This window comes from Emydura macquarii, unplaced genomic scaffold, assembly GCF_026122565.2.
Source record: "Emydura macquarii macquarii isolate MOO-44397 ecotype Brisbane River unplaced genomic scaffold, CSIRO-AGI_Emac_v2 contig_1253, whole genome shotgun sequence".
Lineage (NCBI taxonomy): Eukaryota > Metazoa > Chordata > Testudines > Chelidae > Emydura > Emydura macquarii.
In genome coordinates this window covers 41402498-41468005 of record NW_027131390.1, presented here as the reverse complement: position 1 = coordinate 41468005, position 65508 = coordinate 41402498, and the positions used below count along the sequence as shown (strand labels likewise).

General features: G+C 47.6%; 1 pseudogene; it reads right to left on the bottom strand.

Moving 5' to 3' along the window:
• Nucleotides 1-5436: 5436 nt before the first annotated feature.
• LOC137153365 (zinc finger protein 585A-like) lies at nucleotides 5437-62756 on the bottom strand (annotated as a pseudogene).
• Between the last annotated feature and the right edge of the window lie 2752 nt (nucleotides 62757-65508).

Below are 65508 nucleotides of genomic sequence, written 5' to 3'. Positions count from 1 at the left end.
CTGTACTGTTGTGTGTGTTTGCATGTAGTCCATACTAGATGTAGATAGAGAAGGTTCTATTGTAAGCCATAGCTGCACACAGGTAACTGCATGAAGGCAGAGCATTTTCAGCAGCTTACAAGGAGGCAGTAATCCAAGTGGACTCTGGTGCAGCATCCTATTGGTTCCCCCCTGAATTCTGACCCAATCCTGGGTGATGATAGCACAAAACTTTTCCTGTAGTAGGAACTCCAGGTGGATAGTCGCATTTCGGGGAAAGGTGTACTTTGCGGATGGGTAGTTGCATTTCAGGGAAATGTGTAAGTCTCTACAGGTCATCAGCTCCCTCACTTGTCTATATGTTGCTCTGTCACCATAAGCTTGAAAAGCTCCTATGCACACACAGCTGGCTTCCCTCTGGTAGTTTGAAAAGAACGTGCCTTTGCCATTCAGGAACCAGGCAATTGCCCCACCCCAGCTGAAATGGTCTTCAAGTTTTAAACATATATCATTTATCAATGTCATTTTACCTTTTATGTGTGCAGGCTTTACACGGCGCTTAACTCTCATTGGTGTCCACAGAGCATCTGGGAACTTAACTAAAAAAACGAGAATCGTGTAGCACCTTAAAACTAACGAATTTCTGCAGGCATAAGCTTGTGCCCAGAGAAATTTGTTAGTCTTTAAGGTGCTACAGGACTCTCGTTGTTTTTGCTGTATACAGACTAACATGGCTACCCATTTGGGAACTTAACTGTTGCTCTGAGACTATGCTGAAGCAGTCTTACAAAGTATCGTTTTTGGCTTTGAGATTCCAAAGGCACTTTTGCTGATGTACCGAACCTTTACTGAAATACGGAGACAATGATGTACTGTTCCATTTCTCTTTTTGGGACCTTCCACGCTGCAGCAGCCTGGCAACAGTCCAGCAGGAACCTGAGATTTGCCACTGTCACAGCGCACTCAAAGAGGAAGCATGTTCATGACGACCTTGTGGTGGACATGCTGAACAGGGCCAGCCAGCAGCTCCAATATCGGGCTTAAGGTTCACAGCAAGCGGAAAGACACAGAGAGGTGATGCTGCATGGGAAGAGTCGTGCAGCACAGTTGCAGGAGCAGGAACATCGCTTGAGGAAGATAGAGCACAGCAGAAAAAGCTCTCTGAGAGGCTGCTTGTGCAAACGACCACGGAGTCCAGGCTCTGCGCTGCCCACACCATATCCTGAGTCCATTCCATGGTAACTCGTTCTTCAGCAGGAATACATTGGACAATACCATTGACGGGTGGCCCATTGAACCAACTCTGAATGCTAGTTCAAGGCACGTGTACCCAGCACAGGCCTCCGCCCTCGAGCCATCCTCCATCCTTGGGCAATAGCACCAAATGCATGGTAGAAAGGGAAAGGAGAACTAGGGAGCCAGGGAATATGCAGAAACTGGGGATTTAAATTTATTTTAATTGTTTGAACTGGTTTGATTGTTTTGCACTGTTCAGTGTTTGTGTTACACACTTAACTTTATTACTGCTTTTGGCACCCTGCCAATTCTAGAATATTGTTTTTTTAAATGCAACCATGTTAATAAGTAAAGGTTTTATTTCATTAAGAAAGTATGTTACCATCACTGCATTATGTCATATATGTGTATTTCAAAGAATAAAGAGAGACATGAGAAACCATAACTGAAAAGTTGCATCCAAACACAATTTATTTTCCAGATCTGTAGAGTGCCAGAGGAATTTCAATCTGCCAAGTGCGTATTCAATCACCACTGTACACATACTGAGAGTGTAATTAAACCTTCTTTTACCAGGGCCTCTGAGATCAGGGTATGGTTTCATAAACCAAGGCAAAAGAGGATAAGCGGGGTCTCCTAGAATACCAGTTACTCCATTTATGACAAAGTCATTAGGTGGGAATAGTGCACCAACCTGTCCACGAAGTAAACTCCTGATCAGCAGAAAACCTTGGATTCATCAACTTTTCCAGTGCAGCCCACTTTGATGTCCATGAATCAGCCTCTGTGGCTCACGAGCGCTTGCAGAAAAATGGAGTAGTCCCCATTGTGGCTTATGGCTTTCTGAGGAGGGCAAACTATGGGCACGTCAGTCCCATCAGTGGTGCTGGTGCACTTTGGAAACCACATTCTCTCAAAACTGGCCATTAATGAAGGGACATCAGAAGCAGGAAGCCTGCCAAATAATCAGTGGGACTACTGGACAATCGAGGTTTTAGAGGAGCACTCAAGGAAGACAAGGCCATAGTAGAGAAGTTAAATGAATTCTTTGCATCAGTCTTCATTGCAGAGGATGTGAGGGAGATTCCCACACCTGGCCCAGTCTTTTTAGGTGATAAATCTGAAGAACTGTCCCAGAGTGAGGTGTCAATAGAAGAGGTTTTGGAACAAATGGATAAATTAAACAGCAAATAAGTCCCCAGGACCAGATGGAATTCATCCGAGAGATCTGAAGGAACTCAAATCTGAAATTGCAGAGCTATTAACAGTGGTACATAATCTGTCACTTAAATCAGCCTCTGTACCAGATAATTGGAGAGCATCTAATGTGACACCAATTTTTAAAAAAAGGCTCCTGAGCTGAGCATAGCTATTACAGGCTGTTAAGCTTAACTTCAATACCAGGCAAATTAACTGAAAGTATAGTAAAGAACAGAATTAGCAGACATAAATGAACACAATTTGTTGGGGGAAGAGTCAACACGACCAATCTAATAGAATTCTTTGAGGGAGTCAAGAATGTAGACATGGATGAGCCAGTAGATATAGTATACTTGGACTTATAGAAAGTCTTTGACAAAGTCCCTCATCAAAGGCTCTTAAGCAAACTAAGCAGTTATGGGAGAAGAGGGAAGGTCCTCTCATGGATCAGTAAATGCTTATAAGACCAGGAAGCAAAGGGTAGAAATAAATGGTCAGTTTTCACAATGGAGGGAGGTAAATAGCAGCGTTTCACAGCAATCTGTATTGGGACCAGTGCTGTCAACATATTCCTAAATTATCCAGAAAAGGGGGTAAACAGTGAAGTGGCAAAGTTGACAAAATCACTCAAGATAGTTAAGTCCAAAGCAGCTTGCGAAGACTTACAAAGGGAACTGATAAAACTGGGTGAGCGGGCAACAAAATGCAGATGAAATGCAATGTTGATAAATGTAAAGGAATGCACATAGGAAAACATAATCCCAAATATACATACAAAATGACTGGGTCCAAAATGGCTGTTTCCACTCAAGAAAGAGATTTTGGAGTCATCGTGGATAGTTTTCTGAAAACATCCACTCAATGTGCCATGACAGTAAAAAATACCAATAAGTTAGGAACCATTAGGAAATGGATAGATAATAATACAGAAAATATCATAATGCCACTATACAAGTCTATGGTACACTCACATCTGGAATACTGCATGCAGTTCTGGTTACGCTTTCTCAAAAAAGATGTATCAGCATTGGAACAAGGTACAGAGAAGGGCAACAAAAATGATCAGAGGCATGGCACAGCTTCCATATGAGGAGAGATTAAAGAGACTAGGACTGTTCATTTTAGACACAAGACAACGAAAGAGGGATATGATAGGGGTCTACAAAATAATGAATGGCATGGAGAAGGTGAATAAGGAAGTGTTATTTATCCCTTCACATAACACAAGAATCAAGGGCTATTCAATTAAATTAATAAGCAGCAGGTTTAAAACAAACAAAAGAAAGTGCTAAGTCACATAACACACAGTCAACCGGTGGAACTTGCTGACAGAGGATGTTGTGAAGGCCAAAAGTATAAGTGTTTCAAAAGGATAGATCGAGGATACGTCCATCAGTAGCTATTAGTCAAGATGGTCAGGGATGCAACCCCATCACCTTTGGATGTCTCTAAATCTCTAACCACGGCCCAAGGACAGGACATCGAGATGGATCATTGGTCTGACCCAGTGTGGCCACACTTAGGTTCTTCAGTTATATTCGTCATTGTTTATGATCAGTACCTTTCGGTAAATCACTTGACTGATGGCCTCAGAAACCTGTGCTCCCACAGCTAACTTGCCAAGACCAAACCGGTTAGCGGAGGCCCTGTAGCAGTCCGGAGTAGACAGCTTCCAGATGGTTATAGCAACTAGGGATGTAGAAGGTTAACCCTTTAAACATTTAAATGGTAATAGGCTGTTTAAACATTTGAAACAGCTGGTTACCATTTAAACTGGAGAGTGGAGGGTAGCCGCAGCTGGGTTGGCTCTCAGTGAGCGGGGGAGGCATGGAGGGCAGGGGAGGCATAGAGCGAGCCACAGCTGGGCTTGGCTCCCGGTGAGTGGCAGGGAGCGGGAAGCCCAAGGGGGGGGGGGGGGCGGCGGAGCTTGTTTTAGCTCCCTGCCAGTGAGAGCTGCCCAGCACGCTCGCCCCCCCCCCCAGCATTTAACCGTTTAAACGTTCTATTTTTAGAATGTTTAAATGGATTTTAAATTAAACTAATTTTTACATCCCTAATAGCAACCTGCTGCTGGACCAACATTGCCACCCTCTTGCATGTGTCCTGACACCGCACAGGCAGGACGAGCTGCTCACAAAACTCCAGAAATGTCACTTTCTTCACATGAAAGTTCTGGAGCCACTGCTGGTCACCCCAGGGCCGTATGACGTGACCCCACCAGTCTGCACTTATTTCCCCACTCCACAAACACTGGACTACATAGGGGGCATCAGCAACTAAACCAAAAGTCATGAGCAGCATCAGCCTGTTGCAATGTATCCTCCTCCTCCTCCTCTGACAGGAGCCTTCAGTACGTCAGAAAATGCCACCAAAATGTCCACCAGCATCTTATGGATGTTCTGCCCATTTTAGGAAACAGGAATGAAAATACAAGCATGGCAAATTCTTCAAATGGTGCCTCCTCCATGTTGCTGGCTCCAGTTGCTGGGAGCTTGCAGACCCAAAACTCAGCTTGGCTGACTGGATTGGTGGGCCGAGACAACTTCTGGTAAAGAGCTGTGGGATGGACAGTCAAGGTTTTCCATGGTGCACAATGAACAAAGGGCCAGAAAGGCTACAGCTGGGAGAGCGCTAGGAAGCCTGGGATAGGCTGATTTGACTGGGTCTGCATTGTGCAGTGTGGACACATTAGTGCTGGTGTGAGATGTGGGTCTTGAAATCCTAAACCCAGGGTCACTATTCAGTGTGGACACTTCAGCACAGGCTAAGAAACACTGAGCCTGCAGACTTGAGGCCCAGCCCCAGGCTTGCATTGCAGAGACGGTTACAGTAAAAAGTACACAACTGTAAGTAGAAATGTGGTGTTATGTAGTCAAAATAAAAAAAGTAGGCAATAGTGAATATGTAAAGTGTATTATATTTGAAGGCCTTTTTCTGCACATTAAATTCTCTGAAACTGTATGGTGGGTAGACGCTTTGACCTTTGTATGAACTCCTGCTTTATATCTGGGCTGGAGAATGCAAGTTTAGCAAAAACTTAGATACAGAAAGTTTGTAATATACAGTTAAATACAATGGCTTCTAGGTGTTGTGCTATACCTTGCTAATACAAATGATATGAAGTTGTCATCAAAAGACATGAAGAGACAGTCTGTAAATTCTCTAGTGTTAGCCAATATTAACAGAATACACAATATTAACATCATATATATTACTTGTTTCTTGAATTATCCTCATGTTAAGATCTTCCCAAGTGTTTTTTTACTTACGTTAAACAAAGAGATAGCTCAAGTATTGTAATTTAAGGGCTAGGCACAAACAAAGCAGAAAAAGAGGCCTAAAATGTTCAAAATAAAATTCCTGTCTTGTGTACATGCCTCTCTGTTTTTGTTCAATGTGTGGGGTCTGCATAACTGTCAAAATGTAAAATATATGCCATGTTGAAACTTACAACATAACCCTTATATATAAGGTGCAGCAGTTACTGTTTATAAAAAACATGTCACAGAAAATAGAGAAGATATATTAGATAAATTGATATAGGGAAAGCTGTGAAACTGCCTCAGTTAGGTGCAAATGCAGGAGGGAAAAGCACAGAAGTTTTGAGACAGGGTGACTGCTGCAAATTCCGTCTTCCAGAGGGATTGGTAATGTAGGTACTCTTCCTTTCTGTATTAATTTTGACTAATAATCATTGATTAATACATTGATTCAACCCAGTTTTTGGATATCTCTTGTAATTAATTTATGTTGCACCCACAACAAGTGTGATCATGTCAACTAGTTGCACAATCTGTGGTATGCCGTTGTGCACTGTTTCAGAGTAGAATTTTTTAAATGCTACTGTTTACTTAGTAGCATGCCTAATAGCTTGGAATATTCTTCCCTGGTGCTGAACTACACTTGAACTTCTTCCATTTCATCATAGGGGGTGAGGAAAAGACACACAAAATAAGATATTTCCATTTTGGCAAAAGGTCGTTTGTGTCAAAGTCCCCAATAAATCTGAGGTACATTCTGTCAAACAAAATTCCATGTACAATCCCAGTGGAGACAAAGGAAAGTTCGTTTTAACTCACTGTTGCTAGTCAAGATCAATTTTATCTTCCCCACCTGCCTCTGATGGATATTTCTTGGAGGAGGAGGACATACTCCCAGGACTTATAAGACGAAGGAGCTGATATAAAGGATCCTGGGATTGACTCCAAAGAAGGGTGAGGTGCAAAAGACATAGGCAGGCAACTCATGAAGCTGAGAGACCACACTGAAGAAAGTGGTGCAAACTGTGTGGGAATTAGCTAGTGTATTTTGCCAAAAATCTTTGGCCAGCCCTATTTAAGACATTTATCACATTACTCGCCTGTGTGAATTCTCTTATGCTTGATAAAAGTTGAGCTCTTATCAAAACTTTTCCCACACTCAGAGCAGGTGTAGGGTCTCTCTCCAGTGTGGACTCTGCGATGCGTAAAGAGGTGAGAGCTCCGACTGAAGCTTTTCCCACACTCAGGGCATGTGCAGGTTGTCTTTCCTCTATGGATTCGCTCATGACTAATAAGGGCTGAGCTTCGACTGAAGCTTTTCCCACACTCAGAGCATGAACAGAGTGTCTTGCCTATATGAATTCTCTGATGTGTGGTAAGGTTTGAGCTCCGATTGAAGCTTTTCCCACACTCAGAGCACATGTAGGGGCGCTCTCCTGTGTGGATTCTCCGATGTGTGATAAGGTGAGAGCTCTGGCTGAAGCATTTCCCGCAATCAAGACACGTGTAGGGTGTCTCTCCAGTGTGAATTCTCCGATGTTTGATCAGGTTTGAGCTGTGGTTGAAGCTTTTCCCACACTCAGGGCATGTGTAGGGTTTCTCTCCAGTATGGATTCTCCAATGCCTAATAAGGTCTGAACTCTCATTGAAGCTTTTCCCGCACTCTGTGCACGTGTAGGGTGTCTCTCCTGTGTGGATTCTCCGATGTGTGATAAGGTTTGAGCAATGATTGAAACTTTTCCCACACTCAGAGCACGTGTAGGGTCGCTCTCCTGTGTGGATTCTATGATGTGTGACAAGGTGTGAGCTCTGGCTGAAGCTTTTCCCACATTCAGAGCACGTGTAGGGTGTCTCTCCTGTGTGGATTCTCCGATGTGTGATCAGGTTTGAGCTGTGGTTGAAGCTTTTCCCACACTCAGGGCACGTGTAGGGTTTCTCTCCTGTGTGGATTATCCAGTGCCTAACAAGGTCTGAACTCTCACTGAAGCTTTTCCCACACTCGGAGCACGAGTAGGGTGTCTCTCCCGTGTGGATTCTTTGATGTGTGATAAGGGCTGAACTTCGACAGAAGCTTTTCCCACACTCAGAGCATGTGTAGGGTGTCTCTCCTGTGTGGATTCTCCGATGTGTGATAAGGTGTGAGCTGTGATTGAAGCTTTTCCCACACTCAGGGCACGTGTAAGGTGTCTCTCCAGTGTGGATTCTCCGATGTGTGATCAGGGCTGAGCCATGACTAAAACTTTTCCCACACTCAGAACACGTGTAGGGCGTCTCTCCTGTGTGGACTCTCCGATGTGTGACAAGGTTTGAGTTCCGACTGAAGGTTTTCCCACACTCAGAGCACATGTAGGGTCTCTCTCCCGTGTGAATTCTCCGATGTGCGATGAGGTGTGAGCTCCGACTGAAGCTTTTCCCACATTCAGGGCATGTGTACGGCTTCTCTCCAGTGTGGACTCTCTGATGTGTGATGAGGGTTGAGCTGTGACTAAAGCTTTTCCCGCACTCAGAGCATGTGTAGGATCTCTCTTCCATGTTGTTTCTTTCATGTGTAATAAGGTCTGAGCAGCTACTGAGGGTTTTCTCTGCCCTGTGCTGACTCTCACTGGCTTTTGCCTGTGCACAACTCCAAGAAACTTTCCTTCTCAATCTTCCTGCTAATGTCCCACGTGGTTCTACTTGCTCAGCGTCTTTCTGCTGGGGATTCTTCTCCTTGGTCTCACTCAGCATCCCTTCACCTGGAGGGATAGAGAGAGAATCCAGACATAGGTCACTGCCTGTGCTGAGGAGAAAGGAAACCTCAGAAAGCAAAATGAAAAAAGGTGAAAACAAACCAAAATATTGCTGGAGAGATTAAACAAAACATTATTTGATTTCCACCCTCTCCCTTCATTCTCCCCTCCCCAAGCCCTTTCCCAGAGGACAGAGAGGAGACTGTCATTTCTGGGCCACATCCCACTCAGGGGGAAGGAAGACTGGGGAGGGAGCTACAGCTGGATGTGAGTCATGTTGAAGTAAACTGCTTTGGCCTTAAACTTTGGTCAAGAAAAGTATGTCTTATGGGTAAAGGGAGAGCGTAAAACAGAGAGTGAGAATGTACTGAGAAATGTTAACTGTCTGAACCGAAAAAATGCTTGTACTGCAGTTCGCTTATGTTTGTAATCTTGACTGATGAGAAGAAGAATGAATGCTGTAATTCTAACACTGCTATAAATATATGTTAAAATCTGCCAGGGGGCGGAGACCCTTTACTGACCACAGGCAACTCTGTCAGTGGCTCTCCCCTTGCGTATGCTTGTACTTCATAATAATAAAAGAGCCTCATATCTCTGATGAGCCTCAACTAAAAACGCAGAGTGAAGCCTCGTTTCTTCCACAGTCAGGAGAGGTGGGAAGCCATGAGTGATATGTGCCATGAAGATGTCACGCCTGCTGGGAACGATTCTGAATTCAGAGAGCTCACAAGACCTTGGCAGGGAATCCCAAATGTTTCCTTTATTCATGGACAGTTTTTGAGTTGGTTTAACTGATGCCTCACCTGTGCAGGCCCCTCTCTGGATCTCTCTTTTCTCATAGCCCTGGAGATCTGGGACCCACGGCTCATCCCTTTGTTCCAGCCAGGAGCTCACATCTGGTTGGAAACAAAAGCAAGTGAGATCAGTTGAATTTGTGAGACAAAGTCATATCATGATACTATTGTATTTAACTGTGGTGGGATATACAAACCCCCCTCTGGGCCTGACCAGGTTAAAGGACACTGTCGGGCCCAGGTAGCCCAGTCCCCCCATGCCTGTGGAGCATGCTTCAGCTTGAGGAGTACATTAGAAGATGGTTACTGAGACCATGACACTGGTGAGGCCCCACAGGGCTCTGCTCCTTTGAACTCCATGGGGGAGCTTGAGTGGGTGATGAGACACTGACCAAAGACCTTAGCAGAGGCCGTTGGCTTGGTGGAGAACTGCCTGGCGTCCTGTGGGCCCAAAGCTAAAATGCCAAGAGCCAGTCGGGTGCACTGCCTGGGCCCCAAGTGACACTGAGCCCACCTCACTGAGGGTATCCAGGGGAGCTTGGACACTGAATCCTAGCAGAGGAGGATACAAAGACCAATAGAGGAGCCCGGAAGTCCATCCTCAGTTGGCCAGGGGACACGTGGGTCACGCAGAGCAGCCTCATTCGAAGGGGCCACCCACTCAGGAGAATTAATGGACAAAACCCTTTCTCCCATGGGGCTGTTCTGCATGTGAGCAGCCAGGCCATTTCAGATGGGACTGCCCATTCATGGACTATAACTATGGGCAGGCCTGGATAGCAGATATCTGGGCTCAGAAAAGGGGCCCAGGCAAAATGTTAGTCCCTGTGTAAGTGAATGGAGTAACAGTACAAGGACTGATGCACTCTGGCTGCAGCCGGACTTTAATTAGGGAGTGGTTGGTGGGGTCGGGAGGAGAATCTAGAGGCAGGGTCTACCTCCAGTGTATCCATGAGGACATACAACCCTGCCTACTGAGACAGGTGCAATTGACTATGCGAGACCACACCAAGACAGTGCAGGCTAGAGTGGCCAAAGATCTAGCCTATCTGGTCATACTTCAGCATGACTGGAAGTTTTTCAGAGATGTCCAGGGATGGCATGGACCATTTGTAGAGGGGCTAGAGCCAGGACTGGAAGAAACAGGAAGACAGGAGATGGCCATAGTGGCCAGGAGGGGGTGACATGAAGAAACGGCTCCATCAAAAGCCAAAGTTCCAGCAGATGGACCATCCTCATGGTAAATGATATTTCATCTGAACTTAATTGAGCAGTAGGGGCCTGGTACCACCTCTCTACCTGGATCTCCTGTATGGCAAATTATATATTGTGGGAGAGCAAAGGAATGACCCAACCCTAAGTCAGATTTCTAAACGTCTCACCCAGAAGGATGACAAAGAGTTACACCCTCAGAAGCTGAAACTGTGACCTTATTTTGAACTGGTAGAGGAGAGGGCATATCAGGTGATGAAGGAGGCTCAGAGAGGGTAGGTCAGAATGCAGCTTCTAGTATCCAGGAATTTCCAAATGGGGGGATGGTTGCTTCAATTGGCCCATACTACCATCCAATGCAGGGGATACCTCTGGCTGCCTGATACTGGGATTGGATGACAGGGTAAGGATCACTTGATGGTTGTCCTGTTCTGTTCATTTCCTTGGAAGCATCTGGCATAGATGGACCATTGGTCTGACCCAGCATGGCCATTCTTATCTTCTTATGGATAGGTGTAGACCTGGTGGGCCCACTGAAAACGACTGAAGCCAGATATAAATATACATTGGCGATCTTGGACTATGGCACCAGATACCCTGAGGCCATTCCCCTCTGGTCAGAAATGGCAGCTGTCATTATAAGGAAACTCATGGAAGTATGTGCTTGAGTAGGAATCCCAAAAGAATTACTGACAGAGCAAGGGAGAAACATCACCTCGCAGTAAATGAAGGAGTAGTGCGACCTGCTATGGTTCAAGTCCTTGAAGACCTCGGTATACCACCACCAAACCGGCAGCCTAGTGGAACAGTTTAACAAAACACTGAAAAAGTTGAGGAAGTCCATGACCACTGACACTGGGACCACCCCACCTGTCCTGCTCACCATTTGCGAGGTGCCCCAGGCACCCACAGGTTTGTCCCCATTTGAATTATTGTATGGCAGGCAGTCAAGGGGAATCCTGGACCTCCTCCGTGAGACATGGGATGGGCAGATCTCCAGAACCACCAACGTAGTGACCTATGCTATGCAGTCAGGAAAGAAACTGAAGAGCTTGGGGGCACTTGCGAGGGGAAACCTGTAAAAGGCACAACACAACCAGGAGCAGGCCTATGACAAGGCCCGTCTCTGAGAGTTCCAGCCTGGAGACCGAGTGTTACTTCTGCTGCCGACACTGAAATCCAAGCTACTGACCTGATAGTAAGGGCCCTTCAAGGTGGTACCACATTTTGGAGGTGGAGGGGTTGATTATGAGATCCAGCTACTCAGATTAGGAAGAAGTCAACCCAGGCTTATCATGTCAATTTGCCCAAGACTTGTAAGGGATAGGAGGGTCTCCTCATTACCCCATTCCCTCCCGACTCCCAACTCATCCCTCAGGCCCCGGCACCCAAGATCATTCCCCAGTGCTGGCAGGGAAGAATCTGTGGCCCAATCAAGAGTAGCAAAAAACAGGGGGCAGAGTGAACAGGCTTTAGGAAAGACAGGTCCTTCTCCTGAAATGCCACATGGAAGGTTAAACCTGAGATAGGACCACGGTGCTGGTGAGGCACACAAGCAGTGCCTTCTCCAAACCCTGACCCTGCCTGAGAACCGACAGATCCTGTGGTGATACAAAAGATTTTTTTAGCTTCTACAACCTGTGTAAGGGTTCAGCACCATAAACAGCTCCCTGTCACACAGCTGGGCAGAGGGAAAAGATCATTAATTGGTATGTTCTAATCAACATAACTGAGATGGTGGCAGTGAACCATAATGTTGAGAGGACCATAAATATGTCATTACTTTAGTTTTATGAGGTTTCTAGAATTAATATTAAAGAGAGTTTTCAGTGATTGCGGCTAGAAATCCAAAATGGTGGCCTCAAGGATCATAGGTGAGGAAACCAAAATGGTGGCCTTAGAAACAGTTTGACTAATAGAGAGCAAATAGGCTGGGGTGAAATAAATGTCACTCCAAATACCTGAGGGGAGGGGTCAGTCAGGTAAATATGCAGGTTCTCAATCGGGTCTAGCATGAGATTAGAAGCTGTGATTGGTCCATAAAGGTAACCAATCAGAGCATCTTAGGAGGGATTGGTAGAACAGGTATGCTAATGGCAAGGATTGAAACAGAGGCCAATCAGAAAAGGTCAAAATCCATAAATAAGGCAGGCATCTGACAGGCTTGAGTGAGTGTGCTGGAGCAGAGAGCGAACACAGCAACGCAGAGAAAAGGAGCAAAGTGGACAGCAGAAAGCAGAAAAGAAACAGAAGCCCGAAGAAGCAAAGATTGCTAAAAGAGCTTCTGAAATCACTGACAGAGCAGAAGGATTTTAATACGTATCAAAGGAAGAAAAGCACAAAAGAAGTATGACAACTCTCTTGTAAATGATTATAAGGAAAGAATGGGAATAAATTAGATGATAAAGATGGATGACTGGGTGTGTATGAATGTAGTTTAAGTAAAGGAACCTGCTGCCTACTTGCCACTTCCATTCTACATGTGACTGATCATCACATGTAGAATGCCCCATTTGTTATAGTGTAAACTGGGTTACGTCATTGCATTGCATTATACAATATTTAACTAAGTTATTGTGTTATATTGCATTATGGTATACAATGAATATTATAATGTATCTATATGATTTATGCTATACGACGCCATGTTTATATGATTTATGCGGCCTCGCACTGTCTTATATGACTCATGGTGCCCTGCATTGCATTATGTGACCTATGTTACTTATTATATTGTGTCACATTTTGATTTTGGAATCCAATTGTATTAAGTTTAGCATTTAATAAAGAAATATTTTGCTTTCAAAGAAATTACTGTCTAAATGTTAATCCTTCAAGCAGAAGGCTGTATCCATATCCTCCCAAGGGTAAACTGAGGCAGTCAGTTCTGTGAAGTTTTCCAATGATCTAAACATAGTAAACACTTGCAAATCCCCTAAGATGAGCCACCTCCCGTTAGCTATTTATAAAGACAAGGCTTGTGATTGGTCCATTAATGTAACTAGACCATTATAGGGGTCTCCTGGGTCAAAACTTTGGGGTAACAGTAGGCCTTTGAGGCAAGAGACGGGAAACCAGGTATGCTAACCAGTAGGCCACCTAGGCCCTCTCAACAGACGGTTACATTAACGTTATGAATTTTACCTAGTCCTTGAAAGCATAAAAGTGTCAGGAAAAATGCAGCCAGCAAGAGGAAAAGTTTTAGGCTGGCAAAACTAAGCTAAAAATTTTACAATTACACATGGAGTTGCCAAGAAACAGTTAACTGCCATAGGGAAGGGCACCCCTGCAATCCATTTGGTGGGCAGACCAAAGCAACAGGCACTGGGAAAGCAAATTCAGGTTTTGCAGGAGCAGGTAACAACCCCCACTCTCCTCCCAGAGCCAGGATAAAAAACAGGGGTCCAGATTTCCAGCCCTCTGCTTCAACCCACAGAGCCCCACTCATCACTGAGAGCTAATTATATAACCTCTTTGCTCAAATATTTTTACATACCAGTCAACTTTTCCTTTATGTCCTCTCTATTTGCTAAACGCGCTGCTGCCACCTCTACTTTAAAATTTCCTCACAGAGTTAATTAATCTCTCTTGGCTCATGTCTCCCTCCCTTCCTAGACTGCTCTCCACCTGCTCTCCCCTCGCTTCTGCCCTTTGTTTTCAAAATGATAATTATTACAAAAACCCCTGTCGCAGGAAGAAATGGAGCTACTAAAAATAATCATCAAAGTACTTAAAGTGGTAACTTTACTTAAATAAGTCCAGCTAACTAATTATTTTAACTCTTCAGGAATGCAACCACTGAAGAGATTCTGAACTTTTTTGACAATATTGATGCCAAAGAACAGAAACTATGGCCTGGTCTACACTGGTGGCTTACTGCGCATTAAAGTCCCTAATATGCATTAATAATAACTGCGTCCACACTAGCGCGTTGTTAATGCATATTAAGGAGCACTTTGATACGCAGCAATAAGAACACCTCTGCCAAGAGGATTAGCACATGAAGCGCATTAGCTACTGTGCAGTAGTGCAAGTGTGGACTCAATCCGACTTAATGCGCATTAATTGGCCTCCGGAGTGTATCCCATCATGCCCCATTTCAGTACCCGCCCCCAAAGCAGCCCCAGGAAGATTTGAATCTTCATTTCCTGTAGTTACCAGCATGGAGAGAACTTCCCCATTGTTCTCAGCATGGCTACTGCAAAGCCCAGATGTGCTCCCAGAAACACAGGAGTTATTCTTGACCCCCGAGCAGTCCAGCAGCACACAGGACAGCACAAATGATCCTGTGGAAGGTACATCTGGTGAGTTTTCTTTCTTATTATGATTGGTGTCCTTGTACATTGATTGTGTGGTGGTGGGGGGGGGGGGGGCATTTTGTTGCCTGTACTGGGTGATAACCCAGGTCTCAGTTACTGTATGTGTTGAGAAACGCTACGTGTAACGTCACTTGTTATAACATGGGAAATATTATATATGTAATCTGTGATCCCTCCCTTGATTTTCTCTGCAATCAAGAGAGGCAGACTCTTGGCTTCCTGCATTTTAAGCCTTGTTCTCCGAGACCACCATGCAGTGTTTTAAATCCAAGCCTTGCTTCCCCCCTCCCCGGCACAGCGCAAGCCCCGAATGCCTGCTCAAACTTTTTTAAAGCCAAACCTTGTTCCCCCTCTCCCCAGGACAGTACAAGCTGCGAATGCCTGCTCAAACTTCTTAAAATCCAAGCCTTGCTTCCCCCCTACTCCCCAGCACAGCACAAGCTGCAAGTGCCTGCTCAAACTTTTTTAAATCCAAGCCTTGCTTCCCCCCACAGCAAGCCCCGAGTGCCTGTTCAAACTCTTTTAAAGCCAAGCCTTGCATCCCACCCCTCTACCCAGCGCACAGCCAGGAGTGCCTGGTGAAAGTGTTTTCAATCCAAGCCTTGCTTCCTAGATACATTGTTTCATGGACCACTTTGTGTAATTGGCAACAAATTTAGATTGTATCTAGCTAATGATGTGATGTTACATTTGCATTCAGAACAACTTGCAACAACTTTTTGCAACAATGTTTAATTGAGTCCTTTTTCAAACTGTTACAGTTCTATCGCTGTACTCAGTATTCTAACTATGTGTACCCTGTTGTTTCTATTTCATTCTGTAGACACCTATGCAATGGACCAACCCTTAAGAAATGCAGCTGACAGACTATCTCTGATTAGGGGGAAAAAAAAAAAGAAAAGAAAAAACAGAGAAGATATGTTTTCCAAGCTCATGAGCACCTCAACATCATCAGAGACGGAGCAAAGAACGTGGAGACAGATCTTGAGCCAGACCATCCACAGTGCCATGGATAGTCATAGACAAACGCAGGAGACTGTGCGCAGCACCACGGCGGAGGTTCTGAAAGTCCTGTGGTACCAGTCAGACGTGCTCGGGCGTCTTGTGGATCTTCAGGAGCAGAGGCAGGGCACAGTGCTGCTGCAGCCCCTCCAGAATGCTCCAGAAACCAGGGTTATGGTGCCCTCCACCTTCCCTGCTACCACAAGGTCTCGTGCTAAATTGTCCAGAATGCAGCCCCTGCTGTACTCCACCCCAGCAAGCTCCCACCCAACCCCTGGAGACAGTGAATGAAGCCTCTCCCCCCCCCCCTCCCATTACTGGAATGTAAAGAAAGATTTTCTGTATTAAAAAATGGTGTTCAATAAAAAACTTACATATTCAGGTGGCATTTGTTGGGCACAGCCATCAAAGGGGGATTGGGTGAGGGGAACATCAAAGCCAAACAACATACATGAACATAAATCAGTCCTACATCTCATTGCAGAACCTGGTTTTCAAAGCTTCCCTAATGCAAATCGCTACTCGATTAGCTCTACGCGTACTGCTGGCATCTGGCTGTTCATAATTGGCACCCAGTCTTTCTGCCTCCACAGCCCAACCCTGGGGGAACCTTTCCCCCTTAGCTTCACACACATTATGAAGAACACAGCAAGCAGGTATCACAGAAGAGAGGTACTTCCCACTGATGTCCAGCCTAGTGAGGAGACTGCTCCATCTACCCTTTAAGCGCCCAAAGGCACATTCAACAACCATTCTGAAGCTGCTTAACCTCTTATTAAAACACTCCTTTTCACATTCAAGGTGATCGGTGTAGGGCTTCATTAGCCAAGGGAGCAAGGGGTAAGCAGGATCCCCCAGGATCACTATAGGCATTTCCACACCCCCAATGTCAATTTTTTGGTCAGGGAAGAAAGTGCCCACCTGCAGCTTAGAGAAAAGCCCCGAATTACGAAATATACAAGCATCATGCACCTTCCCAGGCCACCCCACATAGATGTCTGTAAAATGACCCCTGTGATCCACAAGCCTCTGAAGGGCCATGGAGAAGTACCCCTTGCAGTTTATGTACTCTGTTGCCAGGTGTGCAGGTGCCAAGATGGGGATGTGAGTCCCATCAATGCCCCCCCCACCCCCCCGCAGTTTGGGAACCCCATCGTGGCAAACCCCTCCACTATGTCCTCCGTGTTTCCCAAAGTCACAAGCTTTCTTAGCAAAAGTCTATGGATGGCACTGCACACTTGAATCACAGCAGCTCCCCCTGTAGATTTACCAACTCCAAATTGATTCCCAACAGAGAGGTAACAGTCGGGGGTTGCCAACTTCCAGAAAGCGATAGCAACTCTCTTCTCCACCGTCATAGCTTGTCTCAAGCGAGTATTCACGTGCTTCAGGGATGGTGACAGCTCTGAATGCAGTCCAAGGAAAGTTGCCTTCCACACACAAAAGTTTTGCAGCCACTGATCATCATCCCACAGCTGCATAATAATGCGGTCCCACCAGTCTGTGCTGGTTTCTCTGCACCAGAACCTGTGGTCCACTGACTGCAGATGAAACATGATAGCCTGCAGCAATCGGTCATTATTAGTATCTATTGCCTGTATCAGGGCAGGCAGAGTGACAATGGTGAAATACATAATTTCACTTACTGCTTCACTTAAGCTGGGTTGTATTTGTCATGCTCAGAATCACAGTGCACAACTTGTCTGTCTCCATGTCTCTGCAGCAATGGTGATCATGGGTGAGGGGAATGAAAAAACGGCGTGAAAATCCTTTTCCTGTTTGCTGGGGGGGGAGGGGGAGGGAGGGAAGCAGCACTGCATCATGGGACGATGACATTCGTCACAACAGCCTCTATGGTTAGTTGCACTGTGGGATAGCTTCCCACATTGCACTACTCTCTAATTCCAAGTACGGTTTTCCAGTGTGGACGCAATAAAGTGGATCAAGCACTGTAGTGTGGACAGTTTGCAGCGCTTTCTATAAAGCGCTTTCTAAAATATGCATTAAGCTAATGCACATTAGTGCTGTAGTGTAGACATAGCCCATGACTCTGCTTCTTGCTGCTTTAAATGTTGTTCAACACTGCTTTAAATGTTACTTACTTGGTTTTTTTTTCTAAAATGCATTGCCTTAATAACTTTAAGCTTTTAATGCCTTATTTTGTATAGTTATCAATACAATTCTAACACCAGTGTCTTTAATTGTAAGTTTGTTCTGTGTGTCGTGTATGTTGTCACATGTTATTGCAGGTTGTGTGTGTCACATAACTATTTGATTTTGTTGCAACAAAAGCTAATTTGATATTCATAATTCTAAACACTGTGGAGATTGAATTGCATAGTGGCGTCTGCAGCACCACATGCACTGCCCCCCCCCCTCCCCCAACGTGGATAAAGAGGCAGCCTAGGGAGGGTTGACTCAGCAGCACGAGCCGCATGTACCTGTCTCCTTATAAGGAAATGAAGTGACCCCACCTGCTGGTGCGTGGTCAGCAACTGCCCAGGATAATTGTAATCCCCTGGTTGGCTGGTTCATACCTGCCCGGGAAATCAGGAGCACCTGGTTGGCTAAACTCTGAGCCATGACCTTAGAAGGTCATGCAGCAAATAGCAACCAATGGGACTTAGCCTCTGCTGACCAGGGGAAACTATAAAAGTTCAAACCAAGGTGGCAGAAGGCAGAGAGGAATTGAATCCACCCGGCATATCTCCTGGTTGTGTCGGCTCGGCGGGCTGACGCATCTTTCCTAGCCCGCTTCACTGTGAACTGATCACTCACAGTGGCTCTCTCCCGTCTGCAGTATCTAAAGCAAACGGCAACTGAATTTGGCCAGCATAGTATACCTGTATATAATGTTTGTGAGTATGGATTAACTGTTTTCTGTTGTGTTTGACTTGTAACTTCTTTGGGGAACTCCAAAACCGGGCACCCTAGTGTCACATGCTGGCAGCCATGCGTTGATCCAAGAGAGATCACAAAACGCTAAAGTCTTGGATGGCACATTTTGTCCTTTCGTGCACGGAGTTCTCCTGCCCTTTGCTATCACTGTTTGCTGTGCAATTGCTTGCTGTGAAACTGTTTTTTATAGAAATAGAACTGTTTATTATAAGGATAGAATTGTTTATTATAAAATAAAGGGTTTATTGGTTAAACAAACCCCCAGAATCATCACTGTCTCGCTTAACCCCCCGTATCCCAAACCGAACCTATCAGAGAGTTTTTCTCTCCGTTTCCACAAAAACAAAAATACTTAAAAAAAAAAAAAAAAAAAAAAAAAAGTAAATGGTACCACACTATTTTAATGGTATGTTTGGGCTATAGCCATCATGATACCAATTAATTTTTTGCTCAAAAAGGTCTCAGTTATAAATATATGTAACTATATTTCTGGTCAACAAATAAATGCAATTGCAAACAGAAAGGATTCTCTTTTATTAATCACGGGTTTTTTATTTAAAGGAAACCCCAACATTAATGCAAAGGTAATATTAACAAAATGTAATTTTCTTTGGGGGGGGGGTTATAAATTTGTTCACATCTTTATTAAATATTAAAATATAGTTATAAAATGTAGCAAAAATGTCTAAAAAATATAACAATATATATAATATCTGGTTATGTTGCAAAATGTTAAAGCCAATCAAGCAATTTCAACAGGCTTCTACCTTTGCCTAACAAGCACAACCAAGTGTCATATAAGTTTAATACTCTCAAAGTGTTTTCATAAACTTGCATTTAAACTTTATTTTGGTTTAACTTTACACTATTTTATTTTTGTATGTTGTTTTTTAAAAGTATTGGTTATTGAAGTTTCTGCATTCAAATATTTAACAAAAGTTTAATTGCTATCACAAGTTAACTCTTAAAAGCTTGGATAAAAATTCCGTTACCAACTCTTTTGCTAAAACAAAGTGCTTAGGGGGGTGAAGGGGGAAAGAGCAATACAACATCTCACAGAAGATTGTGAGCATCTATTTGAGCAGTCCAGCACTACATTTATTATAAAAAAAAGGTTAGAAAGGCTCATGTTAAGTGAAAATGAATGTCCATGCAACAACTGCAAAAGCATCTAAAACACATATATTTGTGCCAAGGAATTGGGAAAACCAGAATAAAAGCATAGCTTGTATAAGACTTGGTCCCTATTACATTGTAAACAAACTAAGTTAATCTTTGGATTAAATTCGGGTTAGTGAAAACAAGAAAAATATAAAACAAGCAAGTAAATTGTATTATGTTAACCAACTGTAGCTGTTTAAGGGTGCATTCCACTGGTAGCAAACAATATCAGTGCACAGTGAGGAAACCCCTGGGCATTGGAAGAAGAAGAAATAAAGTCTTTTTAAAAGAACAGACTAGTCAAATGCACTTTGGCCTACCACACATGGACAAAAGAATATGCAATCAACTATAGAGACATTATAAAAGCCACTAGCTGGCCCAGGTCTAACTGTTGTTTAAAATGTATATTAAGCAGCAAAGTGAGTTTCTGTGCCTGGGGTTTTAAAACTTTATCACTGGAACAGGGATGAATTTGGTTACCGTGTAAAAGCGCGAGGTACATATGCACCTCTTTCCTTTGGTCAAGTAGAGGGAACTCAGACCCACAGCTCCTCAAAACACGGTCACACCTCTACCCAGCTGCTCCGACTAACGCCTCTGCCATTCACTACAGCTTCACCTAACCCAGTGCATGCAGCCGACTTGCACATGGATAACTCCCAGTGGCTGCTGCCAGCTCCCAGGGGCAGAGTTAAGGCCGCACAGGCGTGTACCTTAACTCTGGATTTCCTACTTCTGAGAGGTTTGAGTTGTACTGAACTCGACATTCTGAAAAGGCACAAGACACCACTGGGCACCCTTAGCCCTGCATTAATGAAGTTGTCAGTGAATACATGGATGTTCAATACATAAGCAGAAAAGGACGATTCCCCACCCCCACCTGCCATTCACACACTCTGGGCACGGCAATTTGAGGAGGGCAAAGGACGGGTGACAGAGCTGGGAGGTTCCTTGGCAGTAGGGAGGGGTTAGCAGGAGGGGAAGATTGGAAGTGAGGCAGGGTCATGGTGTGGGGCAGCAGCTGGGATTCGGTAACCTGGGGCTGGGCAGTCTCCATGTGGGACATTTGCTTCTCCCTTCCCTTCCTGTGCCCCTTCCACACCCTATTGCCAGCAAAGAATGGCCACCCTATCCTCCCCCCAGAGGCAGCTGTGTCTCAGGGCTCTACCATGCTGCACCCATGGCGTCTCTTTCCATTTGGGGAATGGCTCAGGGCAACAATTTTGACCTAAACAAGGACAAATCACTGCATGTACAGTGGGTAGGAAACATCCCGAATCTGAGGAGATTTTAAACTGACATTGGACAAATAGGGAGAAAACAGGGCAAAAGCTGTGGCGGAGAATAGAGAAAGTGTCAATAATTAGAGAGAAAAGAAGAAAAATATTGACATGGATTTTATAGCCATATTTGATCATTACAGAAATGGGTAGGAACTGAACAGGATTTTATAAATATTTGAGAGAAAAGCAGCAAAATGAGAGGGGATTTCAAGCCCCCTTTTCCCCATAATTTACTAACTGCTCACATTTCACACTGTCTCTTCCCCTCACCTCCACACTGCAGACACACAAAGGGGAAACCCCACTGAGCCTCGTCTCTTCCCCTCCTGAATCCCCCAGCTTTGCCACTGGGCAGATTCCGGTAGCAGATCAGTGGCTTCAAGGCTGTTAAGGCAGCTCTGGTCCCTCCCGCAGGTGCATTAACAACAAGCAGCAGATCCCCAGGGGCGGGGAGAGCCGAGGCTCCTGGTGACATTTGTGCAGTCATTTTTCTGACCGTCCCCAAGATCTCTCAGTCACCCACAGTCTCCGGCTCAGCAGTCAGTGTCGGCAGAGCCTGGGGCTGCCGAGGGGGTAGTTCCAGCCACTGGAGGAAGTCGGCACCGAGGGAGCTTTAAGGAAGGTCTCTCCACAGCACAGACCCTGCTGAGGAGCAGCAGCTGCCCAGCCTGGGCTCCCAGATCACACTGGAGGTCACAGCCTCCCACCCAAGAAACTCAACCCTGGTACCTTGGGTAAAGAGAGATGGAAGGAGCAGCCTCCCCTCCCTTACCAATAGCTAGAACCCTCTGATCTCCCTGGCTCCTGTGCTAATCCAGAGTCACTCCTTATTCTGCCTTGCAGCGACTCTGGAATCAACAAGACCAGAAATGTGACACTGGAGGGAGGACTCCAAAAGTTGTTTAAATACATCCTGGGAGGGGAGATTCCACCCCTTCCCACCTCCCCCCACTCCCCACATCCGGGCCAAGGACTCAGGGCAAAGGCTTTCCCTCCAATCCCTGAACATCCTATAGTTTTGAAGGGGAGAGAAACAAAATTTGTGGTGATTTTATATTAGTATTTGATAAATGGAGAGAAAATTATCACTGCCCCTACTGGCCAGTCACACAGGCAGCAGGGAGCCCTGGGCAACGCTGCTCTAACAGGAGATGGAAGGAGATGGAGGAGCCAGAAGATTCAATCAACTTTCATGCCCTGTCACTGCCCAAGAATGGTCACCAAGGACCCACCCCAGCGTGGCTGGGTCTCAGCACTGCAGGAAGAGACCCCTCATGGTGACCATTCATCATGGACTCTGGGGCCCTACTGTGGAAAACAGCTATTGCAATGTGAGGAATTAGTACAGGAGGATGGAGAGTCTCAGCTCCACTGGGCACTGCCTGGGGGAACCGAGACCCACCTACGCACAGAGCAGCCCCCTGAGGGGAGTGAAACACTTGTCTTGTGCCCTCTGGGGAAAGGAAAAGTCAGTCAGGGTCCGGCCACCTCTCCTGTTAGCAGCTAGGAGACCCCGTTCCCCCAGTTAGTGCCAGGCCCTGCCTGTGATGTGCATCTGAAATGGGGCAAGCCACTCTGACCAGCAATCATGTGCATTTTAATGGAGATAAAGGAAGAAACAAATGATTCTCCAATGTGAGTGGGAAAGTTGATCATTGGGGAATTTAACCCCTCTGCTTCCTCCACTATGGAAAATGAGCAACAGGTTCCCTCCAAAAAGGAGATGGGCCTGCAAATAAAAAATATGGAAAACACCTCCAAGCCAAAGAGAATTTTTTAAAATCAATATTTGATAATGATCTGGAAATGGCGAAATCTGAAATGTGGTATCCGTGTTCAGTAATTAAAACGAAAAGGGTGCAAATATGAGCAATTTGAAATCCATTGTCATAAATTAGAGGAAAGTGAAGAAGTTTGAGAGATTTTATATCAATAGTTAATACAAGGTAAAGAGGTAAAATCTGAGGGGATTTCATATCAATATTTGATAATTAGGGAGAAAAAGAGTAAAATTGGCAAGGATTTTATATCAATCAATATTCAAGAATTTAAGAAAAGGACAACGTCAGAGGAGATTTGATGTTAAGATCAGATAATTAGATGGGGAAAATATCAAGGGATAATAAATCATAGATAACTAAAGAGAAAATGGGTGTTCAGGAATTTTACATCAATATTTTAGAACTGAGGAGAAAATGGGACAAAAACTAAACATTTCCTAATGTAAGAGAAAAACACCAACAGCCTGCAGGGACATGGGGGGTGGGGGGAAGAAAAGGTCTGGGATCTTGCACCCTGCTGCTCCAAGATGCTCCAGAGGCAACTGTCCCATCGTGGGATGATACAGCAATGTACAGCAAACGGTGAAACGGATGGTTCCCCCTGGCCTGCCATTCACAGGGGCAGCAGGGAGCCCTGGGCAATGCTGCTCTAACAGGAGCGGGGGGAGGGGGTGGATGGGCCAGAGGGCTGGGGACTGGGACTGGCAGCTAGTGGCTGAGGGGGGGCAGCTGGGCTGGGGGACAAGGGGGGGGGCAGCTGGGTCGGGCAGCCTCCTTTCCCCTCCTGTGCCCCTTCCGCGCCATGTCGCTGGCTCCCACGCCAGAGGCAGCTGTGCCTCAGGGCTCCCCACACTGCACCCCAACCCCTCCTATTTGGCGAATGACTCGGGGCCACAATTTCCCACCTAAACAAGGACGAATCGCTGCCGATAAAAGGGCGGGAACCTCCGGAGCCGAGGGGATTGTAAATTCTCCGTGCAGAGAGAAGGGGCGAAGCTGGGCAGAGACCAGAGACACTCGGGCAGGGGGGAGAGAAGCCGGACAAAGTGCCCTGGGTCGCACCCACTGGTCACTCAGGGGAAGGGGCAGACTCGAGCCGGAGCGGATTTGATACAGCTCAGCGGAGGGAAGGGGCAGCTCAGCGGGGCCATTTCCCCCTTTCTCCCCGCCCGGCTGCCCCGAGCCGGGCCAATCTCCCCACCACACAGGGGCTCCGCCCTCCCTTCGACCCCCGGATTTCTCACCCTCCCGGCCCGACCCTTCCCCACGGGCGGCCCCCGGTACCTGGGTCTCTCCGGACGCAGCTGGTGTCGGCGGGGCGGGGCGGGGCGGGGCGGGGCAGGGCAGGCCCCGGCTGGCTGGTCCCAGCCGCAGAGAAGCCCCCTGGGGCCGGGCCCGGAGGCGCTTTGCCGAAGGTCCCCGCCCGGCTCGGGGCCCAGAGCCGCGGGGAGCAGCAGCTCCTTGGCTCGGCCCAGCCCGGCTCGGCTCGGCTCACACTGGGGGCGGCTCCGGCCCGAGCGCTCCCAGCCCGGCCCCGCTTTGTTCTCCCCGCGCTACCCGCCTGCTCCGCCCGGCCCGGCCCCGCTCCGGCTGCTCGGCTCGGCCCCTGCCTGGGCCTCCCGGGGCACCGGGGCTCTTCGGGCTGGACGCGGGCAGCCGGGCTTTGCCCGCTCAGCTCCCGTCCCGAGTCGGGCCCTGCTGGGGCGGGGTGAGACCCACCCTGAGCGATACTGGGGGCTGGCGGGAAAGTGCTGCTGCTGCAGGCCCCGACTTCGGGTGCGGCTTCTGCTGAGCGAGCGGCCTCGCTCCCAGCTGCTGAAGCCACCAGCGCCCGGGGATGGCCACCGGCTCCCTGCTGGGCCTGGGGCAAAGTCGGGAGCGGGGGATGAGCAGAGTCTGTGCAGTGGCAAACTGACGGGGACAATTGGAGGCAGGGGAAGGCGGGGCAAGGGGAAAATCAGGGGCATGGAGTGGGAGCCAGGGTTAAGAATGGGGAATATAGAATCATAGCAGATTAGGGTTGGAAGGGACCTCAGGCGGTATCTAGTCCCACCCCCTGCTCAAAGCAGGACTAACCCCAACTAAATCATCCCAGCCAGGGCTTTGTCAAGCCGCAGTTTAAAAACCTCTCAGGATGGAGATTCTACCATCTCCCTAGGCAACCCATTCCAGTGCTTCACCATCCTCCTAGGGAAAAAGCTTTTTCCTAATATCCAACCTAGACCTCCCCTACTGCAATTTGAGACCATTGGGCCTAGTTCTGTCATCTACTATCACTAAGAACAGCCTAGCTCCATTCTCCCTGGAACCCCCTTTCAGATAGCTAAAGGCTGCTATCAAATCCCACCCCATTCTTCTCTTCTGCAGATTACAGGAGCTGCCAGATAGTGGGAGGAGAAACCCCCGGATAGGAAGGGGCAGAGGATAAAAGATTCCCCAAATGAGGTGAATGATCTGCAGTGGCTGACAGAATAACATTTGGGAAGTAGAGGGGCATTTTTCCCTCTCCAGGTTGGTACATCTCAGCATCTGCTTCCCAGGCTGTGTTATTAAAGGCACAGTTCATCCTAATGCCTGGACAAGGCTGCTCTTCCCTGTCTGAAATGATGTATTGAGTTACCAAAGGAGCGAGGATTCAGTGAAATATTTTACATACACTCCCCCCCAAAAATTATAATTGTCATACACATTCTTAGTATGCTAAAGAATCCTTCATCAGCCGTATCTCGGCATAAAGCCTCATAACAGTTTACAAATTTGTCTTACCTGCCGTTCTGATTCCCTGAATTGGTCTCCTTTTCTTGTTGTAAGTGTTGTTTCACTCCATTAAATTATTTATTTTTATTACTTAGGTCTTCAACATTTATCTTTCATATTGTGCAGATGGATGGCATTGTGCTATTTAATTTATATTTTTAATAGCAAACAATTATTGAAAATATTTGCTAGTATCTTTAGCAATCATATCTGTTTCTAATATAACATTTCCTGTTTGTAATTGAAATATGGTAATTTATAGGGCTTTTTTTCTTTTTTATAACACAAGTTTATTCTTTAGGATCATATTACTTTAAGATTAACTGATTTCCTGGGTTGGTAACAAAACTGCTTGTTTGCTTTCATTCACCAATGGGGATTGCCTTTGTCAACTGTTTTGCAAACTTGGCACACTTGTGACTGAGGAGGATATAACCCCTTGTGTGCACAACTTGGTTCCCAAATGTTCACTCATGGCCAGCTATTTCAAGGGTGAAAGCACTCAGATGCCATTGAAAATCCCCTAAAAATCTTCCCCTAAGGACACTCCTGTTTTCTCTGAAATCCTTCTTAAAGGCAAATTTCTACTAACCCTTTTCTACACATAGAGATACAAGCCCATGATAAAGTGACAACCACAAGAATTCAAAAATCATTAAATAAGTACCTAAAAGACAATACATTAAAAAAGCCCACACATACAGGGCTCTTTTTATTTGCCTTTTTGCTTCTCAGACTCTAGGGTACACTGGCTTCATACGCCTACTTTTGCTGTTACCTCTATCAAAGAAACTATGTCCCAAAACAGCCTTACATTCCTGCAACATTCAACATTGTTTTGGATCACTAGTAACGTGTGATTCCAGCCCCGCAATTCCCCACCAGGAGGAGTCTGAGGTTTGCCACTGTCACAGTGCAGTCAAAGAGGAAACATGTCCATGACAACCTGATGGTGAACTGCATGACCAAGGCCCACCAGCAGCTCCAGTACCAAAGGGATGAGTGTTCACAGCAAGCAGAAAGGCAGAGACAGGTTACACTGCATGAGAAGAGACGTGCAGAGCAGGAGCAGGAACATTACTAGAAGAAGACAGAGAACAACAGAAAAAGCTCTCTTGAGAGGCTGCTTACACTAATGGCCACGTAGAGTGCAGGCTCTGCGCTGCCCACACCATGTCCTGAATCGCCTCCATGGTGCCACGTCCTGCAGGCCAGGAATGCATTAGACAATACCATCGTTGGGTGGCCCATGGAACCAGCTCTGAATGCTAGTCAGACGGCAAATGTACCCAATGCAGGCCTCCACCCTTGAGCCATCCTCTATCCTTGGGCAGTAGCACCAAATGCATGTCATATTCTCCCTTTTCCATTGGTCCATGCAAGTCCAAATTTGGGTGCACAAAACATCCTTGATCTCTGCTGCACATGTGCTTCTTGTTCTAGTTGTGGCAGGGACACTTTCAGGCTGAGTGTACCAGTTCAGCAATCCATTGCTGTCATGGGTCTGCTCCAGTACAAATGGCTCGCCTTTGGATTCACAAAGATTGTGAGGAGCACAGCCAGCCACCGCAAGGTGGACAGCACCGATTACAGAGGCATCCAAACAGTTCTGTAAAGAGTGCCAGTGTAATTTCAATCTGCCAAATGCATATTCAGCCACCACTATACATCTACTGAGAGTGTAATTAAACCTTCTTCTGCAGGGCCTCTGAGCTCAGTTTAATAAGCCAAAGCGGGTATGTGTGGTCCTCTAGAATAACAGTTACCCCATTTATGACAAAGTCATTAGGTGGGAATAGTGCACCACCCAGTCCATGAAGGTAAAGTCCTGATAAGCAGAAAACTCTGACATCAACTTTTCCAGGGCAGCCCACTCTGAGGTCCATGAATTGGCTTCTGTGGTCCACGAGTGCATGCATAACAACGGAGAAGTCCCCTTTGCGGCTTATGTATGTACTCTTGTGCTTTCTGAGGAGGGCAAACTAGAGGCACGTCTGTTCCAATGGCCCTAGTGGAGTTTGGAAACCCCATTCTCCCAAAACTGGCAATTACTGAAGGGACATCAGAAGCACGAAGCCTGCCAAACAATCAGTGGGACCACTGGATGATCGAGGTGCAAAAGGAGGCAAGGCCAGTGCACAGAAGCTAACTGAATTCTTTGCATCTGTCTTCACTGCAGAGAATGTGAGGGAGATTCCTGCACCTGACCCATTCTTTTTAGGTGATGTATCTGAGGAACTCCCCTAATTTGCAGTGTCAATAGAGAAACCTTTGGAACAAATGGATAAATTAAACAGTGATAAGTGCCCAGGACTAGATGGGATTCACCCAAGAGTTCTGAAGAAACTCAAATATGAAATTGAAGAACTACTAACTGTGGTATGTAACCATCATTTAAATCAGCCTCTGTACTAGATAATTGGAGGGTGCCTAATGTGATACCAATTATTTAAAAAAGCTCCAGAGGCGATTCTGGCAATTACAGGCAGGTAAGCCTAACTTCAGTACCAGGCAAATTGGTTGAAACTGTAGTAAAGAACAGAATTAGCAGACTTGTAGATGAAAACAATTTGTTGGGGAAAAGTCAACGCAGCTTTTCTAAAGGGAAATCATGCCTCACCAATCCATTAGAATTCTTTGACGGGGATCAACAAACATTTGGACCAGGGTAAGCCAGTGGATGTTGTATACCTGGACTTTCAGAAAGCCTTTGACAAGGTCCCTCACCAAAGGCTCTTAAGGAAACTAAGCAGTCACGGGAGAAGAGGGAAGTCCTCTCGTGGATCAGTAACTGGTTAAAAGGCAGAAAGCAAAGGTTAGGAATAAACGGTTAGTTTTCACGATGGAGAGAGGTAAATAGCAAGGCCCCAAAGGGATCTGCATTGGGACCAGTGCTGTCACCATATTCCTAAATGATCTGGAAAAAAGTGATAAACACTGAGGTGGCAAAGTTTGCAGATGATACAAAATTATTCAAGATAGTTAAGTCCAAAGCAGACTGCAAAGAGTTACAAAGGGATCTCACAAACCTGGGTGCCTGGGCAACAAATTCAGATGAAATTCAATGCTGATAAATGCAAAGTAATGCACACTGGGTCTAAATTAGCAGTTATCACTCAAGAAAGAGGCATTGGAGTCATCGTGGACAGTTTTCTGAAAACATCTGCTCAATATGAAGCAGGAGTCAAAAACACTAACAGAGTGTTAGAAACCATTATGAAAGGGATAGATAATAAGATAGTAACTATCATAATGCCACTGTATAAATCCATGGTACACCAACACCTTGAATATTCCATGCATTTCTGTTTACCCCATCTCAAAAAAGATACATTAGAAACTGAAAAGGTACAGACAAGGACAACAAAACCTATTAAGGCTACAGAACAGCTTCCATATGTTAGAAGACAAGGACTGTTCATCTTGGAAAAGAGATGAGTAAGGGGAGATATGATAGAGGGCTAAAAAGCCATGAATGGTGTGGAGGAAGTGAATAAAGTGTTATATACTCATTGACATAACATAAGAACCAGGGGTCACCCAATGAAATTAATAGGCAGCAAGTTTAAAACAAACAAAAGGAAGTATTTCCTCAGCCAATACATGGCCAACCTGTGGAACTTATTGCCAGGGAATGTTGTGAAAGTCAAAACTATAACGCGGTTCAAAACAGATTTAGATAAGATGATGGAGGATAGGTCCATCAATGGATATTAGCCAAGATGGTCAGGGACGCAATCACATGCACTGGGTGTCCCTAAGACTCTGACAGCCACATGCTGCAAGTAGATGACAAAGGATGGATCACTTGATGGTTGCCCTATTCTGTTCATTCCTTTCAAAGCATCTGGCACTGGCCACTGTGGGAAGACAGGACACCAGGCTAGACGGACCATTGGTCTGACCCAGTATGGCCTGTTTTATGTTCTAAAGTTATGTTCTTGACATTGTTTATGCTCAGCATCTTTGGGTAAATCACTTGACTGATGGCCTCAGAACCCTGTTCCCTCACAGATAACTTGCCAAGACCAAACCAGTTAGTGGGGGCCTGTAGCAGTCAGGAGTAGACAGCTTCCAGATGGTTACAGCAACCTGCTGCTGGACCAACATTGCCACCCTCTTGCATGTGTCCTGACACCACACAGGCAGGGCGAGCTGCTCACAAAGCTCCAGAAATGTTGCTTTCTTCACATAAAAGTTCTGGAGCCACTGCTGGTCACCCCAGGGCCGCACGATGTGACCCCACTAGGCTGCGCTTGTTTCCCTGCTCCACAAGCGCTGGACTACATAGGGGGCATCAGCGACTAAACCAAGAGTCATGAGCAGCATCAGCCTGTTGCATTGTATCCTCCTCCTCCTCCTCTGACAGGAACCTTCAGTATGTCAGAAAATGCCACCAAAATGTCCTCCAGCATCTCATGGATGTTCTGCCCATTTTAGGAAACAGGAATGAAAATACAAGCATGGCAAATTCTTCAAATGGTGCCTCCTTCATGTTGCTGGCTCCAGTTGCCAGGAGCTTGCAGACCCAAAACTCAGCTTGGCTGAATGGGTTGGCGAGCCGAGACAACTTCTGGTAAAGAGCTGTGGGACGGACAGTCAAGGTTTTCCACAGTGCACAATGAACAAAGGGCCAGAGAGGCTACAGCTGGGAGAGCGCTAGGAAGCCTGGGATAGGCTGATTTGACTGGGTCTGCATTGTGCAATGTGGACACGTAAGTGCTGGTGTGAGACACAAGTATTGAAATCCTAAACCCAGGGTCACTATTCAGTATGGACACTTCAGCACAGGCTAAGAAACACTGAGCCTGCAGACTCAAGTCCCAGCCCCAGACTTATATTGCCGTCACTGTTACAGTCTAACTGGGTGAAAGGTTACACAACTTGTCTCCTTAAGTAATTTTCCTCCAAACAGAAAATGTATTTTAAAGCTTGTCAGAATAAATTCCATTTGAAACAGAAATAATTGAAGTCTATATGGGGTGTCTATTCTCACATGCACTATTTCTCTCAACCCCTTTGGAGTGAGGTTTTACTTCAGCACTCCTTAATCCAAAGGGGCTGAATTACATCAAATACAATTTTCAAAATTAGCCACCGTTTCCTATAATACTGAGGTAAAAAGAAAAAAAAAGAAGCAGCAGCAGGAGAAAATCCATATAATTTGCAGGGTTATGATACAATTCAGATTATCACATAACCAGTCATTATTTTGTAACAATTAAGTTCATGTTTAATTCCATTTTCACTGGTAACCACAACCATATTCAAAGATTAGAAAAGCTTCTCATATGCGTTATTTTTCCCTCACTCCTCATTCCCACCACATGAGCCCTGTGTAAAGCTGTGGTCTCCACTCACATAGCGGCCTCCCATTTCTGTGAATTCATTTGTCTCTGGGGGTGTCTACACAGCGACATTAGCCCGTGCTTGAGCCCAGGCTCAAGCCTAACTCCTCTTGCATCTACACTGCAATTGTGCTAACCCAGGGCTGGGACCCAGGGTCCCAGGACCCTGCACAGCTGGAGGGCCCAAGCTTGAGTGAAGCTGAGACCCAAGGTCTGAGCCCCATTGCTTTGCAGTGTAGATGCATCCCTGCTTGACTTAGTTCCCGGAAGTCAGCTGGAAGTATCCCACAGTTCTGTGGGACAAATTCCTTAGTCCTCTCTAGCCCAACAGTCTGCAATCCACTCTACAGAAAATGGAAGCCTCCACCCCTTTGCAAATGGCAGCAGCTCAGGTCAGCATTAACCCATTCTCTCCTGACTACCAATGTGTAAGCACACTATCAGAGAGCCTCCAGGGTGTGCAATGGAGAACCAACCAATCAAGCGTTGGCAAAGCAAGGTGCTTCCTGGTAACATGCAGGGTGGGGCAGTAAAGTTTTCCCACAGTGCACCAAGGTCTTAGAGTCACCACATTTTTGGGGGGAGGGATACTAGGGACTCAGGTCTGCGAACGGCCCTGTGGATGCCAGTGCCACAGGTTCCAGCACAGGTTAGAAAACTCTTAGCATAGGGTTAAAATACAATGTGGCCACTCAAGACCAGTTTCTTAATACAGGTCATCTGACTCAAGTTCCACTAAACCTGGGATTACGCTGTAGTGGAGACATACCCACTGTCTTCTGCTGTACCTGTAAACTAGAGCCCTAGTGTGATGGGGTGTCCACAGCATGCAGGATTAAGAAGGGTTAAGGTGGCAGGTAGGCCATTTAATCACCCAGGTTGCACCTAGAGGAAGAGCCAGGGAGCAGAGAGTGGATTAAATGACCCTCAACTGGGCAGGAACAGGCAGGGTCTATAAAGCCCAGGAGCTGAGAGTAGAAGGGATGGCAGGGGAGAAGACTGCAAGAAAACAGTCAGCAGCCACTTCTAGGAAGTGGGAGGAGTGTTTGAGAGCTGCAGGGAGGCAGTCTGCAGACAGTAAGTCCCTAGAGGAAGGATTGGGTGCGGGGGAACCAGAAAGAGTAGGTAGCCATCCAGGGAGGGAGTAGTGAGTGATGAGAGGGTAGAGCTCAGAACTACTGAGCTGAGGATCCCTGGACTTGAACCCAGAGTAGTGGGCCTGGGTTCCCCTACTGGCCACTGGAGGAGTGCCCCAGCAGGGCAGCACAGGAAAAGAGTGTTTGCAGAGGACTTTGGGTAATCCTAGAAGGGGGAAAGACCGACGGTGACCCAGCTGAAGAGCCGAGTCATGAAGAGAATGCTGCTGTTCCTGGAGTGAGGTGGATCCGCAAGGTGAGAGGAGGATGGGAGAGGCACAATCTGAAGAGGGTGCACCAACTGGCACAGCTAATCCCCAGGATGGCTAGCCAGAGGTGGCCCTGGGGTGACTGGATCCTGTGCCACCTAGGTTCAAGCACAGGTTAGAAAAGTCTTAACACAGGGTTAAAATACTATGTAGATACACAAGCCCAGGGTATCCTAACACAGGTCATCTGACTCAAATCCCGCTAAACCTGGGATTACACTGCAGCGTAGACATACTTGCTGTCTTCTGCTGTAAGCGTTGGTGGAAGAAGACTCACACTATGTGGGAACATTTGCATCATGGCAAAACCATCTGTATTCTTCTTGTCCAAAAGCCAACCACACAGGTCTGTGGGGAAGGAATGTCCTCTGAAGGCAACAACTGTTTCTCACTTTGCCTCATGAAATTTAGGACCCAAATGGCAAAGGACAATTGCTCCCAATGTAACCACAGCATGCTTTAGGACCAGAATCAATGCCACGGAACTAAGGAGCAGTGTTCTAAAAACAAATAGTTCAGCTGGGCTGTAGGTTATCATAGTTTCCATCTCTGGGGTGAAAACCAACTACTGGGCACCTGCTATTTCTACCTGAGTTCTTGTCTAATCCTTGGGCTTGGGTGGGGTAATTTCCAACTCCTCTGGAGTTGGATGCTTACCAAACCACACCAAATTTCAGCAGTCATAGTGAGGAGACATGCTCAGTTTATTTATTTAAGCTGGTGGCTGGGGTGTTTATTAAAAAAGGCATAATTCTGCAGTTATCCTGCATTCAACACTGATTTCACTTTATACATTTTTGCAGCATCCAAGAGGGTAAGATCATCAAAATCTCTTCCATTTTCTCCATCTCTGCATCGACAGAGATTGTGTTTCCCAACTAACAGGCCGCATGCACCTGATTAGGAAGGAAATGTCTTCAACAGTAACCTCCTGCACAGTCTGGGCCATAGTTGCTTTGGGATCCAAATACATGGGGTTTTGCCTTAGTTCCAAGTCACTTACTGTAGAACACACTTCCCAGATCATCTGGAACAATACTGCCATAACCAGCTGAACAACAGTGTGTTGACCAAGCTAAACTAAAACCTTCATAACATTAACTGAACAAACTGGACCAGAATGCTTTGTGATCAGACTATTGAACAAATTGAATCAATATATTCTTCAGTTAAACTGAAGAGAAGTGGAAAAATATATCTTGTGAAATCACAGCACTGCTGTTGCAATGACAGCTACCATGAAAGAATGAAATGTTACTGAAACCTGAATTCTAACTTGGAACTAATATTCTGGAATGTAACTTCTGTATCTAAGCTCTCACAATCAGAATGATTATTCAGGGATGTAAATTGTTTTATTACAAATTACCAGTTATTGGAAAATCAGTTCTTATAAGTAAAAGGTTAAAAGTGTGATAACTGACAAAAATATAATTGATTATCGTAGCAATAATAAGTGGAAATGAGTTGTTATATAATCAAAATGAGAAAAAATCAAGTGAATATGTAAAGGGTATTATATTTATATTCATGTTAAATTCTCTATAATTGTACGGTAGGTAGATGCTGTGACCTTTGTACGAACTCCTGCTTTGTATCTGTGCTGGAGAATGCAAGCTTAGCAAAAACCAAGATACAAGAAGTTGTCAAATACACAGAAATACAACAACTTCTAGGTGTTGTGCTATACCTGGCTACCATAATATGTATGGAGATAGGTGAGAGAGAGTCTGTAACTTCCATAGTATAAGCCAATAGTAATAGTATATATAATAAAATTACACAATATAACCTTTTTCTTGAATTATCCTTATGTTAAGATCTTCCAAAATGCTTTTTTACTTACGTTAAACAAAGAGATACTTGAAGTACTGTAATTTCAGGGCTAGGCACAAACAAAGCAGAAAAACAGAGAATGCTAGGCCTGGAATGTTCAAAACAAAATTCTTGTCTTGTGTACATGCCTCTCTGTTTTTGCTCAATCTCTGAGGACTGCATAAATGTCAAAATGTAAAATATATGCCATGTTAAAACTTACAACATATTCCCCACATAGAAGGTGTAGCAATTACTCTCTATGAAAAACATCTAACAGAAAATAGAGAAGAAAGACATATTAGATAAAGTGATATAGGGAAAACTGTGAAACTTCTCCCCAGTAGGTAGAAATACAGGAGGGATAAGCACAGAGTCTTTGAGACAGTGTGACCGCTGCAACTCCTGTCTTCCAGAGGGATTGGTAACTCTTCCTTTTTGTATTATGCTGTATTAATATTTTACTAATAATTATAAATTGATTAAGCCTAGTTATTGGATATCTCCTGTTTTTAATTTATATTGAACCCACAACAACTGTGTTTGTGTCCAGTTATTTCAGTTTGTTGCACAATTTGTGGTATGCCATTGTTCACCACTTCAGAGTAGAAATTTAAAAACACTACTGTTTCCTTCATAGCATGCCCAAAAGCTTGGACTATTCTTTTTTGATGGCTGAACTGCAGTTAACTTCTTCCATTTCATCTCGGAGGGGAGGAGAAAAGACACAAATAAAACAAAATACTACTGTTATACCAGATGGTCATTTGTCTCAAAGTTCCCAATAAATCTGAGGAACATTCCGTCAAACAAATGTAATATCCAATTATGAAACTAAACCGCCTTCAGGAAAAAGAGAACAAACCACAGCACAGAGGGATATAAGACACTTTCAGTTTGATATAAAATGTAATTCCAGAGCAGGTTATATCTGATAACCCAAAATCAAAATAGATTCTCCCATTGTGTTCTCCTCTGATCCATTGAAACTTGATTTACTCAGTGCCACCTCATTATTATTAACCCATGTTATTTACAAAAGATTTAGCTTCATCACAGTGAGGAAAAACAGCCAACCTTCCCATCCACAACAATCCCAGCTCAAGAGGAAAAAGGTAAGAAGCAGCTTTGCCAAACTATGGAAGCAGAAATTAAAGCACAGAATGATTACTCTGCATTTGGGATCCATTCAAATTCCCCCTCCAGATCTGTGATGCTTTCAGACCTAATCTCAATGAGTCTGATTGAGGATTCACATGTGACACCTAAGCACAGAGAATACTCGGAACACAGCACCACGTGACACTTTGGGGGAGGGAGGGATAGAATGTGGGGTGGATAAATGCTGTTGTGGTTTACACAGATGCTAATGTTGCTGGGTGAGGGGGGATTGTGATAGTGATGGGGAAGGAGGGAATTCCTGTGATTCACTCCATGTTCTGCAGGTGTCACAGAGGCTGAAATGACACATTTTTCTGACACTACCCCTGCTCTTTGTTATATTTCAATCTATTTTAAATTAGGAAAATGATGGGAAGATAATTCTGTCCAGCACAACCCTGAGCAATGTGAGAACAACTGGGATTGAGACAATCTGTCCCCAAAGGGGGAACTTGGTGACTAACAATCACTTTGTAATGGGGGAATGGTATCAATGCAATGCTCGGGGTTTGTCTAAGCTAAAAAAAATGATGGAGTTTAGCTCAGGTCAAGGGGAAAGCTAACCCCAGCAACTGTACCTGGGTTATGTCTGCACTGCAAATGTCGTTGTGTTATTACAACAAGATCGACAAGCTGAGCAGCTAACTCCATGTAAAATTCCAGTGGTGACAAAGTACAGGTAGATTTTAATTCAGGGTAGCTAGTCAAGGTCAACTCTATCTCCCTCACCTGGGACGGATAGATATTTGTGGGAGACACAATGCCATGACTTATAAGACAAAGAAGTTGAAGAAAAAGATCGTAGGATTCACCCTGAAAAAGGGTGAGGTGCTAAAGACAGAAGCGCAAGATTTACCAGGAGCTGAGAGACCAAAGTGGAGAAAATGTTGCAAACTATGCGGGAATTACCTAATATATTGAAAAAAAATCTTTGGCCAGCACTAGTAAAGACATTTACGCATTAGTCGCCTTTGTGGATTCTCCTATGTTTGATAAAAGTTGAGCTCTGACTAAAACTTTTCCCACACTCAGGGCATGTGAAGGGTCTCTCGCCAGTGTGGGTTCTCTGATGTGTGATGAGGGTTGAGCTCTGACTAAAGCTTTTCCCACACTCAGAGCACGTGTAGGGTGTCTCCCCAGTGTGCACTCTCTGATGTGTGATAAGGTTTGAGTTCCAACCAAAGCTTTTCCCACACTCAGAGCAGGTGTAGGGTCTCTCTCCTGTGTGGATTCTCCGATGTGTGATGAGGTGTGAATGCCGGTTGAAGCTTTTCCCGCACTCAGGGCATGTATAGATTGTCACTTCTCTATGGATTCGCTGATGACTAATAAGGGCTGAGCTCCGACTGAAGCTTTTCCCACACTCAGAGCATGTGCAGAGTGTCTTGTCTACATGGATTCGTTGATGTGTGATAAGGTTTGAGCTCCGACAGAAGCTTTTCCCGCACTCTGAGCATGTGTAGGGCCGTTCACCTGTGTGGATTCTCCGATGTGTAATAAGGTGTGAGCTCTGGCTAAAGCTTTTCCCGCACTCCAGGCACGGATAAGGTGTCTCTCCTGTGTGGATTCTCCGATGTGTGATCAGATTTGAGCTGTGGTTGAAACTCTTCCCACACTCAGGGCATGTGTAGGGTTTTTCTCCTGTGTGGATTATCCAGTGCCTAAGAAGGTCTGAACTCTCACTGAAGCTTTTCCGGCACTCGGAGCATGAGTAGGGTGTCTCTCCTGTGTGGATTCTTTGATGTGTGATAAGGGCTGAACTCCGACAGAAGCTTTTTCCACACTCAGAGCATATATAGGGTGTCTCTCCTGTGTGGATCCTCCGATGTTTGATGAGGTTTGAGCTGTGATTGAAACTTTTCCCACACTCAGGGCATGTATAGGGTGTCTCTCCAGTGTGGATTCTCTGATGTGTGATAAGGGCTGAGCCATGACTGAAGCTTTTTCCACACTCAGGGCATGTGTACGGCCTCTCTCCAGTGTGGACTCTCTGATGTGTGATTAGGGTTGAACTCTGACTAAAGCTTTTCCCGCACTCAGAGCATGTGTAGCGTTTATTTCCTGTGTTGATTCTTTCATGTCTAAGAAGGTCTGAGCAGCTACTGAAGGTTTTCGCTGACTTATGCTGACTCTCACTGATTTTTGCCTGTGCACAATTTCTTGGAGAAACTTTCCCTTCGGATCTTCCTACTAATGTCCCATGTGGTTCTACTTGCTCAGCATATTCCTGCAGGGGATTCCTCTCCACCTTCTCACTCACCATCCCATCACCTGGAGGGACAGAGAGAGAATCCAGACATAGGTCATTCTCTGTTCTGGGAGAAAAGGAAACCTCAAAGAAAGTAATGGAAAAGGGTGGGAACAAACCAAAATAAGTGCTGGATAGATCAAACAAAACAGTATTTGATTTCCACCCTCTCCCACCCCAAGCCTTTCCCCAGAGGACAGAGAGGAGGTCATTTCTGGGTCCACATCCCACTCAGAGGGAAGGAAGATTGGGGAGGGAGCTACAGCCAGGTGTCACTAAGAAGAGGTGGGAAGCCATGAGTGACATGTGCCATGAGGATGTCACACCTGCTGGGAACAATTCTGAATTCAGAGAGCTCACAAGACCTTGGCTGGGAATCCCAAACATTTCCTTCATTCACAGACAGTTTTTGAGTTGGTTTAACTGATGCCTCACCTGTGCAGGCACCTCTCTGGATCTTTCTTTCCTCAGAGCCCTGGAGATCTGGGACCCATGGCTCTTCCCCTCGTTCCAGCTGAGAGATCACATCAGGCTTGGAAACGGGAAACCCTGCGTAAGAGAAGAAAAACAAGCGAGATCAGTTGAATTTGTAGGATGCTTGTCACAAAGAAAATTCCATTATTTACCTTCAGCTGATTTTTAAGTATGCCAAGGCCAGATTTCTTGGCACCAAGCAGCAACACAGTTATTATATTTGTTCATGTTCATTACCATAGTGGCTAAGGGCCAATAAAAATAGGCCCCCATTGTTCTTGGCATTGTATGATCACAGAATAGTAACAGTCCGTGCTCTGAGGAACCTACCATATAAATAGACAAGACAGACACCGGGTGGGGGAAGGGTTAGAATACGGGGTCAGAGTGAACAGTGTAATGGCAGAGAGACAGATATGATGAACACAGGCCTATCCTGATACTATGGTATTTAACTGTGATGGGGTGTACACCCCACTGTGAGTCTGACGGGGTTAAAGGACACTTGGGCCAGGGAAATGAGGGAGAGTGAACAAGCTGAAAGGCTACATGGAAGGTGGAACCTGAGAGGGACACAACATTGGTGAGGCCCACAGTCGTGCCTTCTTCAAACCCCGCCCCCATTTTCTGACAAGGAGAACCCATAGGGCTCTGCTCTTTTGAACTCCATCAGGGAGCTTGAGTGGGTGATGAGACACTGACCAGAGACCTGGGCAGAGGTGGTTGTCTGGGTAGAGAACTGCCTGGTGTCCCTTGGGCCAAGAGCTGAAATGCCAAAAGCTCAGGCCCCAAATACCACTGGGCCCAAACTTCACTGAGGGTATCCAGGAGAACTTGGACCCTGAATCCTAGCAGAGGGGGATACAAAGGCCGATAGAGGAGCCTGGAAGCCCACCCTCAGCTGGCCAGGAGACATGTGGGTCACGCAGAGCAGACTCATTTGAAGGGGCCACCCACTCAGGAAAATTAATGGCCAAAGCCCTTTCTCCCATGTGGCTGTTTTGCACGTGAGCAGCCAGGCCATTTCAGATGGGACTGCCCATTCATGGACTGTAACGATGGGCAAGCCTGGATAGCAGATAACTGGGCTCAGAAAAGGGGCCATGCAGACATTCCTGCTCAGGCTGCAGCATGGGATCTGAAGCTGTGGAGGGGCGTAGGGCTCAGAGCCTGAGCTTCAGCTTGAGCTGAAACATCTCCAGGGCTATTTTTAGTGCTGTAGCGTGAACCCTGTGAGTTGGAGTCCGTAAATCCAAGCTCACAAGCTTCCTGCCACAGGTATATTTTTGCAATATAGACATACCCGTTGTCATTCTGGATCCTCCACTGATGTAGGCTAGTTTCAGCTAGTCCTTTAATGGCCCATTCATACCAACCCAGACACCTCATGTCTCCTGCTCTGCTGCACAAACAGATTTTTAACCCTTTTGCGCCCCCTGGCTAGCAACCCCTAGTCTAGTAAGTCACTGCCGTGCAAATCATTTCTACAAATATTACCGAAAATTCTCACTTCATCACTTCACTTCCCCCTGAGACAGAACTGAGCAGGGTCGCTTTAACCAGGGACCTGGGGAAGTTTAATCCCATAATTGTTATCCAGGGATGCCAAAACCAATTTCCTATCCCCTTGGTAACTGTCCTACCAGGCATATCACTGACTCATACCACCAGAGAACCACAGGGTTAAAAGGGACCCCAAGAGCCCATGATTCTTACAGCTCAGTTTTCATAAGAATATGGGAATGGCCATACTGAGTCAGACCACTGGTTCATTTAGCCCAGTATCCTGTCTTCCCACAGTGGTCAGTGCCAGATGCTTCAGAGGGAGTGACCAGAACAGGGCAGTTTATCAAGTGATTCATCTCCTGTCATCTCATCACAGCTTCTGACAATCAGAGGTTTTAGGGACACCCAGAGATGGAGTTCCATCCCTGACCATCTTGGCTAATAGCCATTGATGGCCATATCCTCCATCAAATTATCTAATTCTTTTATGAACACAATTATACTTTTGGCCTTCATAACATTCCCTGGCAAGAAGTTCCATGGGTTGACTGTGTGTTGTCTGAAGAAGTATCTCCTTATATTTGTTTTAAACCTGCTACCCATTAATTTAATTGTGTGACCGCAGGTTTCTGTGTTATGTGACAAGGTAAATAACATTTCCACACATGGTATGGAACCCAGTCTTATGAGTTTTCTCCATATGAGGAGAGCTTAAAAAAGACTGGGACTTCTATGGGTTTTTTAAGCTTCCATATGAGGAGAGCTTAAAAAGACTGGGACCGTTCAGGTTCCATAAGACTGGGACTGTTCAGGTTAGACAACAGACAACTAAGGAGCAATATGATAGAGGTCTATAAAATAATGCATGGTGTAGGAAAGGCTCAGGGAAATGGTAGCTATGTTTAAGATGGTGCACACCTTGGCTGCTGATTATAGGGTCCTGGAGCTTGTTGAAGTAAAACTGCTTAGGCCTTAAACATTGGTCAAGAAAAGTATGTCTTATGGGTAAAAGGAGGGGGTAAAACAGAGAATGAGAATGTACTGAAAAATGTAACTGTCTGAACTGAAAAAATGCTTGTACTGCAGTTTGCTTATGTCTGTAACCTTGACTAATGATAAGAAGAATGAATGCTGTAATTCTAACACTGTTATAAATATATGTTAAAATCTGCCTGAGGGCGGAGACCCTTTACTGACCAGAGGCAACTCTGTCAGTGGCTCTCTCCTTGCGTATGCTTGTGCTTCATAATAATAAAAAAGTCTCAGATGTCTAATGAGCCTCAACTAAAAATGCAGAGTGAAGCCTCGTTTCTTCCACAAGCTGAAAGGTGGAGTAGAGGACCGGCCCATTTTCCCCCACCAGTCACTGGGGAAGTGGCACAGACCAGGCAGTGGATGGGAAGACTGCTGGAGCATTGTGCATGGAGAGACTATGATACACGGCATGAGGGCAAAACACATAGTGACCTGGCTAGAGGGCCAACGCACAGAGAGAGCCCCCGGAGTAACAGAGAGTGGGAGAGAGAGGCAGCAGGGTGCACAACGAGCCGCAGAAGGAGTCATTGGCTCTGGAAAGAGCTAATCCCCAGAGCAGCCAGGAGGAGGTGCCCTAGGGGTGAGTGAACTTCGTGACAATTTGGTAGAAAATGCAGGCAGGCGGTTGCCCGATACAAGGGTAGCATGAGGGACTGGGCATGACGAGCACCCCAATACAAGCAGCGAGCGGATCCCATGACAGCGATAGGTGACACACCACATTTAGTAGTTCTGCACTTTCACATTTGAGTTCTCTTGGGTGAATCCCATCTGGTCCTGGGGACTTATTACTGTTTAATGTATCCATTTGTTCCAAAACCTCCTCTATTGACCTCTCAATGTGGGACTGTTCATCAGATTTGTCACCTAAAAATAATACGTCTGGTGTGTGAATCTCCCTTCCATCTTCTGCAATGAAGACAGATGCAAAGAATTCATTTAGCTTCTCTTCAATAGCTTTGTCTTCCTTCAGTGCTCCTTTCGCTGCTCATTTGTTCAATGGCCCCACTTATTGTTTGGCAGGCTTCCTGCTTCTGATGTCCCTTCAATAATTGATGTACTTGAAAAAAAACCTACTGTTTGCTTTTGTGTCTTCTGCTAGTTACTTCTCAAATTCTTTTTTAGCCTGCCTAATTATACTCTTAAACTTGACTTGCCAGACTTTATGGTCCTTTCTATTTTCATCAGCAGGATTTGACTTCCAGTTTTTAAAGGATGCCTTTTTGTCTCTAACCACCTCTTTTATTCAGTTAAGCCATGGTGGTATTTCTTTGATCCTTTGCTGTTTTTTTATTCAGGTTATACATATTGTTTGAGCCGTTCTTACTGTGTTTTTAAAAAGTTTCCATGCAGTTTGCAGGCATTTCACTCCTGTGACTTTTGCCACCCAAAAACCTTTGGATTTAAAACTAGGACAAGGTTCTGCTACTACCTCCTCCTATTCCATTTCCAGGGAGTGAAGAGGGAAGTAAATCTACATTCCTCCAAGTGTCCACTATCTTGGCTGCAGCCTGGAGAGTCTCTATCCTTAGATGATAGTAGGAAGTGCCCCCTTGAGAATTTGGGGTATGTGACACAGAGGTTCACTGCTGCCAACTAGCAAAGTCTTCCTTGTTCTTCACAAGTAACTCCTGTCTCAAACCTGACAAACTCACTACACCCAATACACTGCCTTCATGGTATTTACCCATAAAGGGTAGCAGGTGACATCTCTACTGAAAGCTTGTAATCTATCAGTTCTCATACACACTGTGAGCTTCAAGGATGCAGGAAAAGGGCTATGACTGGGACCAGCAGCAGTGCCACGTGAAAACCTGACTGATCGACCAACGAGGACGACCCCCCCCCCCCCCAGCTCACAAGCACCGATAGTTCCAGCAATCTGGAAAAGACTATAAAGAAGGAGAGTGACATCACTTGGCTTCACTCCCACACAGCTCAACACCTGAAGAAACGGCTGACATACAAAGAACTTTCAACTGAGAGAGGGGGATCCCAAGTGGGGAAAGCAGTCTCTACCTACTAACTGAAGAGCTGTAGTCGGCTTGTACCATCTCTCAGGATGAGACATTTCTCGATTCAAATCCTGTTAGAATTTAGACTGCAATCTTATTTTTATTTCTTTGGTAACTACTTCTTGTTTCCTTACATTTGCAACTTATAATCACTTAAAACCTATTTTTCTGTAGTTAATAAACTTGTTTAATATTTTATCTTAACCAGTATGTTTTTAGTGAAGTGTTCAGGCAATCTCAACTCTATCTCTGCAGCAAGTTCTCCCCTTTGCTTCACAAATATTATGCAGGACACAACAGGCAGCTATAAACAGAGTCCTGCAAACCCGCAGATACCTGCTTTATATCTGTGGATATCCGCAGCCCACTTTTTGATGGATCAGAGGCTGATCTCGAAGATGGGGAAGTAGATGTCTGCAGTTCATAGCCTTTGAGGCTGCTTCCCTGCCTTTGAGATACGGAGATTGGTATGGTTACCCGTCAGCTGTTCGGCCTCTTCCCCCACACTGTGGGCCACCATCAGCTGTTTGGCCGCTGCCTGGAGGGGTTGGCCCCCAAACAGCTATTGGCAGCAGCTGCAGTGGGGCTGGCCTTCAAACAGTTGATTCGGGGGCCCAGAGCTGCAGGTGCCATGCAGGTGCGGATGCCATAGAAGAAATAGACTGCGGATGGCAGGTCGGATGTAAATTAATTCTTACAGATGCAGATCCACATTTTTGTATCTGTTCAGGACTAGCTATAACCATTGGGATATTTTTCACACTGAAATCCAATCTCGTGAGCAAACAACGCCAGCGCCCTTTCATCTACAGAAAGCGTGTTCAGCTGCCATTCTGTACCTGCTGACCCTGGAGATGAATCTCTCCTTGGTGCTGTTGAGGTGGCCAGAATATGGTTTCATGAGCCAGGGGAGTAAGGCCAAGGCTGGACCTCCAGGATCACAACTGGCATTTCAACATTGCCCATGGTAATCTCCCAGTCAGGAAGGAAGGTCCCTGTTTTTAGCTTTCTGATGAGTCCTGTGTTCTTAAAGGTGCGCGCATCGTGCACCTTCCCTGGCCAGCCCACACTGATGTCAGTGAAGCACCCCCAGTGATCCACCAGCACTTGCAGAACCATGGAAAAGTAGCCCTTTCTGTTGGTGTGCTCTGGGGCATGGTGCTCTGGGGCCAAAATCGGAATGTGCATGCCACCTAATGCCCTATCGCAGTTTGGGAACCCCATAGCTGCAAAGCCATCCACTATGCTCTCAGCACATTGCTGAGAGTCACAGTCCTGCATAACAGGACACGATTAATAGCCCCGCACTGGATTGCTGGGGCAAGCTCAGCACAAAGATCCAGCAATGTGGCTTTGCACATCTGAAAGTTCTGCAGCCACTGCTCATCATCCCAAACCTGCACGACAGAGTAATCCAGGGACCAGTCAGTACTCATGTCTCAGGCCCAGAAGCAGTGCTCTACCATCTGCAGCTGCTCCATGACTGTGTTGTGAGAGGCCTGGACATGACATGACCCACAGTCATCTTCTGTACACACTTAACATAATCTGCAGCCATCTTGTATGCTCAGCCACTAGAAATTGGAAACAAAAACTACAGAGTCAGGAAAATTCAGCCTTGCCAGATAGTAATGCTGCAGCTGGTATTCTTCTAACTGGGACAGATACAGTAAAATCACAGTTTCCTGGGACCAGAAGTTTCTTACTGGGTGCCTATGTGAGTTTTTTGTTAAAAGTTGCTTTTGCTGATAGGCAGAATTTGATGTTTAGCTGTTGCTAGAGAAATGGTTTTTGCCCATTAGGGGCTCTGATTGGTTACATTTATACACAGTCAAGCTTTAAGTAAAATAATTGGTTAAGGTATAGATAAGGACTCTGATTTTAACTATATAATGAGGATCAGAAGAGAAGTCTGTTGGAACCTAGCTCCAGGACACAGCTCAAGACCAAAGCTGCCAGAACTCTAATACCCTGCATGACCCTAACGTTCAGCAGCCGGAAACCCAAGCGATATCCAATCCCGAGTGCCAACGGGAGATGTCCATCTGCTTTATTGGGAATGGTGAGCATTGGATGCGTGGCATGTGTATTCTGCTGATTAATCGCTAATAAACACACATTGATGCAGAGTCCAGCACGTAGGATAGAAAAATCCCATGCACTGCTACAGAGTGGTGATCGACTGGCTAGGCAGCTGTACGGCAGAAAAGGATCTGGGGGTTACAGTGGACAAGAAGCTAGATATGAGTCAGCAGTGTGCCCTTGTTGCCAAGAAGGCTAACGGCATATTCAGCTGCATTAGTAGAAGCATTGCCAGCAGATCGAGGGAAGTGATTATTTCCCTCTATTCAGCACTGGTGAAGCCTCATTTAGAGTACTGTGTCCAGTTTTGGGCCCCCCACTATAGAAAGGATATGGACAAATTGGAGGGAGTCCAGCAGAGGGCAACGAAAATTATCAGAGTTGGAGTACATGACTTATGAGGAGAGGCTGAGGGAACTAAGCTTGTTTAGTCTGCAGAAGAGAAGAGTGAGGGGAGTTTTGATAGCAGCCTTCAACTACCCGAAGGGGGGTTCCAGGGAGGATGGAGCTAGGCTGTTCTCAGTGGTGGCAGATGACAGAATAAGGAGCAATGGTCTCAAATTGCAGTGGGGGAGGTCTAGGCTGGATATTAGGAAAAACGTTTTTCACTAGGAGGGTGGTGAAGCATTGGAATGGATTACTTAGGAAGAGGATGGAATCTCCATCTGTAGAGGTTTTTAAGATACAGCTTGACAAAGCCCTGGCTGGAATAGTTTAGTTGGGGTTGGTCCTGCTTTCAGCAGGAGGTTGGTCTAGATCAGCGGTTCTCAACCTTTTTTTCCCCCGAGTACCACTCGGGCCAGGTACAGTCAGGTCAAGTACCACTCGACGTGACTGTACCCGACCCGAGTACCACTCGGGGAAAAAAAAAAGGAAGGGACCTGCAGCGGGGTTTCGCGGCGGCAGCGGGAGGGATTTGTGGCGGGGTTTCGCGGCAGCAGGGAGAGACTTGCGGCGGCTTACATGGGGGAAACAATACCCGCCGCCGAAACCCTTCCGCCATTTGCCCATTTTCGGTGGCCAAGTTTCGCAAGGGCGGGTGGGAGGGCACTTTCAGCGGCGCGGTACGGCTCGCGTACCACCCAGCCTTCACGTAAGTACCACCGGTGGTACGCGTACCACCGGTTGAGAACTGCTGGTCTAGATGACCTGCTGAGGTCCAGCCGTAATCTTCCATGACCTTCCAACAGTAATCTTCTATGATGTTACTGTGTAAAGGCTCTTTCACTGGGAAAACGTCCTGTTAATGCATAGAGGGCCATTGCACACAGAGGCGGAGGAGAGGGTTCTAAATTTGTGCGGGCAACAAATGCCACCAACAAATATGAATCAGTTTGCACTATGTCCCTCAGCAAACTGATGGCCAGGAAATCGTTATGTTCCCCGCAGTCCTTTTTGCAGCTCTGGAAATACCAGAGGATCATGCATCCAGTACTTGCCAGACTCATGACAATCGTGCAGAGCTCTACAGGCTTCATGCTTCTGTGAGAGATGGCAGACAATCACAAGTCCAGCTCAGGATCATGGGAAATTAAAAACAGACACGAAAATTATGGGATAGACTTGATATTATGATATGGGATGGAGAACATCACATTACAGGAAGTTGACCCATTGATCTCAGGCAGACCCATGCAAATTGTTCTGCCCCAACATGCATTTCCAAAACTACCCAAAAGACAGTGAGCTGAAGGTAGGTGTATTGTTCCCTGGGAGACCTATCCATAGCACATCGCACTGTGCTTCCACACAGGCACTCCTGGTGAATGTATGCAGAGGGGACAAAAGGAGCCAAGCGTGCACACGCACAACTCATGTACTAAAAGCGGTGGCTGTATGCCAACATAACATGCACTGGCAAAACTTCATAGTATAGACATGGTCACAATGTTATCCAGCTTTACTACACCTTCCCCAAAGGAGAGGGGAGGGGAAAAGTGTCTCCTTCCAGACACCTCTCTTTTGTCAGGCCCTACTAGCCTTTTTTTTCTCTCTCCTGCTTCTCCCCCCTTGCACTTCCTTCCTAAGCTCTTTTCTCCAGTCTCCTTGTTATTCGGATAATTAGCTTCTTAGCGTTCCTGCCCCAATCTGATCTGGTAACCAGAAGCTTCTCTCTTCCCCAGGCCTTCCCCAGGGCCTAATGCTTCCCAGCACTCTGCACAAAGAGGGGACCCTGAGGGCTGAGCTGAAATCAATGAAACACCCTGATTATGAAAAGAGACTAAAGGTGAGACTCTGTCAGAGAAGAAAGAGCACAAGGGGTTATCCATTACAGAGGTGACACTGCCAGTGTGAATCTCATGAAAAGTGGATCCCAGCTCTCTGGACTGGACAAGCGCTGTCAGGTCTGACCATAGGGTGAGGAATAGATTATTAGACTGGAACGGAACTGTAATAAGTGTACGCTCCAGACTGACTTTATATTTTTCTTTTATCTGCAACCTTGTGCTTCTAATTCTCTTCCTTGCATTTATTTTGGATTTTTACTTTAAGCCAAGTTAAATAAACTTCTAGTTGGTTTTATTATAGGCATGACCAAGTGCCTGGCACTACAGAGTGTGCGGAGTTGAGGGGAGGCCGGTGACCCTGGGTGCACTGCTTCCCACTGAGGCAGCAGATCGGTGTACATAGTGGGTGTCTGGAAGGGACTGAGCACTTGAGTGTAACCAGATGGGGCGTGCCTATTGCACGTGGAGGGAAAACATGGGGCTCGCGGAGCACAGAGCAGTGTGATTGTGCTGTCAGCAGCTGGCAGGTTTGGGAGAATTTCCCGTACTGGGCACAGACAAGGCTCTCACACTGCAAGCAGCTGGTAGTGATTCACCCCAGACACCTTGGGTAACCCACCAGGGTCACAGTGAGATCAGGGAGAACCCCTTATGAGCAAGCACCCAGCTCCTTCCTGTGTCTGCACAGGGATCTGAGACACAGGTAGGGCAAATGGCTTAACATGTAGACTCCTGGCTGTCCGTCCTTACAGCATTCAGTGGGGTTTTACCACACAGGGCTTGAGAAGGGTTCTCTCATTCCTAGTATCTCTTCACCCAAGCAATGTCCCCCCCATTAACCACCACCATCCCACTCCTGCTGGGGAGCAGAGGCGTCTGAGTACGCCAGGACATGTGCACAGGGCCTGGGCAGGAGCACATCTCCCAGCACACCCTTTGCCCCCGAGGAGATGGCCGGGTGACTGCTTTCCTTTGAAAGTTCAATCGCATTGTTTACAAGATGAGGTTGAGCTACAGGCAGCTTTTCTGGCTGGACATAGGATGGGTGAGTCCCCAGTCCCAGAGAAACCCATTTTCTCCAGCTGGTACCTCAGTCACCTTGTGACAAGTTAGTGACCTGTGTTAATAAACCCTGGGCTTGAGTGTCTACACTGTATTTTAAACCTATGTTAAGGCTTTTCTAACCTGTGCTGGAACCTGGAGCTCTGGTGCCCACACAGCAGTATGCAGACCTAAGTCAAAGTAACCACATCCCACAGTCCCTAGGGTGCCCCCCTCAAAAAATGTGGCTGCTTTAACTGTAGGGCTATGGTGCAATGTGGGAAAATGTTCTGACTCCAACACAAAGGGATCTACCTGTCCCCAAACTCATCTGCTAACTGGAATGTGCTACACAGATCCCTCAGCTTCTTATCCACTAACCCCATTCTAAGCTTGTGGAGACGTGTCTCATTGAATTGCTCTAACCTCACCAGGTCATATAAACTTTCCAGTGTAGCAGCACCTGCACCTTTGCGAGATATTTTACCACCAGGGAAGTAGTTTCCATGCTCATCACACCCTGGGTCTTCTGCAAATCCCAAAACCTTTCCCTATAAGCCACAGATGTCAATTCAAGCTTAAGCAGTAGAGCCCTTTTGAACTGTTCATAGTGCCCTGTATCAACTCCATCCACCTGGCTACATATCTCCCTCACTTTGGGAGCGAGTCAGAGGCAAGACAGCAGAGGTGGTACAAAGAATCAACCTGGTTCCCATCACAAGCCTTCTCAAAGGCAGTGAGGTAGGCATCGATATTCCCCTCTCCGTAAACTGGTCCAACCATTCAGTATCTAGACTCCTAGGGAACTGGCTTGCCATGGTCTCTCCCCACTTTCCCTGCTGTAGAACTTCTTGCTTCTCTGCTTCTCCATACCCACTTCATGCTGTCACTACTCTTCCTGGTTCTTCCTCTGCTCCTCATGTTTCCCTTTTTCTCTCAATCAGCTCGCTCCCATTCATGGTCTGCTAGTCTCTGTTCCTCCATCCGAAGCACCTTTGCTTTCAGTTCCAACTCTCACTGCTTCAACTGTAGCAAAGGGGGAACCAGACCATCAGTGTGGAAGCACAAAAGCAAGGCTTGGTAGGCCTTGCTCTGAAATAACTGATAGAAATGTAAGTTAGCATAACTATGGATAAGAAAAAAATATAGTGAAGACGCTAATTGCTTTGTAAGCTGTTTTTGCCACTATCTGCTTAAGTAATCTGTTTTTCTCGCACCGGTCTGTTCTTATACTCGCTCATAGTTATTCTTGTAACTGATAAGAGGTAATTGTTAGATTTAGGTCATAGATAAGGAAGTAACTGTCAGACTTGCCTTGTAAGGGAAATTTCACTATGCGATCTGATGTAAAGAGCTATTCTATATAAGCCATAGGCATTCGCCCGGTAAGGGGGGCTCCTGTTAGCAGCACAGTAACCCTGTGCTGTCCGCGGCCTTCCCGTGGCCACGAGTCTATGTATGTCTGTCAAAATAAAGCTCAGCTCGATTTGACCCAAAAGAGAATCTGCTTGATTTCTCCTCGACATCAGGATGCCCACCTGCTGCTGCAGCACATGCCTCTGTGGCCCTGGGATGCTCTCAAAACCCCACCTGTCTTAAGACATAATCCACACTGGCCAATACCCTCAAGCTATGCTGCTGTAGGAACCACCTTGGTGTTCTTTTCCTGTGTCTGGACCTTTGTCTTAGGCCTTGTCCACCCTACAGAGTTTTGTCGACTCAAGTTATGCCAGCATACATCCACCACTCTAATTAAATTGCTGTTGCATGTCCTCACTATGCTCCTTGTGTCAGTGGAGTGCATCCACACTACCAGCTCTTGCATCGACAAAGAGAGCAGTGCACTGTGGGTAGCTAGCCCACTGTGCAACAGCATGCATCAGGGTGCTGTCGGAAGGGTTTGCAACGCCTCGTGGGTCAGGCACAGCGTCGCATGATGAAGGTCTCTGATTCCCATCATTCAATGGGCATCCTGCTAGACTGACAGCCGCTTTTCAATGGTCTTGTCAGCCAAACTGAAACCACTGATCACAAACACAAGAAGCCCATTGATCAGTGTCAAATGTTCAGACCTGGGGGTTTCTGTGGACTCTGTAGGGTCTTCCATTGATATGGGTTAGTCCCAGTCAGTCCCTTAATGAGACATTCATATCACCCTGTTACAGCTCTTCACACTCCGAGCAGAGCAATACCAAATGCAGAGGGAAGCTGAGGTGTGCATTGGAATAATAAAAATATTGCCAAAATTCCCACATCTGCCACACATACCCTGGCCAGAGCCCTTGGAGAGAAAGCAAAGCACAGGAGCTGGATTTTAGTCCAGAGAACACAATAAAGTGCAAGGGGAATGCGAGTCTCAAACCCTGGTCAAGGTGCAGAGCCACATATGTCTCAGCCCACAGGTAGGGAACAGCTAGAGGCCAGGTACCTGAGAGAGCATTCCTTGAGCAGACCTCGAAGGGGGACAGAGGTGTAGCTCCCCCACACCTGTAACATGAGACAAGCGGGTTCGGGGGAATTAGGGAATCTAGTCAGTCAGGTGCCGTACGAGGGAGTATTAAAATCCCCCCATGTGTGAGAAGGTTGGGAAATTAGATGCTATAATTCAGGAGCAAGAGACTAATTCCTCAGGCAAAGGCAAATAATTGACAAAGTGTATATTTGTGCCAGGGCAGCGGTCGCCCTATGGGAGGGAGGAATGCAGCAAGGAGTCAGGAATGGTCACAGTGGGTAGATATGGGGGGAGGGTTTGTGTGGAGCGCTGTGAGTGGAGGATCAGAGTTTAATATTTGGAAAAAAAAGTAAAGTCAAAATGGCCGACAACATCAAATACACACAGGTCCAGAAATGATACCGGGGAAGGATGTGAGACAAAAAGCAGGACATGGAAAGCTGTCAGAAATGACGGGCTGAGTCAAGATCTAGAGTAATCATCACTCAGGTTCTGCAGAGACCCCCCCAGCTTCTACTAACCAGGGCACAGGACTCCTTACCCAGTGAGGCCACAGCATCATAGTTCTCCTGCATGACCTCCCTGTAGAGTGCTCTCTGACCAGGGGCGAGCAGAGCCCATTCCCCCTCCGTGAAGTACACAGCCAGCTCCTCGAAGGTCACCAGCCCCTGAAAGAACAAGAGGCTCCCACTCACTACCTGCTGCCCGCTGACAAAACCATCATTCACAGGAGAGCAGGGCCAGTAAAATGAAGACTCTGGGAGGGACACGGTAGCAGAGTCCCATCGCCACCCCGCCCAGAGCAGCCAGGAGGCATCACTGTAAGGGGAGAAAGAGAGACCCCTATCCCTGCCTGCAGACACAGGGAGCAAGGGTCTTCACATGTACCACACACCTACTAGCCAGAGGCTGATACAGGAGATGGAACCCAGCAGGGTCCAGGGACAGCTCCGGGGAGGAATCCCAAACCCTCCCCATAAACACATACTAGATAACAAATAGAGGCAAAGGGAAATCGACAGGGAAGAACAGAAGTTAGAGCCTTTGAATAGCAGAAAATTAATAAGTGAAGCAAAGAATCAGAAGGGAAACTGTATGGCCTGGAAAGTTAAAAAAAAATCCTTCACACTGTCCTTAAATATAGTAAGAACATGAAGAATCCTAAAAATGGTATTGGTTCTTTACTATGATAAAAAAATCAAAAGTGTTCAATGAGTATGTCTGATATGTATCTGGGGGAAAAACAAAGAGATGATACAGTCATATCATGTGATGATACTGACACTCTTTCCATTCCAATATTAACTCCTGAGGATGTTAAACAGCAGCTACTAAAGTCAGACATTTTTAAAATCAACAGCTCCAGACAACTTGCACTCAGGAGTTTTAAAATAACTGGCTGGGGGGCTGGCTGGACCACTGCTGCTGATTTTCAATGGGTCTTGGAACACTGGGAAAACTCCAGAAGAATGGAAGTAAGATAGTCTTGTGCCAATATTTAAAATGTGTAGAAGGGATGGCCCAGGCAAAATTATATGACTGTCAGTTGGACATTGATACCAGACAAACTAATGCAGCACCTGGTAATTGTACTAATAAAGAATTAAAGGAGGGTAATACAATTAATACCAGTCAACATAGGTTTAGATCCTATCAAACTAACTGCGTATTTTTAATGAGATTAGAAGTTTGGTTGATAAAGGTAATAATGTTGATATAATATATTTAGACTTCTGTAAGTCTTTTGAATTAGTACAGAACAAATTTTGGATTAAACAAACAGAACAACACAAAAGTAACGTAGCACACTTTAAATAAATTTAAAAGTGGCTAATTGTAAGTGGGGAACCACGGTTGAGTAGGTGTGTTTCTAGTGCGGTCTCACAGGGATCGGTTCTTGGCCCTGGGCTATTTATCACTTTTATCAATGACCAGGCAGAGAACATAAAATCATCATTGATAAAGTTTGCAGGTGACACGCAGACTGGGGGAGTGGCAAATAACGACGTGTATCAGTAGGTTCCAGCTCCAGCACTGGGAGTCTGGGACATTTTCCTAGCTCTGGCCAAGGGGTTATTTCCTGTTCCACAAACTGGGGAAGTTCCACTCCCAACCCCCAAGAGTCTGGTCCTGAAAAGCAAGCCCCAGATTCAACTAGTGCCGGCAGGGTGGTCACACCTTATCCCCTCCCCTTTTCCGCTCTGTATTTCCTGCCCCCCTCCTCCCACCTCCAGCAGCTTCCATCCTCAGTGAATTTCCTGCCCCTCTCCCTCCCACCAGAACCTACCACCAGCTCCCTAACAATCCCTTACCTGCACCGGCTCCACTGACACCATTTCCTTTCCCCTGGGAGGATGGGACAATCTGGAGCAAAATGTGAATGTTATTCTGCAGTCTGTCAGGGCAAGGAGGGCAACTGGAGCAATTTCAGAAGAGGTTTTGTCGATCTCACACCTCCATTCATCCCAGGCTCTCCTGCAAACAGACATTCAAGTTTTTGCTGCACTGAGAATCACTTAGGGTACATCTACACTGTCATAAAACATCCGAGTCAGCTCACCCGGGCACACAAGGCTCTGGCTACAGAACTATAAAATTGCAGTGTAGATATCCAGCCCCTCAATCCGAGCGACGCGAATCCCAAACAGCTAACCCCGGCCTGCGGAGCGTGTTTTATTGCAGTGTACATGCCCTTTGTGACTTTATTACAACACAGACCCAGCCTCTTCCACTAGGATTAGCCGCCCCAGTAATAGAATCTGTGAACCAAACACTAGAGAAGAACTCTGCTTCTGAGACAGGGCCTTCTAGCCTCAGCATAACCTGTTTCTCTGTGTCGCTTCCGGGCGAGTCCAAACTCTTTTGGGCTCCTGTTACTGACTTTCCCCTTATGGGAGCAACGCAACCAGCAGTAATGTGCAGCAGTGAAGGGCAGCTTTTCCAGTGGCATAGTGAGGGCTCAGAGGTAGCTGAACTCACTTAACCAAGCACCAGGTTTCCTCCAGTCCCCATCAGCACCACCATGGCCTTCGGGGAAGGTCAGGGCTGTCACCTCTTCAGCGATGATGGATTGATGCCAGGTCACCATCTGTACCCCATGGCCCCCTTCATCCTCGGATAAAGGGTGAAATGACAGAGGGAAGACAGCAGACACGGGCTGTGGGGAAAGGGACAGCAAAAACCAGGCCATGCTCAAAGGCAATGCTGCCAGAGGGGGCACCAGTTCCTCAGGGACAGGACTGACGGGGGCATACATCCCTCAGGCCTCCGAGCATCTCCCTGGAGCATCCAGCCCTGCCCTACTGGGCACTCGCAGCATTCACAGACCCAGTCTGTTTTACCAGTTAAACATTAAGGCCAGAAAGAAATCTACTTGGAACATGTAGAGAACATACCTATCACTGCTACTCAAGTGAAGAAGGCAACTCGTGTTGACCCAGTACTGTGCCAAGTCATGGACTCAGTGATGCATGGAACATCTCTATGGGACTCTCAGGTTTCACCCGACCTTCTTCCTTACATGTCCAGGAGGAGGGAGTTATCAATCCATTCTGGTTACTTGTTGTGGGGGATGCGCATCATTATTCCACCACTACTGAGATCACAGATGTTAGAACAGCTACGTTCAGATCACCGTGGAATAGTGTGCATGAAAGAAATTGCATGAAGCTACTTTTGGTGGCCTGGCCTGGACAGTGCCATTGAAGAGAAGACAAGAGCTTGTACTTCATGTGACAGTGTGAAGAATACACCTCAGTTGGCTCCCCTACACCCATGGGACTGGCCTGAAAAGCTGTGGCAGTGTATTCACGTTGATTTTGCTGACCCATCTGAAGGAAGCATGTTCCGGGTTGTTGTAGACACCAACTCTAAATGGCCAGAAGTCTCAGCAATAGTGGATGGCATTACAGAAAGTACTATCCAAAAACTGCATGAAATCTTTACTCGTTTTGGTCTGCCAGAACAACTTGTGAGTGACAACGGACTGCAGTTCGTCTCCTAGGAGTTTGAACATTTTATGGAAGCAAATGGGATACATCACATCACTTCAGCACCATATTATCCATCAACCAACATATTAGCTGAAAGGTTTGTGCAGAGCATGAAACAAGCTTTAAGATCTGCAAGGGGACATTCGTCCATTCAAAAGCATCTGGACACCTTCTTACTATCCTACAGAAACACGCCTCATGCTACGACCAAAGCCGCCTCAGCCTTTCTAATGATGGGACGACAGCTGCGCACTTGCTTTGATCTGCTGAAACCCACCAAAGCATGACAAGTTGTGCAACGTCAACATCAAAACCACGTCATCAGACATGCACACAAAGCAAAAGACCAAACCTTTAGTCCTGGACAGCCTGTCCTAGTTCAAACCTATGCTTCTGGAGCTAAATGGGTACCTGCTACAGTCATCACCCAAAAACAGGGTTACTTACCAGTAACTGTTGTTCTTCGAGATGTGTTGCTCATATCCATTCCAATATAGGTGTGTGCACGCCCACAGTGCACGGTTCCCGGAACTTTTTTCCCCTTAGCTAGCTCCGTAGGGCCGGCTCTGGTGCCCCCTGGAGTGCTGCGCCCATGCCGTAGCACATGAGGCACTGCCGGCCCTACGCCCCCTCAGTCCCTTCTTTCTGCCAACTCCGACAGTGGAAACGGGGGGTGGGTGTGAAATGGATATGAGCAACACATCTTGAAGATCAGCAGTTACTGGTAAGTAACCCTGTTTTCTATCTTCGAGTGATTGCTCATATCCATTCCAATATAGGTGATTAAATACCCATACCTCGGAGGTGGGTAGGAGTTACCGGTGAGCTGCCCTCAGCATGGCTCTGCCGAATCCTACGTCCTCTCTCGCCTGCTGAACGCTGGCATAGTGGGATGTGAAGGTGTGGACCGACAACCAGGCGGCTGCTTTGCAGATGTCTTGCAGGGGCACTCTCTCCAGAAAAGCCGCAGATGAGGCTTTAGCTCTGGGTGAATGCGCCGTGATGACACCCGGCAGCGGCATATTCGCCTGCTCCTAGCAGCACTTGATGCAGGATGTGATCCACTCGGAGATGTGCTGGGTGGAGACTGGTGATCCTTTCATCCAGTCCCCCGCCCGCGGCGAGGAGCTGCGCCAATTTCTGGAACAGCCGTGTCTTCGATGTGACAGGCCAGGGCTCGTCTCGCGTCTAGCGAATGCCATCTCCAAACCCAGACCACGCGGTTTGGGAAACACAGGGAGAGATCAATCGTAGTTACAACGAGGTTCGGAAACCAACCCAGGGTAGGAGGCTGGGCATGGCCTCCACTTTAGTTTATCCGTATAGAATAGTGTATAAGGGGGCTCCGAGGTCAAGGCCTTAAGTTTGGAGACTCCCCAAGCTGAGGTAATGGCTGCCCGGAAGGCTACCGTCCACGAAGCGCGGCAGAGGGTGTGAAGCCATGTCCAAAGGGGAGGCCCCTATGAGTCTCGAGAGGACCAGGCTGATATCCCCGGGAGGCACCGGGTTGCAGGCCTGGGGATACCGCCTCTCCACCCCCTTGAGCACCCTGACCAACGTGGGATGGGAGAACGGGGATCTCCCCGCTAGCGGGTAATGGAAGGCCAAAATAGCTGCCAAGTGGACCGTGAACGAGGCCAGCACCAGACCCCAGAATACTCCAGACTCCACCCAAGAGGTAAACCATGACCACTTAGCTTGATACACGACCTGTGTAGAAAGGGTCCCTGCTGCCCAGCAGGAGTTGTGGGACCTGCACCGAGCAGGCCACCCTACCTCTGTCAGCCACAGAGCCTCCAGGCCGTGAGCTGCCGGGAATCTAGGACCGGGTGCAACAGGCCACTGTGGTCCTGGGAGAGATGGTCATGCCGCCTCGGGAGCCCCATGGGCGGGGCAAACGAAAGGTCCAGCAGTATGCTGAGCCAGCACTGGCTCAGTCAGGCCTGAGCAGTGAATATGACATCCGCCCTGCCCCTGTTTATGTTCAGTAAGACCTTTGGCAGGAGTGGAGTGGGCGGGAACGCATACCTGAGGGTCCCCGTCCCATTACTGAGGAATGTATCTGAAAGCAACCCAGTCTCAAGACCCCGGCGCAAGCCGAGCCTTGGCACTGTGCATTCCCAACAGACATGAACAGATCCGGTTGGGGGACACCTCACTTCTGGAGGATCGCAGTCACTATCCCTGAGTGCAGTGACCAGTAGTGGTTGGGTAGAAACGACCTGTTGAGGTGATCCGCCTCATCACTCTTCACCCCCATGAGGTGAGATGCACTCCAGCAGAGTCGTGCCTCATGGCAAAGCCCCACGGACGGGTAGTTTCCTCGCAGAGAGGCCGGGAGGGTGCCCCTCCCTGCCTCTTCATGTGAAATGGCTGCAGTGCTGTCCAGCAGCACCTGCACCATTCTGCCTGTCAGGGATTGGAGGAACAGCCTGCATGCTAGGCGAATGACTCTCAGCTCCCCCACGGTGACCTGCAAGCACTTTTCCTCCACCGACCAGATCCCCCGAGTGCTCAGGTTGGCACCCATATGGTTCCCATCCCACATACGAGTTGCCGGAACTTAAGGTGACCGATGGGATCAGTTCCGTGAAGGGAACGCCCTTCCCTACTGCCCTGGGGAATCTCCACCAGTCCAGGGAGGCTAGGGCAGGTGGGAACTGGACCACCCAGTTCAGTGGGTGTTTGCTCGGCACATATACCGAGGCCAACCATGCCTGAAGCGGCCTGTGTCTCAGGCGGGCTAGCCTCACTATGTATGTGCAGGCTGGCATGTGGCCTAACAGCAGTCGGCAGTGCCTGGCTGTTGTCATGGAGTATCGGTGCAGCTGGGAGATGATAGAGACCAGCACCTAAAAACATGGCTGACGCAGGAATGTTATGGACTGGGGAGCGTCCAGGGTGGCCCCAGGAACACTATGCATTTCACTGGGGTCAGTGGACATCTGTTTGTTCATGAGCAGACCCAGCCTGCTGCACGTGGAGCAATGTAAGTCGCGCTGACCTGCACTGGGAACCTGGACCTACCCCCATCAACCAATCGACCAGGAAGGGAAAGATTTGCACACCCTTTCGCCTGAGGTGGGCCGCTATTACCGCCACGCAAGTTGTGAACACCCTTGGAGCCGAAGATAGGCCAAGGGGCAGGCTGTAAATTGGTAGTAGGAGCCAGCCCCTGGTGGCTCTGGAGGATGGACCCATGAAAGCATGCGCCCTTGTAGGGCAAGGGCGGCATACTAGACTCCTGGATCCAGGCATTCTGGATAGATTGCTGCACCTCCTGGACGGGCCTGATGGTTGCAGCCATGAGCACTTCCTCTTGGAACTTGCAGGGGCTATGGCCCTACCCACTGCGGCAGCAGCGTCGTTTGATGTTTGGAGCGCTGCCTTAGCCAGCGTGATTCCTCCATGCTGGATGGCAGAAGCCAACCTCAAGGTGGGGCCCCGCTTTTGGGCAACTCCTGGTGCGCCCCGAAATCTTTCAGTGGCGCCATGTGGCCCCTGGAGCCTGCCTCATCCAGGAGGGAGTAATAGGACTACTGAGGCAAGTCTTGCGGGTGCTCCCCTTGCTGAAGGGGTGCCCCCGTAGGAGGGTGTCTCCACGGGGTCCGACTCCTCAATCGAGGAGTGGTGTTCATGGGACTCAGACTGTGCCAAGGCACAGACTGTACCCCTACTAGCACTTTTGTCGCCTGCTTGGACACCTTGAGCGGGCGTCGGCTGTTCTGACAACTACCCTCCCTGTGGGACCCGAGCCACCACACAGGCGGTTGTCCAAGGTCCTGGGTGCCCTGCCCAAGCTGGGGACTGTGCTTCCGCTGCCTACCGCTGAGGGGAGCTCCAAAGAGCCCCTCAGCCTTGTGGAGAGCTGCAGCACGTCATGGAGTCTTGGTGCCGTGTGGACCCTGGTGCCGCAGGGAACTGCGTCGCCATTGCAAGCTCCGGCCCCTCTTGGGGCTGCAGTGCTGGTAGAGCCCCACTGCCTGCGGGAGCCTTGCTGCCGCTGGGAGCTCCGGCCCCGCTTGGGTGTGCAGAGCCGGCGGGGAGTGCGGAGCCGGCGAGAGCCCTGCTGCCGCCGGGAGCTCCGGCCCCGCTTGGGGGTGCGGAGCCGGCTGGAGTCCCACTGCCACTGGGGGCTCCAGCCTCGCCTGGGGCATCAGAGCCGGCGAGAGCCCAGCTGCTGCCGGGAGCTCCGGCCCCGCTTAAAGCTGTGGAGCCGGCGGGGGGGCTGAGCTGGCAGAAGCCCAACTGCCGCTGGGGGCTCCGGCCCCGCTTGGGGCAGTGGAACTGGCAAGAGCCCCGCTGCCACCTTTTTTTGTTTTGTTTTGTTTTGCTGTGGAGCCGGCGGGAGTCCAGCTGCCACCTGGGGCTCCGGTGCCGGGGGAGCCCCGCTGCCACCACTGGGGGTCCGGTGCTGGGGGAGCCCCACTGCCTCCGGGAGCTCCGGTGCCGATCTGCTGGGGGAGCGTCCTCACTCTATCCCTGGTGGCCACCTGGCAGGAGATCTTCCTCCCCGTACCGGGGATCTCCACCGCCCTTCGGGGGGACCCACACGGGCTTGCCCCAGGACCCCAGCCCCTTCTCCCTCGGCGGGGGGGGTGGGGGAGAGGTGGCATAGGCCGGCCAACAAGGCTCATGCCACCAGCCTCCGCGTTGGCAGGGGCACTCTCCCACTCCGAAGAGTCGGGGGTGGACCCCTGCACTGAGATGCAGACCCGGAGGGGACTCGACGGGTCGTGGCTGGTGCATCTCTGCTCTCCTACCCATGGTTCAGGGGAGTGTCCGCGCTCCACGCGCTCTCCTCGTCGGTACCGGGGATGCTGCTCCGTGTGGAATCCGGTGCCGATGGCATGCTCCGCACCGAGGGGGATCAGGACAACCCAGACACAGAGTGGAGTGCTGCAATAGGAGCAAGGCTTTAATCCTGATCTCTCTGCTCTGCTCACTGTTTAAAAGCCTTGCATATCTTACTCTTGTTTGCTGTCCCCCCAGGCACTTAAGGTACCGAGTGGGGGGGAGAACGGGGGGGGGGGGGTGTTAAACCCAGGCGGTCGGGATAGTCCGGCCACCTTAAGTCCGTCAGGGACTTCTTCCTAAGCTACAACACTTAACAACTACTTAAATTAACTAGGTACTTTGATTAACAAAGAGATCAAAGAAGGGGAATGGCACTTGCAGAGAGCAAGTGCTAGTTCCATCTGACCGTCATGGGCAGAAAGAAGAGACTCAGGGGGCGTAGGGCCGGCAGTGCCTCATGTGCTGCGGCATGGGCGCTGCACTCCAGGGGGCACCAGAGCCAGCCCTATGGCGCTAACTAAGGGGAAAAAAATTCCAGGAACCGTGCACTGTGGGCATGCATTGGAATGGATATGAGCAATCACTCGAAGATAGAACAGAACCTGTTTCCTATGCTTTCCAGACTGCAGATGATCTCACCTAGCGGTATGTAGATCAGTTGTTGCCAGGTCATACATGTCCCAAGGACACCTCTCCAGTTCAACTGTCTGACTTCACCATTACAGGTGAGCTATCATCAAGTCACAAGTCACACTTTCCTGACTCCCCTTCTCCATCCACCTCTGCAGCAGATACAGCCCCCTCCCCTGTTCGAGCACATACAATATCCTCACCTGTTCGAGCTATGAGTCCTAAGGCCATAGTTAGACCCGCACCAATAACACCTCCCAGTGCAAGAACACCAGAAATCCGCCATAATCCACCTAGAGAGAGAAGGCCTCCTCAACAGCTGGATCTTTAGCTAGGGCAAACCCATGTTACGGGGTAGAATAATCCTCGGGGTTTAGCCGGGAAATGAGGCAGTCATTCCCTACTTTAGTGATTTTTCTGTTAAATGGGCCATCACGCTGGCTGGATTGGGGGGCAGGGGGTGGCATTTAATATATTGTTTGACATCAGTATGTCAAAATCATAGTAATTCATGTGAGATATGCCATGTCAGGTACTGTTAGAAAGGCTATAATGTGCTAAGTAAGATGATAAGGTTTATGTTCATGTGTTATATGTACAATGGAAGTTATGGATATGTTTGAGGTATCTGTATTTCAAATTGTGCTGCCTGGGACACACCCCAGACTGGATGGCTGCAGAACAATAGCCTGCTTAATGGCCCATTAAGACATTCCCAGGTGCAAGGGGCCCAGGTGGAGAAGCCAGAGATACACCTGATGAGTCACCAGGACTTGCCCATGTGACTCTGGACTCCATTTTAGTTCTTGTAAAATTCCACAAACAGCATGGTCAGGACCAGAAGGTATATAAGGCAGAGGCCTGGGGAATCCATTTTGTCTTCAGTCACCAGTCTACAATCCTGTTCAGCTTCAGCCACCTACCTACCTCTGGATCAAGTCATCTACAACTGAAGCTGTGAAACAAAGGACTGAGACCCATCCAGGTACCAGATGTATACCAGAGGGATTATACAAGCCTGCAAACTCCACAATTCTTCTAGAAACCTGATGTATATGGACTTTCAAATCATTTGTATGTATTTGATTGCTCTAACCTTTTAACATTTCTCTTATTGTTTGTTCCTTTCTTTTATAATAAACCTTTAGTTTTAGTTACTAAAGGATTGGCTGGCAGCATGGTATTTTGGGTAAGATCCAAACTCATATTGATCTGGTACTGTGGCTGTCCCTTTGGGGTCAGAGGGAAACTTTTTAGTAAAGAGCATAGAGTTTAAATAACTGGTCTCTTTACTGGACCTAGTGGCTGATTGGGAGCCAGAGACTGGAATGCAGTAAAGGGGGCTGTGTGTGTTTGTATACTGGCTTCTTGATAACCAATGTGGGAAATCAGAAGCACAGTTTGTGGCTGGTTGGGAAGTCTGACTTCAGTGTCACCCACCAGTGTTGGGAGAATCTGCTCTCCTTTTGCAGCCTGCCCTGACCTTGGCATTATCAGGTGGCTACCCAAGGCACGGACAGGTCACATGGGCGTTTTCATTATGAAGGGAGTATTCTGTTGTGTATTTTGCCATGGCCACAGAGCTTAGCTTGTTGCCATAGCAATACAGTTAGACTATTAGGGGATAGTTCAGCCAGTCCTGGCTGGCTTTAGAGTTAGTTCAATAAAGATGCTGCCTGTGTTTTCTCTCTCTCTCTCTCTCTGTTGGTTTCTCTCTCTGAATACAAGTAATTAAAAGGATTCAATATAACACCACTGAACTGGCCGGCAGCCTGCAAGGGATGCAGGGAGAAAAGGTCGGGGATCCTGCCCCCTGCTGCCCTGAAATGCTCCGGAGCCGAGTGCCCCATCATGGGATGATACAGCAACGAACAGCAAACGATGACAGGGATGGTTCCCCCTGGCCTGCCATTCACAGGGGCAGCAGGGAGCCCTGGGCAATGCTGCTCTAACAGGAGCGGGGGGAGGGGGTGGATGGGCCAGAGGGCTGGGGACTGGGAATGGGACTGGCAGCTAGTGGCTGAGGGGGAGCAGCTGGGTTGGGAGACTGGGGGGGGAGGGGGGAGCAGCTGGGTCGGGCAGCCTCCTTTCCCCTCCTGTGCCCCTTCCGCGCCATGTCGCTGGCTCCCACCCCAGAGGCAGCTGTGCCTCAGGGCTCCCCACACTGCACCCCAACCCCTCCTATTTGGCGAATGACTCGGGGCCACAATTTCCCACCTAAACAAGGACGAATCGCTGCCGATAAAGGGGCGGGAACCTCCGGAGCCGAGGGGATTGTAAATTCTCCGTGCAGAGAGAAGGGGCGAAGCTGGGCAGAGACCAGAGACACTCGGGCAGGGGGGAGAGAAGCCGGACAAAGCGCCCTGGGTCCCACCTCCGGGTCACTCTGGGGAAGGGGCAGACTCGAGCCGGAGCGGATTTGATCCAGCTCAGAGGGAAGGGGCAGCTCAGCGGGGCCATTTCCCCCTTTCTCCCCGCCCGGCTGCCCCGAGCCGGGCCAATCTCCCCACGGCACAGGGGCTCCGCCCTCCCTTCGACCCCGGCTTTCTCACCCTCCCGGCCCGACCCTTCCCCGCGGGCGGCCCCCGGTACCTAGGTCTCTCCGGCCGCAGCTGGTGTCGGCGGGGCCGGGCAGGCCCCGGCTGGTTGGTCCCAGTCGCAGAGACGCCCCTGGAGCCGGGCCCGGAGGCGCTTTGCCGAAGGTCCCCGCCCGGCTCAGGGCCCAGAGCCGCGGGGAGCAGCAGCTCCTTGGCTCGGCCCAGCTCACACTGGGGGCGGTCCCGGCCCCGCTTTGTTCTCCCCGCGCTACCCGCCTGCTCCGCCCAGACTGGGCGCGGGCAGCCGGGCTCTACCCGCTCAGCCCCTGTCCCGAGCCGGGCCCTGCCGGCAGCACGGGGAGGCGGAGGCGGAAGCAGCTGGAGGAAGGGAGGGATTGGGGAAGAAGGGGGCAGGGGAAGGGTGTAAGAGTTTAAGAATGAGGCAGAGGCCCCACCAGACAGTAGGAGAGGGGGTAGGGAGAGGTAGAGCCAAATGGGGTGAATCATCTGCAGTGGCTGACAAAAATAGGATTGGTGGGAGGTAGATTGACATTTTCCCCTCTGCTCTCCCTGGGTGGTACATCTCAGCACCCGCTTTCCCCGGCTGAGTTGTTAAAGGCACAGGGCATCCCAATGGCTGCTTTTCCCTCTCTGAAATGATGGTCTCAGAGACCAAAGGAGTGTGGATTCAGTGAAATATTTTATATATGCCCCACTCAGAAAAATAATTGTCATACATATTTTAGTATTTAAAAGAATCCTTCATCAGCCATATGTCCAGATAAAGCCACAACAGTTTACAAATTTGTGTTATCTATTCTTCTGATTCCCTGAATTGGCCTCACTTTCTTGTTGTCTGTTATATAGTTTCATTGCATTAAACTATTTACGTCTTAAAATTTATTTTTATTACTTAGCTCCAACATTTACCTTTGATAATATTGTGCAGATGGATATCATTGTGCTATTTAACTTACATTTTAATAACAAATTATTGAAAATATTAATAGTTGCTCATATCTTCAGCAAGCACATCTGTGTCTACCGTAGCACTAAATTAAAAAAGCCCACACAGCCAGGGTTCTTTTTATTTGCCTTTTTGCTTCTGAGAATCTAGGGTGCACTAGCTTCATATGCCTACTTCTGCTGTTACCTCTCTCAAAGAATCCATATCCCCAAAATGGGCTTATATTCCTGCAACATTCAGCAGTATTTTAGACCACCAGTAACGTGATTTCCCTCACCCCCTCTCCCTTGCCTCCCACAGCAGTAGCCTGGGGTTTCCCAATGTCACAGTGCAGTGAAAGAGGAAGCACGTCCATGACATCCTGATGGTGGACATCATGAACAGAGCCAATCAGCAACTCCAATACCAAAGGGATAAGCATTCATAGCACGTGGAGAGACACAGAGCATGAGGACTGACTTGCAGCACAGTTTCAGGAGCGGGAACATTACTCCAGGAAGGTAGATAACAGCACAAAAATCTCTTTGAAAAGCTGCTTGTGTGAACAGCCACGAGACTGCAGGCTCTGCTCTCGCTCACAGCATCCTGAGTCTCCCTGGTACCATGTCCTGCAAGCCAGGAATGGATTGGACAATACGATCATTGGGTGGCCCATGCAACCAGCTCTGAATGCTAGTTGGACAGGGCACATGTACCCAGCACAGGCCTCCACCCACAAGCCGTCCTCCATCCCTGCGCAGCAGCACCGTGTGCAAAATATGGTAGAAAGGGAAAGGAGAATGGGGGGGGCCAGGGTCCACAAAGAACTAGGGGATTTAATTTTTTTTAAATTGTTTGCACTGGTTTCACAGTTTTGCACCCTTCAGGGTTTGTGTTACGCACTTAACTTTATTATTGCTTTTGATGTTTTCTTGGCAGCCTGCTAATTCTTTCTTAATGTAACTTTTGTAATGCATCCATGTTAACAAGTACACGTTTTTATTTCATTCAGAAAGTGTGTTACCCTCACATCATAGGATATGTGTGCTTTGAAGAATAAAGATGTAACCTTTCTGCCAAACACAGTTGGCAGCAGCCAGGGCCAGTTCTGTATGTAGGGGTTCCTGTCAAAGCTACAACACCAAACCGGCTCAAGCCCCCACCCAGGCACCTAGGGAATCACACACCATGTCCTGGGCACCCTCCAAAGGGCAATACTTCCCCTCTCACAAGCACAGAATTTGAGTGTAGAAAGTAAACCTTTTAATAAAAGGAAGGAACACAGCGTTGGTTAGGGAAACAGTGCAAACAGAATTCATGAACCCAGTGAGCAGAACCCACCCTACCCCAGAGTATGTGGGGCATGTCCTTTGCCTCTCCCTTCTTGCTTTCCCCTGCCCTACTGACTATCATAGTTCCGCTGTCTACCTCTCAGTAGTGGGGCTCAGCCAGTCCCCTCTGCTGTCTCCTGCCACCTGTGGGGCCGCAACCGCTGCTGGCTCCCACCACTTGAGGGCCCCCTTTGCTGTCAGTCCCTCGAGATTTCCCAGATACCTCCAAGCAACTTCAGTTCTAGTGAGTCTTTCAGTGACTTCAGCTCTAAGAATTTCAGCTCTTAGTGATTTCAGCTCTCAGTCCATGGGAAACCCCCCGTTGACACAGGAGCCCTGTCCCTGCTCCAAGTCCTGGGGCTCCGGTCGGAAAGACAGTTCAAGCTGCCGGCCAAGTGGAGAGTCCCTGCTCTTGAACAAAACAAAAAGACTCCGAGATAAATCATTAGTTCTACCTTTTAACAGTGGGAGGAGATAGTCACTCCATGCCTCAGGGCAGCCCTTATTCAGGGCTGTGGCAGCCTCAGCAGGATGACCCCACTCCTCTCTGGTTGCCCTAACAGTGCTCTAGCCTCCATACACCACCTTTGTAGAGTTCTGTTTAGCTGAGAATCTTTCATAGAATCATAGAGTTGGAAGGGACCTCAGGAGGTCATCTAGTCCAAACCCCTGCTCAAAGCAGGACTAACCTTAGCTAAATAATCCCAGCGAGGGTTTTGTCAAGCCGCAGCTTAAAAACCTCTAAAGATGGAGATTCCACCACCTCTCTAGGTAACCCATTCCATTCATCAGAAAAGGCTAAGCACAGTTCTGCTGCCATTTGTTCATACAATAAGAGGACAACATTT